The sequence below is a fragment of the Salmo trutta genome, chromosome 4 (genome assembly GCF_901001165.1).
Source record: "Salmo trutta chromosome 4, fSalTru1.1, whole genome shotgun sequence".
Taxonomy (NCBI): domain Eukaryota; kingdom Metazoa; phylum Chordata; class Actinopteri; order Salmoniformes; family Salmonidae; genus Salmo; species Salmo trutta.
Window position 1 is genome coordinate 19,371,592 of NC_042960.1, and position 72,089 is coordinate 19,443,680.

Consider the following 72,089-nt stretch of genomic DNA (forward strand, 5'->3'; position numbering starts at 1 on the left):
GATGGAGAGGTCTTGGAGCGGGCAGGCCTTTCCCAGGAGGATGAGCTTGAGGTAGTGGGCCGACATCCAAGCTGAGATATCTGCCAAGCACACAGAGATGTGTATCGCCACCTGGGTGTCAGAAGGGGGATGGAGAAAAGTAGTTGAGTATCAACTGCATAGAAATGATAGGAGAGACCATGTGAAGTAATGATGGAGCCGGGTGATTGGTCTATAGAGAGAAGAGGAGAGGGCCTAGAACCGAGCCCTGGGGGACACCAGTAGTGAGAGTACATGGTGCAGACACATTCCACTCCACGTCACCTGGTAGGAGCGGCCTGCCAGGTAGGATGCAATCAAAGAGAATACCCAGCCCTGAGAGTGTGGAGAGGAGGATCTGATGGTTCACGGTGTCGAAGGCAGCGGATATATCTAGAAGAATGACAACAGTGGAAAGAGAGTCAGCTTTGGCAGTCAGAGTGCCTCTGTGACACAGAGAAAGCAGTCTCGGTTGAGTGACCCATCTTGACCCTGGTTAGGGTCAAGAAGTTTGTTTTGAGAGAGATAGCGAGAGCGTTGGTCAGAGACAACACGCTCAAGAAAAAAAGAAGGGATACCATTCTATAATTTTGACGTCAGAGGAGTCGAGTAGAGAAACGGCAATGCCATCCTCCTCTCTTTCATGTTGACGGAATGGTATATGACTATCATACAGTACACACTTTTATTTTTTGTTGTCCTAGGCTACCTGGCTAAAACGCTTGCTCGCTAGCCTAACTTCCTTTCATGGGCAGCGTTAGCTAGTTAACATTAACCTTCTACACCCTTCCTTGAAACGTAGTCACTGTTACTCGATACTTCACCTTAGAGACTGCTGCCCTATGCACATAGTCATTGAACACTGGTCACATTAATAATGTTTACATACTGTTTTACTCACTTCAAATGTACGTACTGTATTCTAGTCATGGCTCTTCCTATATAATTATTTTAAAAAGAAAAAAAATATTGAACCTTTATTTTACTGGGTAAGTCAGTTAAGAACAAATTCTTATTTTACATTGACGGCCTACACCGGCCAGCCCCGGTCAACTGTAAGTAAGTGCTGTTATTGTGAAGTGGAAACATCTATGAGCAACAACAGCTCATAGCGAGTGGTTGACTACACAAGCTCACAAAATGGGACCAGCATGTAACAATCGTTCTTCCTCAGTTGCAACACTCACTACTGAGTTCCAAACTGCCTCTGGAAGCAACGTCAGCACAATAACTGTTCGTCGGGAGCTTCACAAGCCAAAGATCACAATGCGCAATGCCAAGTGTTGGCTGGAGTGTCGTAAAGCTTGGACTCTGGAGCAGTGGAAACGCATGCGTTCTCTGGAGTGATGATCTTGGGTTTGGTGGATGCCAGGAGAATACCACCTGCCCGAATGCAAAGTGCCAACTGCGAAGGGGCGGCAGGTAGCCTAGTAGTTAGCGCATTGGGCCAGTAACCGAAAGGTTGCTAGATTGAATCCCCGAGCTGACAAGGTAAAAATCTGTCGTTCTGCCCCTGAACAAGCAGTTAACTCCTAGGCCGTCATTGTACATAAGAATTTGTTCTTCACTGACTTGCCTAGTTAAATAAAGTTTGCTGGAGGAGGAAAAATGGTCTGGGGCTGTTTTTCATGGTTTGGGCTAGGCCCCTTAGTTCCAGTGAAGGGAAATCTTAACTTTACAATATACAATGACGTTCTAGACGATTCTGTGCTTCCAACTTTGTGGTAACAGTTTGGGGAAGGCCCTTTCCTGTTGCAACATGACAATGCCCCCATGTACAAAGCGAGGTTCATACAGAAATTATTTGTTGAGTTCGGTGTGGAAGAACTTGACTGGCCTGAACGGAGCCCTGACCTTAACCCCATCAAACACCTTTGGGATGAATTGGAATGCCGACTGCGAGCCAGGCCTAATCGACCAATATCAGTGCCCGACCTCACTAATGCTCTTGTGGCTGAATGAAAGTCCCCGCAGCAATGTTCCAACATCTAGTGGAAAGCCTTCTCAGAAGAGTGGAGGCTGTTATAGCAGCAAAAGGGGGAATAACTCCATATTAATGCTCATGATTTTGGAATGAGATGTTCGACAAGCAGGTGTCCACATTCTTTGGGCCATGTAGTTTATTAGGTACACCATCCTGTTCACGAAAATGGATTGCTCCTACAGATGGTGAGTCACGCTGCTGTGGCTTTTCATATAAAACAGGCAGACAGGCATTGAGGCATTCAGTTACTCTTTGATTGAATAACCCATCCTTCCTGGTGTCAACAGTACAGGCTGGTGGTGGTGTACTGCCGTCCAATCTGCAGCAACTGCATGATACCATCGCATCAGCACGGACTATCATCCCTGTGGAACGTTTCCGAATCCATGCCCCAAAGAATTCAGGCTTTTCTGGAGACAAAGGGGGGTCCGACCCAGTTCCTAATAAACTGGCCGGTATATATACACTGAGTATACCAAACATTAGGAACACCTTCCTAATATTGTGTTGCACCCCCCATCACCCCCCCCCCCCCAAGGCATAAAAATCTTTCTTTAACCTATCTCCCTCCCTTCGTCTACACTGATTGAAGTGGATTTAACATTAATAAGGAATCCTAGCTTTCACCTGGATTCACCTGGTCAGTCTATGTCATGAAAAGAGGTGTCCTTAAAAAACAAAATGGGGGGGGGGTTGTGTTGTTTCGTAATGCTAGGTATTACTGCACTGTTGGAGCTAGAAACACAAGCATTTTGCTGCGCCAACATCTGCAAATATCTGTATGCGACTAATAAAATGTGATTCGATTTTGATTTGATTCCTTCCTTATTCCAGCATTCTTCCAACCGGGATTTAAAAAAATGGGAATTTTAGGGACGTTTAGAATTTTGGAACTCCAGACCTTTCTGTAGTTTGAGTGACACACTTCAGTTGAGCATCTTCATCTCGTAAACCAGCACCTGCACAGTTAATTTACTGTTGTCCTTCTATAAAATTATAATTTCTCCTGTTTTTTTTCTCATTTTCTCTCAAACACTTTTTCCTAGAGTCTGACACATGAATAGCTCCGCTGTTGGCCAATATACAATTACAGTTTGTGGTGTCTACACAGGATCCTTTCTCAGTTAGCCATTGTGGGCACTCACCTCAGGCAGTGTTGGTTGGGCTGGTCTTCTATGGACAAGTCAGGGTTGCTCATATTAATTAAGCCCCAATGCAGTCTTTTTTATTTTATTTTTTTAATCATCACTGTATGTCTAATAAATCACTGTGTGTGTTTATTTTAATGAAAATAAATGAAAATATATTTCAATTGCCGTTGAAATGCTCAGTCTGATCATGTGGTTGTTTTGGGTTGGGCCAGTAACCGAAAGGTTGCTAGATTGAATCCCAGAGCTGACAAGGTAAAAATCTGTCGTTTTGCCCCTGAACAAGGCAATTAACCCACTGTTCCTAGGCCGTCATTGTAAATAAGAATTTGTTCTTAACTGACTTGCCTAGTTAAATAAATGTTAAACAAACAAAAATAAAAACAATATAGTTGCAAATATATTTACATACACAGCCCTGATTGGTAGACAGGATTGTCTAGACTGTCTAGACTAGAGCATACCCCCATACCACCTCAAAGTAAGAGGATACATATTATGCAAATACAAGATGACTGGTGATTGGTCAAAATAATCAGATTGTGATGTTATGGTCTAGGCAAAAAAATAACATGATCAGTGCTATTCTGGATCCTTGGGACATCCGTACCCTAACCTTAACCTTAACCTTAACCCATACCTTAACCATAACCCTTACCCAACCCTAATCTTAACCCTTACAGTAACCATTGTTAATGTCAACTTCAATTGGGGAAGGGAAGTCCCAAGGATCCCGAATAGCAAGGACCAAAACTCTATCCCACCTGAACAGGCTGAAATTCCAGCCATTTTTTTCTCCCCAAAAGCTGTTAAACTAAAAGTGCATTTTCAGAATGTTATTTCGATCTCATATTGTGGAAATATTGGGTAAATCACGTTTTTGATTGTACTGCTCCTTTAAGAGGGGAGGCAGCGGCAACATGGAACTGGCTGCTTCTGGTTTCAAGGCACATATAAATACAAAGCGGAGCCGGGTACGAGGAAAACACAAAGGAGAAGAGGAGAATTCTCACGTTTAAAACTGAAGACTAACGGAGTCAGGTAATGAGCGCCTCCTGAAATCAAGCTTGTTTCCTAGAAGGTAAAACATGTAAAACGCCATTCGTCGCAGTCCAGTCATGGTTATAATATTCATCAACATTGTGGATAGCAAAGAAGTAAACAGCTGAGCTGCAGCTGTCAGTAGGCTACGGTGTGTACATGTTGTAGGCAAGTGTATTTATGCCTAGTGTTGAATTATGTGCCATATTAGGCTACAAAAAATAGGTAGCCAATAAAATATAAAGTAAATGATCCTAATTCGATTGTTTACATCGCTTTGTAAAATTATGCTGTTGGATGTTCAAAATATGATTGCAATAGCCTAAGTTTAATTCTGTGTAAAATGTGAATACTGTTGTATTTTCTATTCCGTTTTGACTAGATATTTCTCCCCATTGAATGGTTTCAGTGAATCAGGATATCTCACAGAAGAAGAACTAGTCGTTCTTCTTTGTTTCAAACTGTGGTCTGGTGGTCTGTGTTGCTACTTTGACTATTACGTGGCAGAGGATGAGATACACACAGCCGTGCGTAGCCTGTCTGGAACTCAACGCTACTTTCTCTGTGGTCAGCAAAATAAACTTGACAACTTCAATTACATTTTCTCCCTCTTTCCGTCTCTATCTTGCCTGTATTATTCGTCCCTCTCTTAATTTCATATTATATGAATAGTATATGAATGGGATGGAATATAATTTGATTCAATTAGCTTGTTTTACAATGTTATTGTAATTTGATTAAATCCCAGCCCCATATCTGTAACCCAATGAATAAGAAAATAGATGGAAAAAAATCATTACAGCTGTTCTTGCGAAATTCCACTAGTTTATGCATGAATAATTACCAGCATATGTACATTGCCTAAAGGTGTAATACCCTTGTTCTACAAAATAAGTCAAGGTTTATCGTTACGTAAAGTAAAGAATATGATCGGTCTGGACTCAATGCTGTCAGGGGGTATCCACATATCTTCACCATTCAGAATCATCGCTCTTTGTTTTCAACCTTTTCAAAAGGCACTACTGTCCATTGTGCACCACCCAACCGCATTCCAACCTGTTCCCTTTCCGGGCAGTACCCTTTTAACCGCGGCTTACCTTTGGCATTACCACTCTTGTCCTAGGGGCACCGCGCTCCTGTTTAAACGGCTCCAGGGTGGATGACACCCGAGCATCAGTTCTAGCACTGCCAGCCAGAGGCCCTCCCCTAGCCCTAGCATCCCAGCTCTGGAACACCGGAGCTGGGAGAGAGGTGTGGAATTTCTGGGGCCTGTCTGGCACGGGACCCGGGCCCCCAAGGCTAGAGCGCTCTTGTCCTTTTTGATGTCTGCGGTCTTGAGGAAGTGAGACGTCATGTCGCCACACTAGCAAGTACTGTAGTGCGCACTAGGGGTTTGATCCAGACCAGAGATGTTCCAGGGTTGTCGGATATGGCATGAAAGCAGCTGTGGAGTGGACTGAAGTGCAGACGGTGAGGAATTGATGGAGGAAGGGTGTGTGTGTGTGTTTTAGGAAGGCCGATATTTGGAAGGAATAGGGTGGGGGTGGCCTTACAACTCAACAAATGACAGGCAGACTTCTTTTTAACCTTACAGTCCCTTTTTATGCCCTGGCCTGCCCCTGGAAAGAGCAACCTCGAGCAATGTCAGTCAAATGTAGGCTAGGTTGCTCATTTCTAGGTCACACACTGTAGAGTTCCTCACCCCAGTCCAGCCCCCGTTAATCTGCATGCTGCGGCATGACTAGAGAGAGAGGAGTGGTGACATGTGGTGAGTGCGTTAACCAGCCAGGGATAATGGAATCACAGCGGCTCTATGTCTTGGTCCGGGGAGGGAGAGAGGGTGTGTGTGTGTACATACACACGTGTGTGTGTGTGTGTGTACATGCACACATGTGTGTGACAGAGAGTGTATGTGACCTGGGAAACAGCAGCCCAATTCTGTGATCCTTTCTCTGCAAATGTTATTGCTGTTTTGTAGTAAAACCATAGTATTACTGTAATAGTACTAGGCAGCTTTACTGTATATGCAATACACTAAATACACCATCCTAGGACATTCAATACCTTTTTACTCTCCTGTGATTCAGAAAGTAAGGCTGAATGTGCGTATTGCCATTTTACCCAGTGATTTATAGTAGTGCTTGCATACAAATCCCATATTGCTTCACAAGTAAATGTGGATGCAGGAATAAAGCTTTGGAGAAGCATGTATCATGAGCAGGCTTTTCTGTTATTACAATCAGAAAGGAAGGCCATCTTCCTTCAGAATCCCTGAAGGAATCCAGGGCCCACTAACAGTTTGTCCCAAATGGCACCCTATTTCCAATACAGTGCACTACTTTTGACCAGAGCCCTAAGTAGTGCACTATTTGGAACACTCTGTGTCCGATTTATTACATAGTTACAGGCCCTTCTAGCCTCTGGGAAAGGGGATACCTAGTCAGTTGCACACTGAATGCGTTCAACCGAAATGTGTCTTCCATATTTAACCCAACCTCTGACTCAGAGAGGTGCGGGGGGCTGCCTTAATCAACGTCCACGGCGCTGGCCCAACACTCTTAACCACTAGGCTACATGCCTCCATAGAGTGACTGTGGTCTTACGGATGACAAGGGGTATTTTTCCGGTTTAGATGTGTCACCTTGTGTTGCGGGGATGGGGAAGGAACAAAGGGAAACTTGTTTGCTTTATCTTTTTACCCTGGATTTCCTCTCACTCGATGAGAAGCATCCCTAACACAGATTGAGGACTCTGCCTTGGAACACTAATAACAAAAAAGATACAAACTCTTTACTTTATCTGCCTGTAACTGTGGTGCTGCTCTGCTGTGGGCCTCATGGGCTCCTTGAGCGAGCTCCACTGTGGGTCCTTCAACAGGAAATGTCTCGGTGACCTACAAAAAGGATGTGCTGACATCACACCCCGCTGTGTGTCCTCACGGAGGCCCGCGGTGTGCTCAGTGTGCTTGTGGCTTATCTTACATGTGTCTGCCTGAACATAGCAAGAGGTCCAATTCATCCCCCATTACCTCTCAATTCAATTACATTAAAACAACTTTTTTTTTCTTTTGGTCCATGAAACAAGCTGCACCACAAATGAGAAAAGCATAAGTGTGTGTGTTGGTGTGTATTAACATTTCACCTCTAAAGCTCTGTATAAAACCCATAAATGATTATTAATATAACACAGAATTAATAGGTTAATATGTGACAGAAGGAAGGATTGAAAAATACCAAATCATGAGCAGTAAAAATACATTTGAATTGTTCCTCAGCCCACAGGCACTTAGTCAGCCGACTCTTAACTCCACCATCGTTTCAGTTGTGAGGTGACCCGGGGATGCCTATTATCCCAAAGAAATGGATGAATGTTGTCATAATTAGGATCGTCATTATCGGGAGTATTATTGCTGTGTGTGAGTGAGTGATTGATTCTGTGTATGCACCAGTGGAGGCTCCTCAGAGGAGGAAGGGAGGACCATCCTCCTCAGTGAATTCATAAAATAAAAATAGTGAAACATTTAAAACGTTATCCTTTTTAGATGAAAACTAAACATATACACATGTCGCCAAGTAATTTATTAAAACACTGTTTTGCAATGAAGGTCTAAAGTAGGCTCAACAGCAATCTGTAGGGTAGCACCATGGTGTAGCCGGAGGACAGCTGGCTTCTGTCCTCCTCTGGGTACATTAACTTCAATACAAAACTTAGGAGGCTCATGGATTTCACCCCCTCCAAATAGACTTAAACAGTATTTATGACAACTTCCGGAGGACGTCCTCCAACCTATCAGAGCTCTTGCAGCATGAACTGACATGTCCACCCAATCAAAGGATCAAATAATTAATCTACTACTGAAAGCATAAGCTACATCTAGCTAGCACTGCAGTGCATACAATGTGGTGAGTAGTTGACTCAAAGAGAGAGAAAAACTATTAATTTATTCCAAAATGGGAAGGGAGGGTAGAGAGATTCACTTACTTAGCTAGCTAGTTTTGCCTGCTCAAACAGAGGGATGTTACAGTATGTGTGTGTAGCCACTCTATTCTTGCTGATGAGGGTTTTCCCCCTTTGCTGCTCAGTTCTATGCCTCAAGGCCACAAGGCTGTTCCTCTGTTCCTAGAATCTTATTAATTTGGAGACTGTGTAGTGGCCTTGTTAGTGTAACACTGTGTATGACTAGGTTCCTGGCCTCGGTATTCAGTCCACAACGCTGGTCCTGTTCGCCGGGTAAAATCAGGCAATAAACATGGCCTATATACGTAGAAACTGTCATTGCTATGCCAAATGGGAATCCATTCTGAAATAATAAGTCATTTCACAGGATTATGTTTTTTAAATATTAGACGTTCGGCATCTGTGACGAATACCACAACTTTGTTGATAGTTTGTTGAGGTATGATCAGCACTTTTCAGGATCGTGTGAATATTCCAATCAAGGCATCACAGACAAATGAATGTGAAGAAATAGATGCAGACAGAGAATTGTACTACTTTTGACCTTTGAGGGCTATGAAACGGATGCAGAAAGAGGATACATCCCAAATGGAACCCTATTCCCTATGTGGTGCACTAAATAGGTAATATGGTGCCATTTGGGATGCCATTTGGGATGCACACAGACTCATTGAACGGTCTAGCCAGCTAGGACTTGTCCAGACATGTTTTGCTTCCTTCTCAGCCCGCTACTATTATAATTTCCCACTACTCAACACTCTTAGTCTTGTGATGCAGACAGCTGTGAGGTTAAAGGTGAACACATCTGGGAAGAAGGTTCTGAACTTCTTGTGTTGCAATCACTGCTGTTTGTGCTTGAAATGTATCTAACCTTTCTGCAATATACTGTGAACTATATTAGTTCCCATAGTCTGTACAGCATTTTGAATATGATCCACACTGCAGTTGGTGCCTGAAATGTTGGTGTCTAACTTTCCTGAGCTGTTTAGGCTGCGTTTACACAGGCAGCCCAATTCTAATATTTTTTTCCTCTAATTGGTCTTTTGACCAATCCCATCAGATCTTTTTACAGCAGACCTTTTTCAGAGCTGATCGGATTAGTCAAAAGACCAATTAGTGAAAAAAAGATCAGAACTGGGCTGCCTGTGTAAACACAGCCGCTGTGTACTGTATTCGAGCCTTGTGAAACACAACTAGTTTGAAACCAGTTTCGAAGAGACATCTTGCCCACGGTACATAGTGTGAAGAGAGTTAGTTCCCATAGTCTCTAAACAGCATGTGATATAATTAAGCAATAAGGACCGGGGGGTGTGGTATATGTCCATTATACCATGGCAATTTTTTTATTTATTTATTTCACCTTTATTTAACCAGGTAGGCAAGTTGAGAACAAGTTCTCATTTACAATTGCGACCTGGCCAAGATAAAGCAAAGCAGTTCGACAACATACAAAAACACAGAGTTACACATGGAGTAAAACAACATACAATCAATGATGCAGTAGAAAAAAAAATAAGACTATATACAATGTGAGCAAATGATGTGAGATAAGGGAGGTAAAGGCAAAAAATGCCATGGTGGCAAAGTAAATAAAGTATAGCAAGAAAAAACACTGGAATGGTAGATTTGTAGTTTGAAGAAAGTTCAAAGTTAAAATATAAATAATATGGTGCAAAGGAGCAAAATAAATAAAATAAATAAATACAGTAGGGGAAGAGGTAGTAGTTTGGGCTAAATTATAGATGGGCTATGTACAGGTGCAGTGATCTGTGAGCTGCTCTGACAGCTGGTGCTTAAAGCTAGTGAGGGAGATAAGTGTTTCCAGTTTCAGAGATTTTTGTAGTTCGTTCCAGTCATTGGCAGCAGAGAACTGGAAGGAGAGACGACCAAAGGAGGAGTTGGCTTTAGGGGTGACCAGAGAGATATACCTGCTGGAGCGCGTGCTACAGGTGGGTGCTGCTATAGTGACCAGTGAGCGGAGATAAGGGGGGACTTTACCTAGCAGGGTCTTGTAGATGACCTGGAGCCAATGTGTTTGGCGACGATTATGAAGCGAAGGCCAGCCAACGAGAGCGTACAGGTCGCAGTGGTGGGTAGTATATGGGGCTTTGGTGACAAAACGGATGGCACTGTGATAGACTGCATCCAGCTTGTTGAGTAGGGTATTGGAGGCTATTTTGTAAATGACATCGCCGAAGTCGAGGATTGGTAGGATGGTCAGTTTTACGAGGGTATGTTTGGCAGCATGAGTGAAGGATGCTTTGTTGCGAAATAGGAAGCCAATTCTAGATTTCACTTTGGATTGGAGATGATTGATGTGAGTCTGGAAGGAGAGTTTACAGTCTAACCAGACACCTAGGTATTTGTAGTTTTCCACAAATTCTAAGTTAGAACCGTCCAGAGAAGTGATGCTGGACAGGCGGGCAGGTGCAGGCAGCGATCGGTTGAAGAGCATGCATTTAGTTTTACTTGTGTTTAGGAGCAGTTGGAGACCACGGAAGGAGAGTTGAATGGCATTGAAGCTCGTCTGGAGGGTTGTTAACACAGTGTCCAAAGAAGGGCCAGAAGTATACAGAATGGTGTTGTCTGCGTAGAGGTGGATCAGAGATTCACCAGCAGCAAGAGCGATGCGGAGTGCCTGGATAAAGCCATTAGCCGTGGTATATTGGCAATATACCACAAACACCTGAGGTGCCTTATTGCTATTATAAACTGGTTACCAACGTAATTAGAGCAGTAAAAACATTTCTTTGTCATACACGTTGTATACAGTCTGACATACCACGTCTTTCAGCCAATCAGCATTCAGGGCTGAAAACACCCAGTTTATAATCCACATTTTGGTCTGGGTGGTAGTAAGTGTACTCAAATTGATTTGTTTTGGTTCCGTCCTCTTGCACTTTGTGTACCAATATGGTGTCATCTGAAACAGTAAACAGCAAACCTTTGGGAAGCTCAGATGAGCAGCATACCCTAGACGCAGCTGCAGTTCTAAATAGAAGGTAACGGATTCACTGAACGGGTTTAACCGGTTTGACCGCTTGACCCTGGTTCGGGAGAAACCGCCTTTTTCTTGTGTGTGCGAGACGGTTTCTCAGTATGGTACCGCAGCATTGCCATGTGCAGCAGCGTTGCTGTGGTGACAGAGCGGGGAGGTTTTGTGGGGGAGAGGGGAGTGGAGTGCGTCACATGTAGGAACTGGAGGTAGCATATGGTCTCACCTCTCAGAGGAAGAGGAGGAGGGGGAGGGGGGTGCGCTCAGGGATGAAAAAATTGAAAAATGAGGATAATGGAACACGTTACTGCTCTGTTTAGTCTGCTTCCTAATGCATTTTCCTCCTTGATCCTTCCATCCCCTCTTCTTCTTTCACACACAGATGTACTTTTTCTCTTTTGTCTCTCTTGCTTTTCCTCTTTTTTTCTTACCATCTCCCCCTATTTCTCTCTCTCTCTTCTCCTGTGTCCTTTCTTCCACTGCCTGCTTTCTGTCAAATGTGCCTATTTTCCATTTGGCAAGGCCCCGGCCTCAGCTCACTTGCGTACACACATGCTACTTCAGTGAGTGGTGGAAGGAAGTCCGTGAGAAAATAATAAAATAAAACGTATTTCACCTCAACATTTCAACCCTGCGACGCCGTCGCCCCAAACAGTCAATTAAGGACCCGCATGAGTCTCGTTCATTTGGTGTTGCTTAGTGTTTTGTTTTGAGACTACATTAGATTAGTATAATGGGATCAGGGAGATGCGCTTTAAATATGCTCCATTTTGCATTTTGTTTCCTCAGACACAGTTGTCTATATGTTATTATAAACTGAGGGGTCGAGCCCTGGATGCTGATTGGCTGACAGCCGTCATTGTAAATAAGAATTTGTTCTTAACTGACTTGCCTAGTTAAATAAAGGTACAAAAAATGGGTATGACAAAACATTTCTTTTTACTGATATAATTACGTAACCAGTTTATAAAAGCAATAAGGCACCTCGGGGCTTGTGGTATATGGCCATTTTATACCACGGCTAAGGGCTCTGTCCAGGCAATCCGCGTTACGTTGTGCATAAGAACAGCCCTTAGCCGTGGTATATTGGCCATGTACCACACCTCCTCGGGTATTATTGCTTAAATAAAATAAGCCCCCACTACACAGCACAGCTACTTCTTAGCCATGCAACAGTAAGGTGTTTTAACACGGATAGGTATGTTATCCAGAGACAGTGGCTTAGACAGCTAGACCACACTAGGCCACAAAATAGCAAGACCTTTTTGAAATAGCGACTGTTTTAATAACACGATGAACCCGTTTCCCTTTCACACTCAAAGTATGCATACTTAGGAAAGCGCGATGAAATTCTATTTCCGGAATGGATTTGATGTCATAACAGGTATTTGATCTGAAAGAGGTTTTGTATACAGTACTGTGTACGGAGGCTTTTACTTTGAACTGAGAACACTCAATGGAGTACCCACTGATACCCAATGATGCGTGTAAAGATACTTTCTGTCCTCATCTTGCCTGAGGGAAATTGACTTGCTTTGTTTTTTGTGTGTAGTTCCATTCATGTTTATTAGACAGGATAGTGAGGACGAATGAGAGAGCAATGAGTCGGATTCGAACCTGTGCTGGCAGCGGTATGGGTTCTAAAGTCAGCGCTTTATACCGCTGGACCACACAAGGCTCGACTTGTTTTTAACTAATGGCTTGTTTCTCTGTTTCTGTTCCCCTCAGACCCCCTAGAAGAGGAGCTTGGACGGCATGCAAAGTTGTGAAATATCTTCAGACAGCACTGATGACCCCCTTAGTAGAGACCTACGCACTCGTCGACAGCCTCGAATAGTAGTGATCGGCGCGGGCTTGGCCGGTCTCGCAGCTACCAAGAGCCTCCTGGAAAGCGGCTTCACGGATGTCACAGTCCTAGAGGCGTCAGACCGCGTCGGAGGGAGAGTTCAAAGCATTCAGCACGGTAAGAAATGATGCTATGAACTTTATACACTACAAACACACGAAGCGTTAGTAAGAAACAATACATGGAGGAAATGACGCTAAACCAGACCCTGGAATTTCATGGGTTATGACTCTATGGGTGTTTGTTTCTTAAATAGTTAAGAAAAAGCTCCAAACCTCACTCACTGAGACATTCGACATGTCTGTGTGAGTGTGTAATCATCAGGTTGTTTCCCCCGCACTCACATCTAGCTGTCAAAAGGTGCCCCCGTCTATTCTCTATGGGGCTAGGCTATCAGTTGCTAATGCTAAAAGCCTTCCCAAAATAACACTGGATCAGAATGTGTGCTTAGCAAAGCCCAATTAAGCTTTCTCAATTCAAAATGTGAAATGTGATTGGGGAATTTGTCTCTCGGATGGATGTGTGGATAGTCCTGCAAAATCCCCTTTGAGCTGAACAAGTTAGATTACTCCCATTGCCACACATGGATTCAATTCAGTATATAAAAAACCCCACGTATTTATCCCTATTCCTCATTCTCTACGAAGCCCTTTTCAATAACAAGTACCTCTCGAGTAGGTGGTTGTAGCATCCTCATAATGTCCAGTAGGCTGCAGTCACATTCATTGAATTGATTGCAGTTCCTTTCACGTCCATTCAATTAAAACAACTTCCCGTTCTCATTTCTCTGCTTATTTCATTGAATTCAAGTTCCATTCCATTCAACTTATTCCCAAATAAACTGACACAAACAATCAAGTTCTTGGGGTGGGTAAACCGAAGTTTGTAAGTGTGACCCCAAAGGTGCATCTGATATGACACATTATTCCCTATATATTGCACTAGTTTTGACCGGAGCCTAAGCCTGTCCCAATATCCTCACTACTTGCATGGCCAAAACATTACTTAATATTGAGACAGAGACGAAGTGTATAATGTATTTATATGCCATTTAGCAGATGCTTTTTTTATCCAAAACGTACATTTTGTATGTATGGTCCCGGGAATCGAACCCACTATCCTAGCATTGCAAACGCCAACTGAGCTACAGTGAGGACTACATTCTTCTTCATCTTCTTCTCCTCCATCTATTCCAGGACAAACGACTTTGGAGCTCGGAGCCACCTGGATCCATGGTGCTAACGGGAACCCGGTGTACCACCTGGCGGAGGACAACGGGCTGCTGGAGCACACCACGGACGGCGAGCGCAGCGTGGGCCGCATCAGCCTGTACACCAAGAACGGCGTGGCCCACTACCAGACCAACAGTGGTACCAGGATCCCCAAGGACCTGGTCGAGGAGTTCAGTGACCTCTACAATGAGGTGAGGGGAGAGGTGTGTGTGTGTGTGTGTGTGTGTGTGTGTGTGTGTGTGTGTGTGTGTGTGTGTGTGTGTGTGTGTGTGTCCAGATTACCACTGATGTGTGCACAGGGAGCCACCCATGACTGAATGTAGATACTGTATGTACACAGTGACACGTATGCACAGGTGTGTATAGTACAGGTGTGCAGGGAAACTCATGCACACACACAATTTGTTTACAGTGGTCCAGTGAAGCGTGTCATGCACTGTTCAGCTACCTCAGAGCGTTGTTATTCACGCAACATTGGCTTCCCGCCACTACCCTTAAGATCAGAGTAAATAGACACTGTGCAGAGGAAAGGGAGACGCTTTCTACACACTTCCCTTTCTCTATGTCCCTGAGTAATTCTCACAATAGTTATGTTCCATAAGTGTTGCAAGCAGCAAAGTTACCAATAAAGAACACAAATACCAAAGTCAATTTTTAAAGGATTCACATTGGGTGGGCCAGAAAGAGGCGTATCAAGCTTGTGGTGACCTGTTCCCAAGGCTTACGGAACTGGAACTATTTCAAGGCACTTGAATAAACAAGAACTTTCTCTATTATCCACCTTAACAACACAGCATTCTCCACAGCAGCACCCATTCCTTTAAGAACACACTGTACGAACAGGAATAACTACACAGTAATAACAGAGTTTCTAAACCCAGAGGCGCTACATTGCGAGACGTCCGAGAACGCTTGCGAAGCACTCGGCAGACCAGGGTTTGGGGTTTGAGAAGTTCATTTAGAGAAGTGAGAAATTCTTCCGTAGTTGTTCATTTTCTTGTAATCTGAAGGCACAACTTAGATTCGAGCCAATAAGTAACTGAACATGTTATTACTCCAACATGGTGAAAGTGACAAACCGTCACATTTTCATTTTTGTCAAAAACGACTTCATGTCTAAGGAGTGCCTTGGATTTGACGGCCTGCACATGCAGAGTTCGGCGTGAGACGACCGTTAGACCCGATAACGTATTTCTGCGCATGAGCTTAGCTAGCCAAAGTCTCCATGATATCGCCTACAAGCGTGATTGAAGATTTCTATTGGGTAAGCAGTTTCTACATACACTACCGGTCAAAAGTTTTTTAGAACACCTTCTCATTCAAGGATTTTTATTTAATTTTTTACAATTTTCTACATTGTAGAATAATAGTGAAGACATCAAAACTATGACATAACACATATGGAATCATGTAGTAACCAAAAAAGTGTTAAACAAATCAAAATATATTTTATATTTGAGATTCTTCAAATAGCCACCCTTTGCCTTGATGACAGCTTTGCACACTCTTGGTATTCTCTCAACCAGCTTCATGAGGTAGTCACCTGGAATGCATTTCAATTAACAGGTGTGCCTTCTTAAAAGTACCTTTCTGGAATTTCTTTCCTTAATGCGTTTGAGCCAATCAGTTGTGTTGTGACAAAGTAGGGGGGTATACAGAAGATAGCCCTATTTGGTAAAATACCAAGTCTATGTTATGGCAAGAACAGCTCAAATAAGCAAAGCGAAATGACAGTCCATCATTACTTTAAGAGATGAAGGTCAGTCAATCCTGAAAATTTCAAGAACTTCTTCAAGTGCAGTCGCAAAAACCATCAAGCGCTATGATGAAACTGGCTCTCATGAGGACCGCCACAGGAATGGAAGACCCAGAGTTACCTCTGTTGCAGAGGATAAGTTCATTAGAGTTACCAGCCTCAGAAATTGCAGCCCAAATAAATACTTCACAGAGTTCAAGTAACAGACACATCTCAACATCAACTGTTCAGAGGAGACTGTGTGAATCAGGCCTTCAAGATCGAATTGTTGCAAAGAAACCACTACTAAAGGACACCAATAATAATGAGAGATTTGCTTGGGCAAAGAAACATTAGCAATGGACATTAGACCAGTGGAATTTTGTCCTATGGTCTGGAGTCCAAATTGGAGATTTTTGGTGCTAACCGGCGTGTCTTTGTGAGACGCGGTGTGGGTAAACGGATGATTTCCGCATGTGTATTTCCCACCATAAAGCATGGAGGAGGAGGTGTTATGGTGTGGGGGTGCTTTGCTGGTGACACAGTCTGTGATTTATTTAGGATCCAAGGCACACTTAACCAGCATGGCTACAACAGCATTCTGCGGTGATACGCCATCCCATCTGGTCTGGGCTTAGTGGGACTCATTTGTTTTTCAACAGGACAATGATCCAACACACCTCCAGGCTCTTTAAGGGCTATTTTACCAAGAATAAGAGTGATGGAGTGCTGCATCAGATGACCTGGCCTCCACCATCCCCCAACCTGAACCAAATTGAGATGGTTTGGGGTGAGTCGGACCGCGGAGTGAAGGAAAAGGAGCAAAAAAATGCTCGGCATATGTGGGAACTCCTTCAAGACTGCGGGAAAAGCATTCCAGGTGAAGCTGGTTGAGAGAATGCCAAGAGTGTGCAAAGCTGTCATCAAGGCAAAGGGTGGCTACTTTGAAGAATCTCAAATATAAAATATATTTTGATTTGTTTAACACTTTTTTGGTTACTACATGATTCCATACGTGTTATTTCGGGGTTTTGATGTCTTCACTATTATTCTACAATGTAGAAAATATTAAAAATAAAGAAAAACCCTTGAATGAGTAGGTGTTCTAAAACCTTTGACCGGTAGTGTATCTTCATACTTAACCATCTTAGGTAATAATTAGGGAGCTGTAACATACAGTGTGAACAATGCTTTTATCCTGATTTCATGTGTCAGTCTGCATACCTCTATGCTGTAATCCCTTGGATAATCCATTTCCAAGATGCCAATCACTTTGCAGTGTAGCAGCAGCATCAACACAGCAGAGCTACGCTATGCATTAGGCTAACCCCCACTGTGCATCATTACAGCAGCGCTAAATGCTTATCCCTTCCATGTATCATTACAACTGCGCTAAGCGCTAATCGCCACCTTGCCTCTGCCTGGAATCCAGCATAATTAATTAAGCAGTAGGATTAGCATTCCGAAGCTGACTTGGTTGTTTTGTTTCACATCAGGATTTGAGGTACATAGAAATCCTATCTGTTTAGATCTAATGTTTCATGAGTGTGAGGCAACGGACAAGAAATAGCTTTACAATTATTTGTCTTTGAAAATGTGTTTCTTGAGGATCCCATTTCAACTGGAGGCTATTTTATATTGTCAACAAAGGTGTGCTGCATCCTGGGTCGGGTTCATTAGGGCACGCAACGGAAAATGTTTTTTAAAGTTTTGCTAAGGAATTAAAAAATTTAGTTTTCAGGTTGTTTTCAGTCTGTTTTCTTCTGTTTGTTGTATGCAAAACGTTCCACCAGGGAGGTAAGACGATGATAAGGTTATGCAATCGAATATCATGTCATATTATCACATAACCTTTGTGGTTACAATGTAACTTAGTGCAGCAATGATAAACATAAACATTCTGATTCCATGGAAAAAGAATGTGAACTTCACTCTGGGACAGCTAAAGCAGTCATTTGAATTGCTCATGAATAAAACAAAAATATTAAACTCTGACATTTTTTAAGTCATGCCCCCTCCTTCCTTGACTTTTCCTAAATAAGTCTATATAACACACTGTCGTTGTTAAAATCTTAATATCACTAACATACAGTGGCTTGCGAAAATATTCACCCCCTTAGGAAAAATGTAAATTTTGTTGCCTTACAACCTGGAATTAAAATAGATTTTTGGGGGTTTTTATAATTTGATTTACACAACATGCCTACCACTTTGAAGGTGCAAAATATATTTTCTTGTGAAACAAACAAGAAATAATACAACAAATCTGAAAACTTTAGCGTGCATAACTATTCACCCCCCCAAAGTAAATACTTTGTAGAGCCACTTTCTGCAGCAATTACAGCTGCATGTCTCTTGGGTTATGTCTCTATAAGCTTGGCACATCTAGCCACTGGGATTTTTGCCCATTCTTCAAGGCAAAACTGCTCCAGCTCCTTCAAGTTGGATGGGTTCCGCTGGTGTACAGCAATCTTTAAGTCATACTACAGGTTCTCAAGTGGATTGAGGTCTGGGATTTGACTAGGCCATTCCAAGACATTTAAATGCTTCCCCTTAAACCACTCATGTTTTGCTTTAGCAGTATGCTTAGGGTCATTGTCCTGCTGGAAGGTGAACGTCTGTCCCAGTATCACATCTCTGGAAGACTGAAACAGGTTTCCCTCAAAAATGTCCCTGTATTTAGCGCCATACATCATTCCTTCAATTCTGACCAGTTTCCCAGTCCCTGCTGATGAAAAACATCCCCACACCATGATGCTGCCACCACCATGCTTCACTGTGGGATGGTGTTCTTGGGGTGATGAGAGGTGTTGGGTTTGTGCCAGACATAGCATTTTCCTTGATGGACAAAAAGCTAAATTTTAGTCTCATCTGACCAGGGTACCTTCTCATATGTATTTATACTGTATCAACCGTGACTTTGGGTCCTTAAAGTGTCCTTGAAAAACACAATTTTTTATTATTATTATTATTATTGCCAACAATTATGTGGTTACAACACTCTCATACCTTGGTAGAATCTCATCACCCACACAGATTACGGAATAGGTGGATGCCTTTGGCTTCAAGACATGGCATGACTCATGTCACATGTTTGTTCCTGCGTCAACTAAAGATATTCTGTGGTAGCCTACCCCATCACCCTCATACATGGGCAGAAAACCACTAAACTACTGAATAGGCGGATTACTTTTGGCTACTTTACGGTAGCCTACCATAGATATTATTTCCCAGTGCCAGTGGTGTTTACCTGTTGTAACCCGGCACTCCCTTGGAATGGCCCCCGGGCGATCACCAGTCTCGTGACTGACGGCTCAGCTCCAGTTCCCTCCACCCTCTTTGTTCAGCTCACCGTTTCACTTCATTAGATAAGACACCTTCACGGTTGCACCCTTTTTGACGGCACAGAAATGGCTGTATCCCAAATGGAACCATATTGCCTATACTGTAGTACTTTTGACCAGACCCGTAGAGGTCAAAAGTAGTGCACTAAATATGGAATAGGGTGCCATTTGGCGTCATCCCAGGTATTTACTGAGAAATTACATGTGAAATGGTGCACAGTAATAATCTATGAATTACTTGTTTGTTTTTAAAACAGGCACCATTTGGTACCAGGTCATTACCAATTGTGTTAAATTGTTGTAACTAAGTACCAGAAAGTATGAATTAAAACAACATAGTTTCCTAGTAAATACCAATGGAAATAGTGCTACCCCCTTCACTGTGTGACCTCAATGATTGGGCAGTTCCTTCTAAAAGAGGTGTGTGTGCTTTGGATAAAGAAGTTCTGTCATGCATGTTGCTTTATATCCTGTACTGTAGAAGTCACAGGCCTCGGAAGAAAGTGTGGAAAAATGTAAAACAATCCGTTGTTGAATAATGTACTAAGTTCCACCCTCCCATGCAGTCATGCCAAGGCGTTAAAGGATGTCATACATTCTCACCTGGCGGCACCCTTTTAAAGGGCAAATTTGGCATTCAAACAACAACGAAGCGATCACCTTACAGATTGCCCCTTTTAAAGTTTTAGAAGCACCCCAGTAGATTCTGAATGTTCAGACTCTGTTATAGACTGTTGTAGCAGGAACACTCTATGCTATTTTGGATTGCTTGGCTGTTGGATGAGGTAGTAGCTAAATACTGCCTGTCTATGCCAATGAAACTCTGGATTGTCCAGTGTAGAACCAGAATGAAAACAGACTGGTACCCAGACCAACCCTGGTTACGTCCCAAATGGCACCCTATTCCCTATATAGTGCACTACTTTTGACCAGTGCCCTAATTGCCATGGTCAAAAGTAGTGCACTATAAAGGGGAAATGGTGCCATTTGGGATGCAGACCCTCTGCACATTCATTACTGCTTATACCATGGCTGTCAAACTCACATTTCTCTCCCCTCTTGTCATCTGCTCTATCCCTCTCCTCTCCTCCCCAGGTATACGAGCTGACTCAGGAGTTTTTCCAGAATGGGAAGCCTGTGTGTGCTGAAAGCCAGAACAGCGTTGGGGTGTTCACGAGGGACGTGGTGCGGAAGAAGATCACGCTGGACCCTGACGACTCGGAGAGCACCAAGAGACTCAAGCTGTCCATGCTCCAGCAGTACCTCAAGGTGTGTGTGTGTGTGTGTGTGTGTGTGTGTGTGTGTGTGTGTGTGTGTGTGTGTGTGTGTGTGTGTGTGTGTGTGTGTGTGTGTGTGTGTGTGTGTGTGTGTGTGTGTGTGTGTGTGTGTGTGTGTGTGTGTGTGTGTGTGTGTGTGTAGGGTGTGTGTGTAGGGTGTGTGTGTTTGTGTGTGTGTAGGGATGGGGGTGAATGTGTAAGGGGGAGGGGGTCGGTCCTTCTGAGAGACTATAAAAGATGCTAGAGCTCTAGTTAATGATTGGAATGCATTAACTACGCAAACATTATGCAAATCCATTAACGTTTCCTTCTAGGTATGTAAGATTGCTCGATGTGTTCCAAGAAAACCCGTTTTAAAAGTCGTTACGGAAGGCATTACTTTCTATTTTTCCATATTAAATCAACAGTACTGTATTCTGAATCACTCATCTCTGGAGAGAATTGGTGCACCTCCTTGGCCTCTCGCACAGTTCTGGTTCAAGCCAGTTCTTTATACGCAGATAAATGACTGAGCATGTGATGCTCCTGCTAGGTTTAGACTTGCACTCTCACGCAAGTCTCACACAATACAAGAGTTTATGGCATGCTTTATGACTCAACTGAACAAGCAGGACAGGAAATCAAGTGCAAATAGGGGCGGCAGGTAGCCTAGTGGTTACAGCGTTGGGCCAGTAACCGAAAGGTTGCTGGATCAAATCCCTGAGCTGACGAGGTACAAATCTGTCGTTCTGCCCCTGAACAAGGCAGTTTTTTTAAATGTATTTTTTATTTCACCTTTATTTAACCAGGTAAGCTAGTTGAGAACAAGTTCTCATTTACAACTGCAACCTGGCCAAGATAAAGCAAAGCAGTGCGACACAAACAACAACAGAGTTACACATGGAATAAACAAGCGTACAAGTCAATAACACAATGGAGAAAAAAAAGAAAGTCTATATACTGTGTGTGCAAATGGCGTGAGTTAACCCCCGGGCGCTGAAGACGTGGATGTCGATTATGGCAGCCCCCCGCACCTTAAATGCGGAAGACACATTTTAGTTCAATGCATTCAGTTGTACAACTGTAGGTATCCCCCTTTCCCTGAAACTCTGGCTAATGTTAGCTTTAGCTACATTATCTTGTTTATGTTAGCAATAGTTTAATTTAGCTTGGTAATGTTATTGCTCCATCGGTGATCCTTGCTCCTTGTAATTATACCCAATAACTCATTGGATTAAATTTAGTGTTGATCACTTAAAGGTCAGTTTGCTAATGAAATAGAAACACAGCGGACAACAAAATGGAAGCCCTTTATTACGCGTAGAGCCAACTGTGGTACAGGGCATCCAGGAAAGAGAAAGATGAGGACGACAACAACAGTTTACCTCAGGAAATGTAGCTATTGCAAGCCTTATTATGTTTGTGTATTTATTCAATTCATTTCCTGGTTCACCAGCACTCAGTTATTAGGGCTACATCCCAAATGGCACCTTATTACCAATGTAGTGCACTACCATTGACCAAAACCCTATGCACTATGTAGGGAGTAATGTGCCACTTATGTCCAAAGTTTCCTTTAGTGGCAGCCAAGGCCATGATTTAAGACTTTTCCTCAGGGGAAACGTTAGGCTCTGTCGTTGAGGCTCTAGTTAGGTAAACAAACTATTGGGTTCGAAGACTTGAGCCAAAAAGTGATAACCCAACGAAAGTTTAATAAGATGTAATGGCCAATAAATAGGCAATTCAACTAGGATTAAGTAGCACTTTGATAGAGGTGGTTAATTTGGCCTCAATTCAATAAGGAGTTTTAGCCAATCAAAGAGTAACAGAAAAAAAATCTACTTGAAAGAAAGTAGATACATTTGACCAGAATTGAACAGACGTATTTGTCTGTGTTTCTATATGATACAGCCATCGTCTGGTTCCTCTTTAGGTTTCTTCCATCCACTGTTCTGCTACTTGCTCTCTGGGCTTCTAGGCTGGGTTATTAAAAAGAGCTTCAATACATTTGACTGATTGCTTGATTGATGAGTTGATTGATTGATTAATTGGAAAGAGGTGGAGAGTTGTGAGAGCAGCTAATAAAGGAGCTCAATTTGATCTGAGTCAAACTAACTTTGTTTGTTTGTATGTGTGTTATCCTTCAGGTGGAGAGTTGTGAGAGCTCGTCCCCCAGCATGGACGAGGTCTCGCTGAGTGAGTTCGGCGAGTGGACGGAGATCCCAGGGGCCCACCACGTCATCCCGGGAGGCTTCATGAAGATCGTGGACCTCTTGGCGCAGGACATTCCGTCCCGCATGATGCGCCTGGGGAAACCCGTCCGCCGCGTCCACTGGAACTACTCCGCCCAGCAACAGGAGGAGATCGCTCACGGCGACAACAACAATCGGCACGACAACGGCGACCATAACGACGACCAACGTTGCCATGGTGAGCCCAACCCTAATCCGGGTCACGCGTACCCCATCAGCGTAGAGTGCGAGGACCTCGAGTCGCTCCCAGCCGACCACGTGATCGTAACCGCCTCACTCGGCGTCCTCAAGAACCGCCATGAGGCGCTCTTCTCACCCTCGTTACCTGAGGACAAAGTCCTCGCCATCGAGAAGCTCGGCATCAGCACCACTGACAAGATTTTCCTGGAGTTCTCTGATCCCTTTTGGAGCCCCGAGTGCAACAGCATCCAGTTTGTGTGGGAGGACGAGGCGCAGCTGGAGCAGCCGGTCTACCCCGAGGAGCTGTGGTACCGTAAGATCTGCTCATTTGACGTGCTGTACCCGCCCGAGCGCTACGGCCACATGCTGAGCGGCTGGATCTGTGGCCAGGAGGCACTGCTCATGGAGCGCTGCGACGACGAGACGGTGGCCGAGACCTGCACCAAGCTGCTGCGACGCTTCACAGGTCAGTGAGCATGTCTGTGTGTTTGTCATTGTGACATTGACGTGCGTCCGTTGACTTTGTGTGTCTGTGTGTGTGTGAGTGAGTGATATACAGTAGCAATGGGAGTTTTCTGAATCGAGCCGCAGCTTTTAGACAAGTCTAGCACTAACTAGATTTCAGCTACTCAAGGTCTTCGTTGATGAATCAAATCATGTGTTCTTGATGGAGTGAGGACCACTGACCTTAAATAACTCACTGAGATAGGCCATCATCAGCATTCCCTCACTGAGTATGAATCATGCTCAGTGCTTCAACTCATCAGTATAGGGAAGGAATACTTTTACACACACACACACACACACACACACACTGTTACGAGCACACTGTAACCTTGAGGGCTGAATGAGTGCAACAATACTGTGCTCCCAGTGAGTCACGGTGACCCATTGAAGAGCCATTCCACTTATTCAGCCCTAGTGGGCCTCTAGGTATAGATTAAATACAGGAAATGACATCATCATTCTGAGCCTTGAGGTATATCGCCTTTCCCAGAAGGGGGTTTTGGGGGCTGATGCTGAATGAGTCACATAGACGTCTGGCAGAGTGATGGTGTTGAATACATGTGCATCCCATAACAACTGGCCCAGGGTCAGTTTTAGTCACTGTGCTCTTAATAGGTGGAGTAAAGATTGGATGAAGAAATGCTGATCCCACAAAGTTGTTAAAGGAGTTGCCTGTGGGTCTGCATCCCAGACATACAGGCAATATTCTCACAGAAGAGATGAGTAAGTCACTGCCATAGTTGCTCGACTGTATCAAGTTGTCTTTCACCCATGAACAGCCCCCTATTAAGAGTAATGGTGACGAAAAGAAACACAGCAAATTGAAAATGGCTGCAACTGTGGTCGAGACTCATTGGTCTTTTTTAAGAGAGAACCTGACAGAAAATCAATTGTTCGATTCGACAGGTCTCCTCTACATGAGACAGAAAAAATTGCTCTCTTACGTTAAGGCCATATTAAGGTTCCCGCTCCCTGGAAAACACTGTAAATGATAGTGTAGACAAGACGCACACAGTTGTCTTTGGGCTGCCCTACACCGTGAAGCAAATAATTACTATTGATAGAGATTAGCCTTGTGGCTCTGTATTGCGTCAGTCTTTTTCCTGTTAACAGAGAAAATAGGTTAAGGGATATAAGAACGAAGTCCTGGTTTAAATAGTTTAGATGAAGGTGTGTGTGGAATGAACATTAAAGACTTTTGACAGGGTCACTATTACGCTATAGACGGGTTGGTTGTTTAGAAGCAAAACCGACGCGTGCGCAACTATGAAGCAGAACAGACAGGGTTGGCTTTGAATGTTGACAACACGTAATCTATATTTTGTCTCCAGTGTTTATTGAAAACGTAAATACATTTTCACAATGAGCACTTGTTGTCTCTTAAGTACGTCGTCACAGTTGTTGGTTAGCTAGCTAGCGAATTTGATAGGTTGCCATTTGGGATGCATCCCATCTCATGGGTGGACAAAGCTCAGTATTGTGGCTGACAGTAAGTGACTGTTGTCCTCCTTCAAGGACTAAGTTATCCTCTGGTCAAGCCAGTTAGCTGACAAATGGATCATAGGAGAGTCAAGTCTAAGCTTAGCGTATGTCACCGACCCGGTTACCATCACTTAATGATGACGTCAGAGGCTTTCCTGGACACACACACACGCCTCACTAGGGCTTTACAGTTACTCCTCCCTATACAGCCAAGCCAACGGACACAATCAACCATAAACCCTGTCTTCCGCTCTGAGCAATACTCGCTGCCTGCCCTCACATTGTTTACTTCCGTAGGGAGTACCCCCCCCACGGAAACTCATTAACCCACACACTGACACACTCCCCTGATGTAGGTCACTTCGGTTTAATCCCCTACGAAGCAGATTCATTACAGATAGACTAGAGTGTGTATGGCCACTAAAAGGGACCGTAGCTGATTAGTACCGATACAGGAGATTGGATTGGATGTGTTGGAGGATCACCTATGTTAGATGGGTGGAGGATCACTCACCATGCATCGCCATTACCTTAGGAAACTTTCAATGGCTTATTTCCACCTGCGGAAGAGTTGTGTGTGTGTGCCTGTGTGTGTGAGAGAGTGTGTTGGTGTGGGTGGATGTTGATGTTTCAGTGTCCATCCAAAGGGTTTATATTGGACTGACCGCACCCACCATCCACCTCACTGTTCCTCCCTCTTCCTCCTTCTCTCCCTCGTTCAGGGAACCCCAACATTCCTAAGCCGAGGCGGATCCTGCGCTCATCGTGGGGCAGTAACCCTTACATCCGGGGCTCCTACTCCTTCACCCGGGTGGGCTCCAGTGGGGGTGACGTGGAGAAGCTAGCCATGCCCCTGCCTTACACCAAGAGCACCAAAGCTCCGGTAAGAACAGCATCTGGATCTGGATGCAGACTTGGGTTCAAATACTATTTAGGGTATTTCAATTACTTTTAAAGAAATTTCAAAGTAAGTATTTTGACATTTTTTCTTTGAAAATGCAAATAGTTGAATATTGGAATGCATTTGAAAATACATTTGGGAAGTATTGCTTGTATTTGAAAATACTCTTAAGTATACAAATATTTAAATACTCCATGCATTTTAACCAGGGGGGTCTGTTTGGTCCTAGGGCTATTTGAAAAATAGTTCTGTATATTTATAGGAAGTTATTTGCAAATACTTAAAAATTTGGCCACATTATTTTAAATCACTCCAACAGAAAATAAGTATTTAAATAACACATACTTAAATATGCATGTATTTGAACCCAGACTGGATGTAGTGTATCAGCTGGGTTGTGAAAAGCCTTCCCCAATGACTAAGTGGTGTTTGTGGTATAGTATGTTAATGACAGCGTAATGAGAATATATTTACTTTCATTGGTCTCTGTAGGCGTGATGCTTGTTTCCAGCCACGAGAGGAACTTGTAGCATGTTGTCAATGTGCCTGTTTCATCACTATGCCACCTAATAAGGCAGTAAGGGATGTGACAGTCACAGTGTTGGATCGATTATGAATCATGGGCCTTGGCCACCACCTTAGCCCCTGAAACCTGACGCATGTGTCCTTATCTTAGTGTGTGTGTGTGTGTGTGTGTGTGTGTGTGTGTGTGTGTGTGTGTGTGTGTGTGTGTGTGTGTGTGTGTGTGTGTGTGTGTGTGTGTGTGTGTGTGTGTGTGTGTGTGTGTGTGTGTGTGTGTGTGTGTGTGTGTGTGTGTGTGTGTGGCCATTTAAAGACTGCTAAAGGAGCAGCGTGACCTTCGAGAAATCCCCCTCCCGTCAAAAGAGTGACAGATCGTCACAAGCAGCCTTCTTACATATAGACAGAGCCTAAAATAGCTCCTCATGGCTGCATCTAAATGGCTCACTATTCCCTATATAGTGCATTACTTTTGCCCAGGGACCATAGTGCACTACCTTTGACTAGAGCCCTGTGTAGAGTATAGGGGGCCATTTGGGATGCGGCCCATAGAGTATGCATAACATATGCGGCAGTAATAGAGTATGCATAACATATGTTGGGTCATGCCGACATTCACTGGTTTGTTAAGGTCTTGTCTTTTTTTTTCTTCTCGCCCCTCCTCTCTTCTCTATCTCTGCCCTCTCTATCCACCTATCTCCTTCTCTATTGTATTCTTCTTTATGCCTCTTTATCCTCTCCTTTTTCCAACCTCTCTCCTCGCCCTTCCTCTCCTCTCCTCTTTACCCTCTCAGCCTCTACAGGTGTTATTCGCCGGGGAAGCCACCCACCGGAAATACTATTCCACTACCCATGGTGCATTGCTGTCGGGACAGAGAGAGGCCACTCGTCTTACAGAGCTGTACCAGGACTTGCACAAAGAAACCACAAAGCCTAACATGTAAAAATGACTAATGAACCACTGACTAGTGATAAAAAATAAACAACTTGTGTTTTATGCTTTCTATATTTTAATTTTTTTAGATGAAGTTATGCATGTGAAAGCATAGTAGGGGCATTAACAATTAAAATGATGATAATGATGAATACAGTTTTTACTGTATTGTAGAGATACATAGAGGGAGAGCGTGGTAGATTTAACCACTTATATGAGATGTACTGTAAAAAGGCTGCAAAGGGTGCCGTCATCTCTTGTCCATCAATCTGTTGTTTAAATAAAAAATGGATAAGTTAATGTTTATATAATAACACGTCTATAATTTAACTGTTTTTTGTAAGTGCCTTCTTTATTTAATGTCATGTTATTGAAAACAAACAAAAAATGATGGCAAGGATGAATAAACTTGTATATTAATGTGAGATACGGTCATCTTTAATTGTAATACCATTTGAATGTGTCCCAGACGGTTCCAGTCGAGGACAGACATTGGCAGACGCTGACACTGTGTTCCTTGAAACACGACCAATCATAGACGAAGACACTGTGTTCCTTAACACGACCAATCATAGACGAAGACACTGAAGCACACTGTGTAACTGTGCCAAGGTAGCAGATGGCAGTGGAGCCTCAGTCAAAGTCTTCACACCTCTCAGATGTGTTATTATGTGTGTTTGTTCTTTCCTTGTGTGTGAAATGAAACGACGTGTTGTGCGTGCTACATCAGGTATTTACCGTTGCAAAGAAATATTGGCTCAGTTAGCAGAAATAGATCTGAGGGATGCAATGCAACAAAACTGCTTCAGTTCCAATAGCATATTTACAATGTGCAGGGATACTGGAGTGATGGACGTAGATATGTATAGGGGTAAGGAGACTAGGCAACAGGATATTATTAGATCAACCAGAGTAGCAGCAGCTTACATGTGAGTGGGTGTGTAGAGTCAGTATAAATGTGCATATTATGCGTGAGTGAGCAAATGATGGAGTGAGTGTTTATGTGTGTGTTGTGGTGACAGTGTGTGTGAGTGTGTAGGGCCCTGTGAGTCTGCATAGACCGTGCAAATACTGAAATAAAAGGTCTGTGTAGCTATTTTGTTAGCTATTTATCAGTCGTATTGTTTGGGGATAGAAGCTGCTCAAGAGCCTGTCGGTGTCAGACTTGATGCACCGGTACCTCTTGCCATGCGGCAACAGAGAAAATAGTCTATGGCATGGGTGGTTGGGGTCTTTGACGATTTTCTGGGCCTTCTTTTCACACCGCCTGATATAGAGGTCCTGGATGGCAGGCAGCTCGGCCCCAGTGATGTTCTAGGCTGTCCGCACCACCCTCTGTAGCGCTGTGTGATCGAGGGCGGTGCTGTTGCCATACCAAGCAGTGATGCAGCCAGTCAATATGCTCTCAATGGTACAGCTGTAGAACCTTTTCAGGATTTGAGGGCCCATGACACATTTTTTCAACCTCCTGAGTGATTTGGACTTGAAGCTGGCTACCTGCTCCACTGCCGCCCCGTCGATGTGGATGGGAGGGTGCTCTCATCCCTGTTTCCTGTAGTCCACGATCAGCCCCTTGGCCTTGCTGACGTTGAGGGAGAGGTTGTTGCTCCGGCACCATACTGCCAGGTCACTGACCAATTCCCTGTAGGCTGACTCATCGTCGCCGGTGATCAGGCCTACCACCGTTGTGTCGTCAGCAAACTTGATAATGGTGTTGGAGCCGTGCATGGCCACACAGTCGTGGGGTGAACACGGAATACGAGGGGACTAAGCACACACCTTTGTGGTGCCCCTGTGTTAAGGGTCAGTGTGTTGGAGGTGATGTTGCCTACCCTCACCACCTGGTGCCGGCTTGTCAGGAAGTCCAGGTTCCAGTTGCAGAGGGAGATGTTCAGACCCAGAGTCCTAAGCTTGGTGAAGAGGATAGGGCTCTTGATTTAGGATCAGTTTTGCCTTTTAAGATCACAAACAATATTACACGGACAGAGCAACCTGATCCTAGATCAGCACTCCTACTGTGAGACACTTTATGAATACAGGCCCAGTGTTTGATTATATTTGTCTAGAGTTTAGAAAGGATATGACTGCCATCTACAGGATAATATGATGTACTGTATATGGGACTCAAGTGTATCGTGGTCCCAGCAGTTTTTCCATCTGTTGTCTCTAGTTACTTGATATACTCCATGTAACAGTTAATCACCAGCCTAGACTATGACCAGTGGTAGAAATGGGAAAGGGAACCCCCAAATGTAAAATCCTTGAATTCAATGTAAAAATTCCCATTTTCCATGTCAAAACGATTACAATCCAGGAACCAGGTTCCCCCTGGAATGCCGAATATGAACCTAGCAGGTTAGGACATGTCATGCTATGCTATGCTGTGACATTGGTAAAAAAAAAAAATCAATCCATCTCCACCATTTAGCTCAGCAGCAACCAGCACTAATGCGTGTCATCATCTTGTTGACAATAAATCACTGCAGCAAAGCAACAGTCCATGACCTGATAGTAATGGAAGGTCGCCTAGAACCTCATCAACACCTCTCTATGGCAGGCCTGCAGACACATGACTCTCTCTCACGCTTTCTCTCTCGCTTTCGCCCTCACTCACGCAGACGCAGGCACAAATGCAATATCAACAGTAACGGAGAGTAAATGGCTGACCGATATCTGACTAATGACCAACTAGTGCCAGGGGTTAAGGGGTGAGATGGTCATTAATGAGTCAGAGGTCAAAGGTGAGACTGAAAGGGGATGGAAGGTTAGAGTCTAACCAAACCTACTGTGGTGATAGATGAAACTTTTGGATGGGAAAAAACTCAAGTGTGTGTGTGTGTGTGTGTGGGATAGAAGGGGAAACTTCCCAGAGGGCCTTATTGTGTGATCATTATTTTTGCAGAGGGAGATGACCCAGATTGTGTGCTCAGTGCTTTTTGGTCCAGGAGTAGGTTTAATCCGGGTCAGGGACTCAGACCCTTAAACTTTAATCTTATCTACTCAATGTGACAATTCAATATTTTGACATTTATTAATCCACCGTTTCTCACTGGAACATCGCCACCATGAATTACGTGCACAAAGTCAGAAAGTGCTATCCTGTGTTCTAACATTGACTTCTAAATAATTGCTACGACACTGCCTTGGGTCCGGTCCTCAATATAAACATAACTGTTTTCTAAGAGGAAGCTACTCTTTTCTTAAACCATCTTCAGGCTGAGCAGATATCATTTGTCTTTATTTGTCATACAGGCTAGTGGTGTTGAGTCTATTTGCAGTAATGATTGGCCTCCTTTTGGCTTTCAGCCTGGTTGGAGCTTCAAGCCATTTCCCACGATCCTGTTTTCTCACAGTTCATAGATAAGGGGACTTTTGTCAATTTTAATCCAATAAAAAAAATACGTTGTTGTTTTATATAAACCTTTTGGCTATTTTACTTCCCCAATCCCCTGTAAAATAAGACAAATGAAAACAACCATTCCTAAAAAGGGAATTGTTTGGAACTGCACTTGGAGAAATCTATTAAATTCAATTTAAAATCCCAGTTGGGACTGCTACACTGTAGCCCCAAGGAGGAAGTGAACCTGAACAACTTAATTTATTAAACATTTAACAATCTCAAGGTTGGGTAGGTTACTTTCTAAATGTAATCCATTACAGTTATTAGTTACCTGGCCAAAAATGTAATCAATTACGGAAATTTTGGATTACCCGAAAATCTGTAACATAATTCAATTACATTCTGTTACTTTGGATTGCTTTCCACTTAAAAGGCATTAGAAGAAAACAACAATGATCTATTAAACGCATTTGGTGTGCCATCATAGTGGTCTCTGATTTATAGTCAGACTCACTCAGGTGGAACAAACTTAAACTTGCACCTTTTTTCAATTCTGAATTGAATGTCATTGAGAAAACAGAAAAGTGTCAATGTATTTTTTTTTTCAAACCAATAATCATGTAGTTTTTCAAAGTATCTGTAATCTGATTACAATATTTTAACTGATTACATTTTGTTTGTAATCAGATTACATGTAAGGAATCACTCCCCAATCCTAATTATCATTGACAATTGATATCTATTAAATTCCCATGTATTTATTCCATGACATCAGGAAGTATTACTACCAATATAAACAAGCCAGCACTCAAGTGCTTCCATAATTGTCCATGTCATCTGTTTACTTGTGCAGTCGTTAAGTTAAACATATTCGTGGTGGGTTGTACCTTCCCAGGGTTTAGCGAACATGTTGTAAGATTAATTTGAGAACCGCAAGATGTATCATAGGCAATTAGGGAGCATGCTTGTGTTCTCTGGCCAGTAGTTGATGCAGTTGCGAGGGATATGTATTTGAGTACGTTTCACCGATGCATGTTCATCACAACGGAGGCTTTGATATACTAACTAGGCTAACTGATGGACAACAGGTGGTGCTACATTGTAATTTACTGTAGTGTGGCCTCGGAGAACATCATTTGGAAATATGCCACGCTTTTATCATATTTGACTGAATGACTGGTAAGTGAATTTCATATTTAAATGTATATTGAACTGTTACAAACCATGTTTTTTGTGTGAATAGGCCTATATTACATTATTTTATGTAAGGTGTCATGTCGAGATTTTTCTAAACAATGTTGTTGAATGTTGCACATTCAACCCCGGGCCATCTACACTCAAACAGTCTACATTCAACAGCATTTCTTTGAACGTTTTTCCAAATCTTACACGTTTGGGATTCTGAGTAAAACAATCTACACAGTCTACATTCAACAGCATTTCTTTGAATGGTTTTCCAAATCTTACACATTTTGGATTCTGAGTAAAACAAAGTGAGTTTTACCCCCCATGCAATTTGGAAACACATTACTGTATAATGAGCCTATCGTATGCCTTAGCTAAAGCGTTATCAGAGCGCATCCAGACACAAACCATATAGACTTCACTCAAGGCTTTGTCCTTTTATAGAGCCTCCTCCACAGTGAGTTATTAACCAGGGTCCATACTTCCATTCCTTTATCTCCCAGAGTGATGGCGTTTCTGCTTAGGGCTCTAGTGCTACCTGTCTTCCTGTCCTCAGTGCCCTGGGTGGCAGGGTCAACGTTCACCCTGCTGCTGTCCTTGCCCAACACCTCCATGCCCTTCAGTGTTGGCAGGATCGGGGCGGGCGCCCTCATCGCCATCGACGCCGTGAACCGGAGTCCCGATCTGTTGGCAGGTCAGCACACAGAGACATTGTATAGTATACATGTGATATATAATATTTATGACACAGATCCGTTGTTTGCTATAACAAATGGACAAGGAAGTTGTATTGTATTATTGTGATGTATTGTATTGCATGCAACTGCTGTGAGTCCCTGAAGCACACTGAGAAACACTGGCCAAGAGGACGCCAGAAGTCGTACTCATTCGATAGCTACTGTAAGCTACTGTGTTGTATGTTCTCAGGGCATTGGCTGGAGCATGAATACGTGGATGACGAGTGTAGCGATGTGAACGGCCCGGGGAAGATAGTGGAGCTACTGCACAGACGGAACTACAGCGCTTTCATCGGCCCCGCCTGCTCCGACGTAAGGCCCCCACCTTCACCTGCATGAATAAACAAATCACACATCATATTGCACTAACTACATTATCTGCGTTATAATCCAATGACGATAGAACACCCTCTTTAGGTGTGTGCGATCACTGCCAAGCTGGCAGCCTTCTGGAACATTCCCGTGGTCAGTCCCACCTGCGCAGACCAGCAATTTCTCATCAAAAAGGTCCAATATCACTTTAATATAACTCATATGCCAATAACTATCTGTAGATAACTTACGTCCGTCAGAATCTGGAGTACACAGTTGCAACATTATCACATGCTATGTTCTGTGACGGTGACAGGCTTACCCCACTCTTACCAGAGTGTTTGGCCCCTTCACCAAGATGGGCTTGTTCTTTGTGAAGATCTGTGAGAAGTTTGGCTGGAGACGTATAAGCATTATCTACGACCACAGACCTGCCTGGATCATTCCTGCTGAGGGAATCAGGTACGATACGACGCAGGACGATACAATACATTAGATACACTTCAAATAGACACTGAAATGTGATGTACTTCTACATAGGGAGGAACCTGATGAAATGACCTACCATTTATATTTCTATAAGGTACCAAGCTGAAGTCAATAACATCACTGTGGCTAAATACCTGGCATTTCAAACACCTCTCGGGCAAGACAACACTCACACAGCCCTCACACAAGCGCGCATGCTACAGGAGGTTGCCGAGGTGTCTCGCAGTAAGTTTTTTGTGTTCCAATGTCCACACAGCATACTATTTACATTGAAGTAATTGGCCATGCGTGCTAACTGGTATGCTAATAGGGTTATTTTAATGTAGCCTATGTTTGGTGTTTTGTGTCTTGCCCTGTAGTCATAGTGATCTCAGCGCGTGGGGAGGTGGTCAGGGACTTCCTGGTCGAGGCCCACAGGAGAGGCCTCACCACAGGGGACTACGTCTTCTTCTGCTTCGAGCCCTACAGGCTGGAGGAGATGTTTGGCAACTTTGACTGGAAAAGAGGTAGGGTGTGTCCCAATTGGCACCCTACGATACGATACAATACTACATGGGCATTTTGGGAATGCTACTGGAATTTCATAACCTCAGGACGAATCAATGAATGGTGTTGATGTGTTGCAGGGGATGTGGATGACTCAGTGGCTAAGCAGGCCTACCAGGCTCTGTTTCTACTCTCTCTGTACAAACCCAACGACCAGAGGTACTGGAACTTCTCCAATGACGTCATCCGCAGATCCAGAGAGGACTTTGGCTATGCCTACGCACCCAACGAAAAGGTGTCCTATAAAAGACACACACACCTGTTGATTGACCCTGTCTGGAGTGCCAGAAGGGGTGGGCTTTGTACTTTTGGTACTATTTCATTGGTTCCATTGTGCCAGGCAAGCTCAATTGAGCGCAGCTAAAAGATTTGACCGATTTCCAAATATTATTTTGAACTCCTTTCATGACCCCTGCTTCTCGTGTGGTATGTTGGGGCATCCCCCGGGTTCCACATGTCCCCTTCAAATGTTCCACACAGAACTTTAGGTTCTCTGGTACTTAGCTACTATGTTTAACTGTATATATACTCTACACTCTTAGAAAAAAAAGGTGCAATCTAGAACCTAAAAGAGATCTTTGGCTGTCCCTTTGAAGAACCTTTTTTTGGAGTGTATATACAGTATATGTAACTCTCTATTTCTGACTGTTTGTCCAATGGCAGGTGTCGGTGCTGGCAGCCATAGCCCATGACTCTGTATGGCTGTATGCTCAGGCTCTGAATGAGACCCTGGCGGAACGCGGAGACCCATACGACGGCTTCACCATAACCCGCAAGATGTGGAATCGAACCATCACAGGTCAGCCCTTTTGTATTATTCATTTCACCTGTATGTTATCAGGTAGGTAGGTATAACTTTAACGGTTAATGGTTGCAGTTAAAGGTCATTGATATTATTTACAAGAGTAATTATATTTCATTTATATAATACAATTATTTCATTTGATTTTTTATGTTTTGCACAGCAGACCCATTGAGGTCAAAATACCTATTTTTCAAGGGAGACCTGGCCAAGAAGGCAGCTTCATTGCCTCACAGAGAGATGTACAGGTAACTGCAAAAACAAAGAAAAACCTGAGTAAATTAGGAATACAAAGTATATTGAAAGCAGGTGCTTAAACACAGGAGTTAATTAAGCAATTACATCCCATCATGCTTTGGGTCTCGTATAAAAATAACCAGTAGCCCATTCATTTGGCCCCATGCCTTATTTAAGACACTATGTTGGTGTTTCCTTTATTTGGGCAGTTACCTGTATATGACTGTGTTTAAAACATAATGACACGCGGTGTGGATAGTCCATATGTTTGTTTTCTGGACTCTATCCGTTAGGTATCCAGGGTGACGTTACCATGGACGCCAATGGAGACAGGGAGTCTGCCTATATGATGAAGCACATCCAGGGCGGAGAGAACGACAGGGAGTTCAAAGTCAGACGCTAATACCCTATCGCACTTTCTCTTAATCTCTGTCACTCGCTCTCTTTTCTTCCTATCACTCTAACACTTCCTTTCTGTCTATTTCTATCACTCTGTCTTTCAGTCCTTCTGTCTCCTACATCGCGCTCTCTGTCTCTCTGTCACTCTCTCTTTCTTCATCTTTATCTTGCCATACCACTGTCTGTCTGTCTGCCTATTTCCGTATTGAAAAAATAATATAATACCTTTCTGTCACTCTTTCTCTCTCTCTCTCTCTCTCTCTCTCTCTCTCTCTCTCTCCCTCTCTCTCGCTCTCCTTTCCAACCCTCTGTTTTCCCCTTATTTTCTGCTAACGTCTACACAGTGTTCACATCTTAAGCCACTTTTATCACAGCCTGTCAAAAAAGTAAAACACCCATGTTGACACTCTTCTGAACAATTGCAGTGCTGATTTAATTCTTTGCCACTGAATTTATTGTCGTTTTGCCTTTCAACCTGAATCTATCTCCTCGGCCCACATTTCAGTTGTCTGATTACAGTGTATTTCTGATCCTGAACATCCACGCACACATAAATAGTCCCCGAAATCTCCAACCATGCCCGACTGGCACTGCAGGCAGTCTGAAGCAAATGCTCAAAGTATTTAAATAGCAAAGCAAATACTACTTGAACCCAGGTGCGGTAATAAAAAAGAACAACGGAGAGTTACAGAGTGCGGGAAGCCCCATTATACTGGTTAGGGATGACCGACTCCCACTTGCAGTACACAAAAGGGTGACATGACGGGCAGACTCCTGGGAGAGAGAGAGAGAGAAAGAGAGAGGTGGACATGCAGTGCAACACGCACACGCACACGCACACACACACACGCACGCACACACACACACACACCAAAAAAAAGTTATTTAAAACAAAATGTTATTTTGGTTTCTGTCATGCATCACCATGCATCACCTTTCAAGTCTCATGTCTTCTCAGCAAACGAGTGATGTGGCAACAAAACGTGTACATTTAAAACAGATCTAAGGGAAATGTAAACCGATCAGCCAGGAGGTTTTGAGCTTCACAATAGTGAGAGCGTGCGTACCGGGAAAACAACAATGATCATGCACTGTGAGACATTCAGTATTACAGTAGCTCTGGCTTGTATTTTGGATAGCATTTGGATGCTATATTGATTACTATGGCAAGTTAAGATCATGCCAGCAACTACTGGTATGTGACATCCATACATCATTTCTAAAAGGAAAATCACTCGTAAACTTTAACTTCCTGTCCCTCCTTCTTGTGATTGACATCCTTGAAATGGGCTGCATTCAACACACAGCTTATAATGTGCCAAAAATGTTAAGTAACCATAGGTCATGGTATCTTCTCCCCTGGTAGGTAATCGCCAATTACTTTGGTACGAATAAGGCTTATGAGCCAGTGGAGGGGGTCCAAGTCTACTGGCCAGGAGGGAGGAAGACTCCACCAAAGGACACACCCCACTTTGGCTTCAAAGATGAGCTCTTCATCAATATTGGTACTGTGTGTTTGTTACACCAATGGACCTTCTCTAGTCTTCTCCAGTCTCTGCAGTAGTCACATGATCATTTTGTGTTGAGTTGATAGCTGACCCTTACCTGCTTGTGTTAGGTAGATATGACCAAAAATGCAGCTGCTGGTGAAATTTTTTCCCATGCTTTCTGGTAATACTCATTATCAGTCTAATGCAATGATGTAGATATACCCTGGATTGCTGATGATTTGCGCCATTGAGAGGCTTTGAGGCCATCGGTCGGCCATATTGGCACGCCCCAGTAGGTACAGTCATCCATAGGAATGAATGGAATTCTACATTATTTCAATTAAATGTTTCAAGGACAAAATGTATATAAGTATTTTGATGTTGAAGTGGGGACAGTACCATTAGTAATCAAAAAAAATAATAATTTAAATAAGGAAAATGTTGTATATATGTTTCTATTTTTATGTTTAGCTCACGTAATATAATTTAAAATTATGCATTAAGGTGTCTGTAATATAATACATGTGGCAAAAACGAATGTAGACATAAATGCATTTCTATAGCTTCCAAAAATATTTGGTGCCAAGATGTGCCAAGATGGAGGCAAAGTGACTTCATCACAACACCTCCTGTTAGCCATCTAGTGTATATATAAACCATTGGTCTCATGATATAAATGTATAATTTATTTAGTCATAATTTATTTACGATCTTTATTCATTTATCAAAGTACATTCATTTGATTAGTTCATTTGTTTACTTGATGAAAAACAGCAGGCAGCAGGCATTGTGGTCTGTCCTCTCCAGGCTTGTATGTCCTTATATGTCATGTAAGTATTGTCACTTGACAGCACTTGCAGTGTTTTACCACACCAAATGGGGGGGCCAGAGCCCCATATGTCCTCTGAAGAACCAGAGAGAATGAGAATTGACTCCCAAAAATAGTTACACATTGAATTATTCACTTATGCCTGCTGGACGAAAGGAAATCATTATTTTATTTCCCACTGAAATATGGACTTCTTTTAATACTGCTTTATGAAAGTCCCCTCAGCTACCTAGGTAGAGCTCAGTCTACCTCATAACGTTCTAGCCAGGGTTATGTAACAGGGGTTGCGTTACAAATGGCACGCTATTCCCTACACAGTCCTGGTCAAAAGTAGAACACTATGAATGGAATAAGGTGCTATTTGAGAAGTAACCAGGGTTTTATTCTTTGTTATCAATTGTTTTCTATCTGGAATTCTCTATCTGGATTTGATATGGTCCGAAAATGTTTTCTTTGCCTTTGCTTCCAGCTTGCTTTGGCAGACAGGGACTTGTACATATGTCCCCTAGAAGAATGTGTGGAACTTATTGATGTATGGGCTTTATTATATAATTATATAATTTTAAATATATATATATATTTAAAATGAATGTTAAGAAGGGATTAATGTGGGAGATATGCAAGAATGCAAATGAGAAAGTTTTATTTGACAACCTGTTTATGAAAATAAGACTTTTGTGCATTTATTGGTAAATTAATCCCCTTAAAACGATGATAAAGATTAGAATTTGTAATCTAATAAATTAGTTATTTATTTCCCCTTTATTTATTCAGGAGTTTACATTGAGATGAGAAAATCTATTTTCCACACGAGTCATGAAAAGCAGTAAAATCAATGTTTAATAAAAGTTTTGTTTGAAAACAGTCCATGCTACCACATATTTCGGGCGGGACCATTTGGCGTTGTTGACCTGTCATCCAAGCTTATGCTACGGTGTACGTGTGTATTTGTGTTGCAGAGAAGAGGTTTGCGATAGCTGTGGGGACCATTGCTGTTTTCCTGGCCACCGGGACACTTATCGTTTGTCTTCTCTACAGGTACACACACACACACACACACACACACACACACACACACACACACACACACACAGTATTGTCATTTTTCCATCTAACGGTAGTCCAGACGTGCAAACGTACAACGCTGTTCCGGTAAGTCATGTGGATGGTCCATAATGTGGAGCTCTCTCTCGCTTTATCGCTCTCTGTCTCCCGTGTAATTAAAGGCGTTTGGCAGCCAACGTAGGGATTCATTTTTGAATTTCCCAGCATTATTCAGGAAAGTGGGGAGAGGGCATCATAAGGCTCACATTGCTTTCACACAAAAGATCGATTAATGAAGCATGAATCTGTACCCACTTGCTTATCTTTTTCTCGTCATGAACTCACCCAAAGCCCCAAGTGTGTGCATGCATGTAGTTTGTGTGTGTGTGTGTGTGAACCCACTCCAACCTGTGTGTGAGTGAGCATGCAGGAAACTATCATCCTTAGGAATAAGTCATTAGCTCGGATGTCTCGGTGGCTCAGCCCCTAGTTTAGCCTACATGACCCTTTCACGTGATACATTTTCCTTTCCAAATGATTACTTTTAAATTGGGGGTGGCAGGTAGCCTAGTGGTTAGAGCGTTTGACTAGTAACCGGAAGGTTGCTAGATTGAATCCCCGAGCTGACAAGTTAAAAATCTGTTGTTCTGCCCCTGAACAAGGCAGTTAACCCACTGTTCCTAGGCCGTCATTGTAAATAAGAATTTGACTTGCCTAGTTAAAGAACAAATTCTTATGTACAATGACAGCCTAGGAACAGTGGGTTAACTGCCTTGTTCATGGGCAGAAGGACAGATTGTTACCTTGCCAGTTCAGGGATTCAATCTAGCAACCTTCCGGTTGCTAGTCCAACGCTCTAACCACTAGGCTACCTGCCACCCCTAACTGACTTCTTCTGACTTCTTAACTGACTTGCCTAGTTAAATAAAGGTAAAAAAAAAAATATTGAAGTGGGAACATTTATGCAATAATATGAACGGCGTCGTGATCGCTAGTCCTGGGAGGAGGCCTTGATGCCCACGAGCATTAAGAACGACGGTTCAATAACAGTTAACAACGGAGAGATATAAAATAGACAGAGAGAGAGAGAATGGTACACTGTACTACTGTGAAGGCCCTATCTGCAGCCGACGTGTAGGCATTGTGTTCACGACACATGAAACACGTTCTGCCATTGTTTATTAGGTAGAGCAAGTTAGTCGATGTTAAATTGTGTGCAAGTCCCATATAATAGGTCTGCAGTATTGTTGCAGACACTAAAATGATCTAAATGCATGAAACAAGAATTGACAATTGTGTTCCCCTACCTGTAAATTAAATAGATGAAATATATTTGACATTGCGAATAAAAAGCTTGTTGAACAGGTGCCAGTGTTGTGACCCAGGCACAAACACATGCATGTGTGACAGAGTGGAAATTCCAACAGTTGCATATGCACTGCACCCCCAGGGAACAGGCTTTGACGTTGCTTGGCACTGTTATATGGGGTTTGCATACAATAAGAAAACCTGCACAGTTTCACAGGAGAAACACAATTCGATGTCGTTGCCCATGTAGTGTTAAGTGCAGTAGGTCATCATGATGTTTTTGACCCAGGAAGTACTTCTCTTGTGACACAGGAAGCACATCATCCAGAAGAAGGTGTCTGTGGTCCTATGGAGGGTTAGCCCCGGTGATGTCACCATGATGGGGCACAGCTCGTCCTCGGCAGGAAAGGTGAGGCAGGGGAGGAGGAGTTTGAGCCACTGGCCACGTTCCAGGCTGACTACACTGCAGACGCTTGCCAGATCTCTCACGCCTGGATAGGTGTTTAACGTATCAGCTAACATCTGATGCCTGACTGCACAGTTGATGACGTTGCACATTATCTTAATGCCAAACCCCCCAAAGCCTGTATTCCCTACAGTACCACCTTACTCTCCTTTCCCCAAAACTGCAGCGTTACGACCGTACTGAAGCAAGCACTTTTTCTATTCCTCTCCTTTCTTTTAGCCCATCATATCACCATTATACATTTTCAATGACCATACAACAGTACCTTTTACTATTATGAATTGGTACTCAACTTTGTGCACCCACTCCTCTCAGTTGCTGTGCCCTGTTTTGTTGTTTAATGAAAACCACAACTAAGGAGAAACAACAAATTATTCAGTGTAATGACTTTGACAAGGATCAACTAATTAATGCAGGTTTTCCACTAACATATGTCATTTAGCAGACACTTTTATCCAAAGGAACTTACAGCCATGGATGCATACATTTTAAGTGTGGGTGGTCCCAGGAGTTAAACCAGCTATCCTGGCATTGCAAGCACCATGCTCTACCAACTAAGCTACAGTGGACCACAGAGAATCTCTCTCTCTCTCTCTCACACACACACACACACACACACACACACACACACACACACACACACACACACACACACACACACACACACACACACACACACACACACACACACACACACACACACACAATAAAGTACATGATAAAGTGGATTGCTGTGTGTTTACAGGTACCGTACCTCAACTCCAAGTCCATCCATGCTTCTCTGGAGTCAATCCTGGGAAATATGAAGGACAAACCGTCCTCCCACGGAACGGCTGTCTATAAAGTGAGAATTGCTCGTCCTCATTGCTAACTTTTACAATGTTGCATTTAGGGCCTTGAGTTGTTCCTATAAGTGCGAATCAATTACTTGTCCATATTGGCAACACTTTACTTATACAATGTTTCATTTAGGACCTTGAGTTTTTGTAATAACTTACTTGACTGGAGGGGGAGAGAGAGGTAGAGAGAGGTGCGAGGGGGAATATAACTTGGGCCCAGAGTTTTTCCGGGCTAGGCGTTATTTATATTCCATCCCCACCATGCCTCAGAAGTGGAATAACTACACTACCGGGCAAAGGTTTTAGAACACTTACTCATTCAAGGGTTTTTATTTATTTGTACTATTTTCTACATTGTAGAATAATAATGAAGAAATCAAAACTATGAAATAACACATATGGAATCATGTAGTAACCAAAAAAGTGTTAAACAAATCAAAATATATTTTATATTTGAGAGTCTTCACATAGCCTCCCTTTGCCTTGATGACAGCTTTGCACACTCTTGGCATTCTTGCAACCAGCTTCATGAGGTAGTCACCTGGAATGCATTTCAATTAACAGGTGTGCCTTCTTAAAAGTTCATTTGTGGAATTTCTTTCCTTCTTAATGCGTTTGAGCCAATCAGTTGTGTTGTGACAAGGTAGGGGTGGTATACAGAAGATAGCCCTATTTGGTAAAAGACCAAGTCCATATTATGGCAAGAACAGCTCAAAAAAGCAAAGAGAAACGACAGTCCATCATTACTTTAAGACATGAAGATCAGTCAATACGTAAAATGTGAAGAACTTTGAAAGTTTCTTCGAGTGCAGTCACAAAAACCATCAAGCACTATGATGTAACTGGCACAGGAAAGGAAGACCCAGTTACCTCTGCTGCAGAGGATAAGATGAAACTGGCACATGAAAGGAAGACCCAGAGTTACCTCTGCTGCAGAGGATAAGTTCATTAGAGTTACCAGCATCAGAAATTGCAGCACAAATAAATGCTTCACAGAGTTCAAGTAACAGACACATCTCATCAACTGTTCAGATGAGACTGTGTGAATCAGGCCTTCATGGTCGCATTACTGCAAAGAAACCACTTGGTTTGGAGTCCAAATTGGAGATTTTTGGTTCCAACCGCCATGTCTTTGTGAGATGCGTTGTGGGTGAATGGAGGATCTCTGAATGTGTATTTCCCACCATAAAGCATGGTGGAGGAAGTGTTATGGTGTGGGGGTGTTTTGCTCGTGACACTGTCTGTGATTTATTTAGAATTCAAGGCACACTTAACCAGCATGGCCAACACAGCACTCTGCAGCGATACGCCATCTCATCTGGTTTGGGCTTAGTGGGACTACCATTTGTTTTTCAACAGGACAATGACCCAACACACCTCCAGGCTGTGTAAGGGCTTTTTTACCAAGAAGGAGGGTGATGGAGTGCTGCATCAGATGACCTGGCCTCCACAATCACCCAACCTCTACCAAACTTTAGGTTTGGGATGAGTCGGGCTGCATAGTGAAGGAAAAGCAGCCAACAAGTGCTCAGCATATGTGTGAACTCCTTCAAGACTGTTGGAAAAGCATTCCAGGTGAAGCTGGTTGAGAGAATGCCAAGAGTGTGCAAATCTGTCATCGAGGCAAAGGGTGGCTACTTTGAAGAATCTCAAATATAAAATATATTTTGCTTTTTTAAAACTTGTTTGGTTACTACATGATCCATATGCGTTATTTCATAGTTTTGATGTCTTCACTATTATTCTACACTGTAGAAAATAGTAAAAATAAAGAAAAACCATTGAGTGGGTAAGTGTTCTAAAATGTTTGACCAGTAGTGTATACTTTGAGACTTTCTACGCAGGTGTCCAAACTCTGACACCTGGTCCTGTGAAATGACATCTAATGAAATGATCATACCGATTAGAAGCCAGGCTGTGCCATTATGTATTTTTCATCATCATCAACATAGGGATTTGGGTTATTTTTAGTCTGCCATTTTGGCTCTGTCGTTCCCCCTGGTGCTTTCAGGAGAACATCTGTTCAGTGCGACTGCTGAATGTGAAGAGTGTATGTCTGAACAGAGAGCTGCTCACTGAACTGAAGCAGGTGAGGACCTCCTCGTTGTAGTGTTTGTGTCTGTTATCGAGTGTTAGTAGAGAGTGAAGTGCTTAATGCGCATGTTATGAATTCTGTAAGTTTATAATTTTGTCATATCTGTTTTTTATGGACTCCTCTCTCTCTCTCTCTCTCTCTCTCTCTCTCTCTCTCTCTCTCTCTATCTCACACACACATGTGCGTGCATGTGTGCAGTGTAGAGATTTGAGCCACCCAAACATCTGCAGCTTCATTGGTGCTTGTCTGGAACCTCCACAGCTCTTTCTGCTGACTGAGTACTGCCCTAAAGGGAGCCTGCAGGTAACACACACACACACACACACACACACACACACACACACACACACACACACACACACACACACACACACACACACACACAGACACACACACACACACACCACTGCTTTAAACGCACATAACCCTCTCTTCACTGCTTCTTCGATACATCACAAGAGCATAAAGTCCAATTGCACCTCCCAAACTCCAGGACATTTTGAAGAATGGTTCCATTAAGCTTCACTGGAGCTTCAAGTTCTCCCTGATGCTGGACATTGTCAAGGTACATTTTCTCAAAACTCTCGAATTACATAATGTCTATGGCTGTCTCTATGGGCGTGATACAAGGCAGACAAAACTGAAGTGGATGTTGATATCAGTGTAATTCCAGTCTGCGGGGGAGTTGGTCCTATCAAACTGAAAAGTGTGTGTGCGCGTGTCTGCTTCAGGGGATGGACTACCTGCACCGCAGCCCCTTGCGCTCCCATGGTCACCTGTCGTCATCTAACTGCGTGGTGGATAGTCGCTTCGTCCTAAAGGTGACCGACCATGGCCTCAGTCTCCTCAGAAGACCCCCCGGCCAGGACGAGGAGGGCTGGTCTAAAGAACACTGGACATGTGAGTGTAGGGTCGCAACATTCCGGGTAACTTTCCCAGAATTCTCAGGTTTCCCAGAAATCCCAGTTTCTCTGAATCAGGAGGGAATAAGCAGCGAATCCAGAATCTTCCAACCAGGATTTCTGGAAAACCTTGGAATTTTGTAAGGTTACAATAAAGCGAAAGGGGCGAGAAAGAAGAAAGAAGAAAGAAGAAAGGAGAAGAGGGAGAGAGAGACAGAGAGAAAGAGATTACAGATGCACAGTTGTAAACAGTATAACTAACAACATGAGCTTCTCATACATTAAGCCCCTCTCTCTTCCCAGCCTTGCTGTGGAGGGCCCCAGAACTGCTGAGGGACAGCATGCCCTCCTCTGGCACCCAGAAGGGGGATGTCTACAGTTTTGGCATTATTGTTCAGGAGGTGGTGTACCGCAGGGGCCCTTTCCATATCCCCAACAACAACCTCGAGGCAAGAGGTACGTAGAGAGAGACCCCCATACCTCGCTGCTCTGGGGTGTGTTCTCCTCACTGTCTTATTCAACAGTCTCTCTTCCTCCCCCCCCCCAGACATAGTGGAGGGGGTCAAGGCCGGGGTGTGTGTGGGGGGCGGAGGTAGCCCCCTCAGGCCCCACACGGACAAGGCAGAGTGTCCAGAGGGTGTGGAGGCTCTGCTGGGGGCGTGCTGGAGTGAGAGGCCCAGTGACCGACCAGACTTCTCCTCCCTCAGAGTGACCGTAAAGAGACTCTGCCCCAGCGGGTGAGACACCACAGTGCACAATCACATATACACTGAGTGTACAGAACATTACGAACATCTTCCTAATGTTGAGTTGCACCCCCCCTTTGCCCTCAGAAAAGCCTCAATTTGTCGGGGCATGGACTCTACAAAGTGTCGAAAGCGTTCCACAGGGATGCAGGCCAATGTTGACTCCAATGCTTCAAATCAAATCAAATCAAATGTTATTTGTCACATGCGCCGAATACAACAGGTGTAGACCTTACAGTGAAATGCTTACTTACAAGCCCTTGACCAACGATGCAGTTTTAAGAAAAAAAGTCTGGGTAGCCATTTCATTAGCTGTTCAGGAGTCGTATGGCTTGGGGGTAGAATCTGTTTTGAAGCCTCTTGGACCTATACTTGGCGCTCCGGTACCGCTTGCCGTGCAGGTAATAAAGAGAACAGTCTATGACTAGGGTGGCTGGAGTCTTTGACGATTTTTAGGGCCTTCCTCTGACACCGCCTGGTATAGAGGTCCTGGGTGGCAGGAAGCTTGGCTCCGGTCATGTACTGGGACGTACGCACTACCCTCTGTAGTGCCTTGCGGTTGGAGGCCGAGCAATTGCCATACCAGGCAGTGATGCAACCCGTCAGGATGCTCTCGATGGTGTAGCTGTAAAATCTTTTGAGGATCTGAGGACCCATGCCAATATTTTCAGTCTCCTGAGGGGAATAGGTTTTGTCATGCCCTCTTGTCTTGGTGTGGTTGGACCATGTTAGTCCCACAGTTGTGTCAAGTTGGCTGGATGTCCATTGGGTGGTGGGCCATTCTTGATACACACAGGAAACTGTTGAGCGTGAAAAACCCAACAGTGTTGCAGTTCTTGACACACTCAAACCGGTGTGCCTGGCACCTACTGTACAACCGTACACCGTTCAAAGGCACTTAAAGCTGCAATATGTAACTTTTTGGGCGACCTGACCAAATTCACATAGAAATATTAGTTATAGATCTGTCATTCTCATTTAAAGCAAGTCTAAGAAGCGGTAGATCTATTCTATGTGCGCTATGTCTATGCTTCCCGTTCTTAAGTTTCGTTTTTGCGTCTTTTACTTTCAGTTTTATATATCAGCTTTAAACAGCTGAAAATACAATCATTTTGATTATAGGAAAGATGCAGTATTTCACAGCGGTTTAGAAACAAAATGTATGAGACCGACAAGTGGTTTCCTTTAACTTAAGCGATAATATTGCGGACAAGATTTTGTACCAGTGAGTGTATTGTTTGATGTAGAATCTTAATGATTCTCTACACTATATATACTTGCTTGTTTTGTCACATAAATTGAAATAAGGCGAACTACTTGAATTTTAGCAACCAGGAAATGGCAGAGCGATTTCTGCATAGTGCATCTTTAAATCTTTTGTCTTGCCCATTCACCCTCTTAATGGCACACATACGCAATCCATGTCTCACTTGTCTTCAAGGCTTAAAAATCCTTCTTTAACCTGTCTCCTCCCTTTCATCTGCACTGCTTGATGTGAATTTAACAAGTGGATTCACCTGGTGAGTCTATGTCATGGAATGAGCAGGTGTCCTAATGTTTTGTACACTCAGTGTATATCAAAGATGTCAGAACAAGACCACAGTGATACAGTGTTGTAACAAGATGTCTGAAGATCTTGTCGGTTCAACCCCACCACTCCGACCGTAAGATAGGATGTATTTTTTGTTTTGTTATTGTTGCAGTTCCAGTTCAGTTTGACAACCCTACTTGTGTGTTAAGTACCCTGTGCTCCCTCTAAATGTTGTAGTGTTAAGGGCAATAAAGGCCCTGTTGGGACTAAGATCTCTGAGAGGGCCGTTGGGCAAGTTACACACAGACGGGGTTCAAATAATATTTGTTTTCTTTCAGACACTGTATCCGTGCATGCCTGGCACAATAGAAAAAATACAATTGTCCCAAAATGTTCAACCTTGCCCAACGGGCACTGCAGGCAGGCTGAAGCGAACGCTCAACGTATTTGAATAGCAAACAAATACTACTTGAACCCAGGTGCTGTACTAGGAAAGAACAACAGAGAGTTGCAGAGTGGCGGAGGCTCCATTATACAGGTTAGGGATAAAACAGGGCAGACTCCTGGGAAAGTGAGAGAAAGAAAGAGAGAGAGAAAGAGAGAGAGAGAGGGACATGCAGTGCAGCACACACACACACAGTCTCTAGGGACAGGCACTGTCAGCATGCATCACGACATTAATCCTGCTCAGAGATAGAGGGAGGGAGAGAAAAAGAAAGGAGGAGAAGGTGGCATGGGGAGCAACAGATAAGGAGAGGAGAAGTACAGAGGAAATACACACGCATATCCATGTGACAGCCAACCAAACATCCTTTGAGCATCCAACTAATACCCTTTCCCGTAGTGTGTGCGCCTTCATCTGTGCATGTGTGCGTGTGCCATTGTCTGTGTTTGTTTGTGTGTGTGTGTCCGAGTGCATTCTGCATGTGTGTATGTTTTTGTCTGCATGCATGTACAGTGCATTAAGAAAATATTGAGACCCGTTTTTTCCCCCTACATTGTGTTACTTTACAGCCTTATTCTAAAATGGATAAAATAAATAAATATCTCATCAATCTACAAACAATACCCCATAATGACAAAGCGAACACAGGTTTTATATATTTTTTTGCAAATGTATTAAACATAAAAAAACAGAAATACCTTATTTCCATAAGTATTAACACCCTTTGCTATGAGATTCGAAATTGAACTCAGGTGCATCCTGTTTCCATTGATCATCTTTGAGATGTTTCTACAACTTGATTGGAGTCCACCTGTGGTAAATTCAATTCATTGGACATGATTTGGGATTTGTCCATAAAGCTCCGAGACAGGATTGTGTCGAGGCACAGATCTGGGGAAGGGTACACAAAACATTATGCAGCATTGAAGGTCCCCAAGAACACAGTGGCCTCCATCATTCTTAAATGAAAGAAGTTTTAACCACCAAGACTCTTGCTAGAGCTGGCCACCCGGCCAAACTGAGCAATCGGGGGAAACAAGACTCTATGGTCTGTTGAAACCAAGATTGAACTCTTTGGCCTGAATGCCAAGCGTCACATCTGGAGGAAACCTGGCACCATCCCTTCAGATAAGCATGGTGGTGGCAGAATCATGCTGTGGGGATGGTTTTCAGAGGCAGGGACTGGGAGACTAGTCAGGACCGAGGGAAAGATTAACGGAGCAAAGTACAGAGAGGTCCTTGATGAAAACCTGCTCCAGAGCACTCAGGACCTCAGACTGGGGCGAAAGTTCACCTTCCAACAGGACAATGACCCTATGTACACAGCCAAGACAATGCAGGAGTGGCTTCGGGATGAGTCTCTGAATGTCCTTGAGTGGCCTAGCCAGAACCCGGACTTGAAACCGATTGAACATCTCTGGAGAGACCTGAAAATAGCTGTTCAGCGATGTTCCCCATCCAACCTGACAGAGCTCGAGAGGATCTGCAGAGAAGAATGGGAGAAACTCCCCAAATACAGGTGTGCCAAGCTTGTAGCGTCATACCCAAGAAGACTCGAGGCTGTAATCGCTGCCAAAGGTGCTTCAACAAAGTGCTGAGTAAAGGGTCTGAATACTTATGTTAATGTGCTATTTCACTTTTTTATTCTTTATAAGTTAGCTAAAATTTCTACAAACCTGTTTTTGCTTTGTCATTATGGGGTATTGTGTGTAGATTGATTTGAGGGGAAAAAAGAACAAGGCTGTAATGTAACAAAATGTGGAAAAAGTCAAGGTCTGATTACTTTCCGAATGCACTGTATACGTTTGTGCTGCACATGTGTGTGTTATTTGCTCATGTATGTGTGTGTCACCCACCAGCGTGGGCGAGAACATTCTAGATGACCTGCTGTCCCGCATGGAGCAGTATGCCACCAACCTGGAGGAGGTGGTCAGCGAGCGCACCGCCCAGCTCCTGGAGGAGAAGAGGAGGGCCGAGGGCCTCCTCACTCAGATGTTGCCACGGTAACACACTCCCACACACACACACTTGTCTCCTTTCGGTTTCGATGCAGATGAGGAACGAAGGTTTGTTGATTGTAAACGAGCAACCTTTTAAAAAAAAAATCTTCAGTCTATATTTCTCTCTTTGTGCCTGTCTTTCTTTTATACTGTGTTCATGTCTGCCTCTCATTTGGCTAGCAGCCTGTCTTGTGGACACCTGGGTGGGGGTGGATGACAACATGACCTTGTGTATATGAAACACCAGAGTATCATCGTCCACTTTTAGAAGCAGTGCAAAGTTCATGCGATCCCTCCATGTTCGTGTGTGTGTGTATGTGTGTGAGTGCTTCCGTCTGTCTGTGTGTGTCTGTTTAGATTTGGTTTCTGTATTTATAGATCGGTGGCTGTCCAGCTGATTGCCGGGAAGACGGTGCGGGCGGAAACCTACGACTCTGTCACCATCTATTTCAGTGACATCGAAGGATTCACCGCCATGTCGGCCAGTCTCACGCCAATGCAGGTAGTCAGATGACCTTGGACTTCCTGTCTCCGCACACTGAAAGGGGAACTAGATTTCGAGGGTGCATGTGTCTAAAATGGGGTTATAGGGCTCTGGTCAATGTACTGCACTATATAGGGCAGTGATATTCAAACTATTTAAACAGCGGAGACCTGGGGACCCTCATCTCATGACACAACCTTAAAATCGATACATTTCGATTTTTACATCAACAAATAACCTTCAATTCAATGCATTCTCAAACATTTTTGTATATTGCCCCATACAATAATATGTACTCTTGTTTTTTTCCCCCTAAATTATATATTTTTAATTTGGCGACCGCACTGCAGTTCCCCCGCGACCCCATGAGGGGACCCCGACTTTGAATACCCCTGATATAGGGAATAAGGTGCCATTTGGGAAACAGACTTTCATGTGGGAAACAGGTTGTCACAACACCTAGCTATTTTGATTTAATTAATATGGAAAGATGAGAAGAGCTACAATGTCTTCAGAAAGTATTCACACCCCTTGACTTTTTCCACATTTTGTTGTGTTACAACCTGAATTTAAAATGGATTAAATTGAGATTTTGTGTCACTAATCTACACACAGTACCCCATCGTTACTAAGTAGAATTATGTTTTTAGAAATGTTTACAAATTAATTACAAATTAAAAGCTAAAATGTCTGAAGTGTCAGTACGTGTTCAACCCAAAGTCCAAGTACTCAAAAGTGGAGCTGCAGTTTTTGTGGTAGGCGTGTGTCTTTCGCATTGGAGAGAGGTCTGGGAGGGAGCACTTGTACTGAAACGGACATCAAAACACATCATAAGACATTCACAACATTAAAATACATTCGTAACACATCAAAGACATTGCAGAAACACTGTTCCCTTTTATATGAACAGCAGCTGAAAAAGGATAAATACTTCCTCACATGAAGCTAGTTTTCCTGTAGCTTTTTCTGCATGAAAGACTAGTACCCTTTTCACACTATTGACCGCCCCGAATGGTACTGTGCTGGCTGGGACATTTTCTTTTCACAATGTCCTTTCCCACACAGTGCCGAATCCGGCATCTATGCTTAGCTCTTCTCAGTAGTGTCTGCATAGATACACATACTGTCTGCATCTCTAACATCCCATCTGTTGCCATACTTTTGACCAGAACCCTATGGACACTCCTCAAAAGTAGTACACTAAATAATATTGTAGCATACCATGGTAAAAGGGATACAGACAGACAGTGTATTGATATCTCCCATGGGGGCTGGTGCTATTACTGGGTCAGTCACTTGTAACCTAAGGTGTCAGACTCAAACACAGAGTGGAACTGACGCATAGACGCCTGATATTTCTGGATGTAACACACACAGCTGCATCTCAGCGGAAAATGTTTGTCACCTCCCATGCATGTTTATGTGTGTGTGTGCAGTAGCGGTGCTTAGGTAAAATCTATGGGGAAGCCAAGCCAGTAAAAAAGCCATATTACAACCTATGTTGTGATATCTGCGCCGTTTGCTCTATAACCCATTAGTTCATATGCCACCGTGATATACAATAAGGCCGTGACAGCAAAAAGAGAACCGTCACACAGTGGAGGAATAAATTCAACTACAGATACGTCACAAAACTGGAGAGCAACATCTGTCCGGGGAAGTCCACAAAGCAAATATTGCATGTAACGAACAGTTATATGACCTGTAACATGGTCAAGCAAGTTCATGTTTTCGACAGTTTACTAAACAACTACTGATTTCAGACCCCTTGACTTTTTCCACATTTTGTTACGTGACGGCCGTATTCTAAAATGGATAAAAAAAAATATATATGTCAGAAATTTACAGCGACTTACAAATTGGTGCATTCACCTTATGATATCCAGTGGAACAACCACTTTACAATAGTGCATCTAAATCTTTTAGGGGGGGGGGGGGGGGGTTAGAAGGATTACTTTATCCACACAAAACCCATTTATAAAAAATTTAAAACAGAAATACCTTATTTACACAAGTATTAAGACCCTTTGCTATGCGACTCGAAATTGAGCTCAGGTGCATCCTGTTTCCATTGATCATCCTTGAGATGTTCCTACAAGTTGATTGGAGTCCACCAGTGGTAAATTCAATTGATTAGACATGATTTGGAAAGGCGCACAACTGTCTATAAAAGGTACCACAGTTGACAGTGCATATCACAGCAAAAACCAAGCCATGAAGTCGAAGGAATTGTCCGTAGAGCTCCGAGACAGGAGCTCCAAGACAGGAGCTTCCCTATGAACAATCTGGGAAGAAGGGCTTTGGTCAGGGAGGTGACCAAGAACCCGATGGTCACTCTGACAGAGCTCTAGAGTTCCTCTGTGGAGATGGGAAAACCTTCCAGAAGGACAACCATCTCTGCAACACTCCACCAATCAGGCCTTTATGGTAGAGTGGCCAGACAGAAGCCAGTCCTCAGTAAAAGGCACCTGACAGCCCACTTGGAGTTTGCCAAAAGGCACCTAAAAACATGATTCTCTGGTCTGATGAAACCAAGATTGAACTATTTGGCCTGAATGCCAAGCATCACGTCTGGAGGAAACCTGGCACCATCCCTACGGTGAAACATGGTGGTGGCAGCTATGTGGATATTTTTCAGCGGCAGGGACTGGGAGACTAGTCAGGATCGAGGGAAAGATGAACGGAACAAAGTACAGAGAGATCATTGATGAAAACCTGTTCCTGAGTGCTCAGGACCTCAGACTGGGGTGAAGGTTCACCTTCCAACAGGAAAACGACCCTATGCATACAGCCAAGACAACGCAGGAGTGGCTTCGGGACAAGTCTCTGAATGTCCTTGAGTGGCCCAGCCAGAGCCCGGACTTGAACCTGATCATACATCTCTGGAGAGACCTGAAAATAGCTGTGCAGCAACTCTACCCATCCAACCTGACAGAGCTTGAGAGGATCCACAGAGAAGAATGGGAGAAACTCCACAAATACAGGTGTGCCAAGCTCGTAGCATCATATCCAAGAAGACTCGAGGCTGTAGGCGCTGCCAAAGGTGCTTCAACAAAGTACTGAGGAAAGAGTTTGAATGATAAATTAGCAAGCATTTCTAAAAACCTGTGTTTGCTTTTGTTATAATGGGGTGTTGTGTGTAGATTGATGAGGGAAAAAAAACATTCAATCTATTTTAGAGTAAGGCTGTAACGTAGCAAAAGGTAGAAAAGTCTAGGGGTCTGAATACTTTCTGAAAGGCACTGTATAACTACTGGAGTTACTGTAAGTCAGCACAAAGACAACAGGAGGACTGCCCCTGCTATTCCAGCACTATTTACACCTAAACATTTAAACATCATCAAATCAACAAGGCTATATATGCTTAGTTTAATACATTGAAAACAAACAAAAGTCCAATCAGTGTTGCCAAATATCACTTGGCTGCCCATGGTACTGATTTGTGTGTGTGTGTGTGTGTGTGTGTGTGTGCGCAAGTAAAACCGTTTTTTTGTTGACTCACCTACTTGTAGACTAGTTGAACGCCAATGCCATCCTCCTTTCTTTAATGTTGGCAAAACGGTCTATGGTTCTGTCTTACAGTATGATTTTACTTTTAGTTTTCATAGGCTACCTAGCTAAAATGCCTGCTAGCCTAACTTACTCGCATGGGCAACAATCAACCAGCGAAGTTAACTAGTTAGTTACCCTCCCTGGGCAAGGTGGGACGCTTGTCAACAGCCAGTGGAATCGCGTGGCGCGAAATACAAATACCTCATAAATGCTATAACTTCAATTTCTCAAACATATGACTATTTTACACCATTTTTAAAGACAAGACTCTCATTAATCTAACCACACTGCCCGATTTCAAAAAGGCTTTACAGCGAAAGCAAAACATTAGATTATATCAGGAGTGTACCCTGCCAAAAATAATCACACAGCCATTTTCAAAGCAAGCATATATGTCACAAAAACCAAAACCACAGCTAAATGCAGCACTAACCTTTGATGATCTTCATCAGATGACACTCCTAGGACATTATGTTATACAATACATGCATGTTTTGTTCAATCAAGTTCATATTTATATCAAAAAACAGCTTTTTACATTAGCATGTGATGTTCAGAACTAGCATACCCACCACAAACTTCCGGTAAATTTACTTAATTACTCATGATTAACGTTCACAAAATACATAACAATTATTTTAAGAATTGTAGATACAGAACTCCTTTATGCAATCGCGGTGTCCGATTTTAAAATAGCTTTTCGGCGAAAGCACATTTTGCAATATTCTGAGTAGATAGCCCGGCCATCACGACTAGCTAATTTGACACCCACCAAGTTTGGCCCTCACCAAACTCAGATTACCTTTGCTGTTCTTCGTCAGAATGCACTCCCAGGACAACAAATGTTGTTTTGGTTCGAAATAATCCATAGTTATATCCAAATACCTCTGTTTTGTTTGTGCGTTCAGGTCAGTATCCGAAGGGTGACGCGCGAGCACATTTCATGACAAAAAAATTAAAAATTTTCCATTACCGTACTTCGAAGCATGTCAAACGCTGTTTAAAATCAATTTTTATGCTATTTTTCTCGTAAAATAGCGATAATATTCCAACCGGGCGACGTTGTATTCATTCAAAGAGAGAAAGAAAAACATGGCGAATTCACATGAACGCGCATCTCCAGTGTCACTGTTCTCAGCCTGACCACTCACAAAATCTCCTGCTGTTTTTCACCCAGAGACTGGAGAGACATCATTCCACTTTCTGGCGCCTTCTGAGAGCCAATGGAAGCCTTAGAAAATGTCACGTTACAGCAGAGATGCTGTATTTTCGATAGAGATGCCGCAGAATGAGAACAAATTGTCAGACAGGGCACTTCCTGTATGGAATCTTCTCAGGCTTTGGCCTGCCATATGAGTTCTGTTATACTCACAGACACCATTCAAACAGTTTTAGAAACTTTAGAGTGTTTTCTATCCAAATCTACTAATTATATGCATATTGTCGTTTCTGGGCAAGAGTAGTAACCAGTTTAAATCGGGTACGTTTTTTATCCGGCCGTGCAAATACTGCCCCCTAGCCCCAACAGGTTTTAAAGTGAGCCTACTAGGCAGTCTGCTTGAACTAATAACACACAAACAATTATACTTTTTTTGTCTTTATTGAACACACCTTGTAAACGTTCACAGTGCAGTGTTGAAAAAGTACGTGAACCCTTGGATTTAATAACTGGTTAACCTCAGCCAAACGTTTTCTGTAGTTGTGGATCAGACCTGCACAACGGTCATGAGGAATTTTGGACCATTCCTCTGTTTCAGTTCAGCAATATTCTTGGGATGTCTGGTGTGAACTGCTCTCTTGAGATCATACACCAGCATCTCAATTGGGTTGAGGTTAGGACTCTGACTGGGCCACTCCAGAAGGTGTATTTCTTTCTTTTGAAGCCATTCTGTTGTTGATTTACTTCTGTGTTTTGGGACGTTGTCTTGTTGCATCACCCAACTTCTGTTGAGCTTCAATTGGCGGACAGCCTAACATCCTCCTGCAAAACATCTTGATAAACTTGGGAATTCATTTTTCCGTCGATGATAGCAAGCTGTCCAAACCATGATGCTCCCTCCACCATACTTTACAGTTGGGATGAGGTTTTGATGTTTGTGTGCTGTGCCTTTTTTTATCCACACAGTGTTGTGTGTTCCTTCCAAACAACTCAACTGTAGTTTCATCTGTCCACAGAATATTTTGCCAGTAGCGTTGTGGAACATCCAGGTGCACTTTTGCAAACTTCAGACATGCAGCAATGTTTTTTTTTGGACAGCAGTGGCTTCTTCCGTGGTGTCCTCCCATGAACACCATCCTTGTTTAGTGTTTTACGTATCGTGGACTCATCAACAAGGATGTTAGCATGTTCCAGAGATTTCTATAAGTCTTTAGCTGACACTCCAGGATTCCTCTTATTAACCTCATTGAGCATTCTGCGTTGTGCTCTTGCAGTCATCTTTGCAGGACGGCCACTCCTAGGGAGGGTAGCAACAGTGCTGAACTTTCTTAATTTATAGACAATTCGTCTTACCATGGACTGATGAACATCAATACTTTTGTAACCCTTTCCAGCTTTATGCAAGTCAACAATTCTTAATCTTAGGTCAACTAAGATCTCTTTTGTTCAAGTCAGGGTTCACATCAGGCAATGCTTCTTGTGAATAGCAAACTCAAATTTTGTGAGTTTTTTATAGGGCAAGGGCAGCTCTATACAACATCTCCAATCTCATCTCATTGATTAGACTCCAGGTTAGCTGACTACTGACTCCAAGGGAGGCCAAATGAAAATTCTGAACACACAGAGAGATGAAAGAGAAATTATTATTAATACATTTTTATTGATCAAATATTTGAGGAAGCTTGGCTTCCCTTGGCATCGATGAATACACGCCGGTGTGTGTGTGTGTGTGTGTGTGTGTGTGTGTGTGTGTGTGTGTGTGTGTGTATGCATATATAGGATCTTAATTTGATCACCCTGTTGCAGAAGAACTACCCTGCAATGCAGGAAATGTAAAACTTGTAGTGTATTTGAGGTTTAAAAAGGCTACTGAAGTTTGTAATCAACCCCTACAAAAATGTCTATTAATTATAATCCTTATAATAATTCACATTTCCTGTTGCTGTGGTATTATTTTCCTGCTGTAGCAAACTGGCTCAAATTAAGATCCTACATCTGTGTCCATGCATGTGGGATGAGACCAAAAAATTCCACAATGCTGAAAGTTTCTTTCCCTTTAGGTGGTGAACGTGCTGAATGACCTGTACACGTACTTTGACAATATCATCGACCACCACGATGTTTACAAGGTAGACCAACAATCTACAGATGTGGGATCTTAATTTGATCACTATTTTGTTGCTGGGAATGTTCCAGCAAAGCAGGAAATGCAAACTTGTAGTGTATTTGAGTTTTAAAAGGGCTTCTAAAGTTTGTATTTCCACTTTGAAATTTCAGACTTGATTTCCCCTAATGAAAAATGTATCAACCCCTACAAAAATGTCCATTAATTATAATCCACATATTAATTCACATTTGCTCAAATTAAGATCCTACATCTATATTGCTTGTTATATGGTTTCCATGTGTTTGATGCCATTCCATAGCTCCATTCCGGCCATTATTGGGAGCCGTTCTCCCCTCAGCAGCCTCCTGTGCTGTATAGATTGTAAATGTACTGTTCAATGTGTGTAATGTTGTATGCATGTAATATGTCTGTTTTTACCTTTTTACCCTGTAAGCCAGAGTGCTGAAGTCTAATTATCATTTTGTAACAATAAAATTATCTTATCTCCTTGGTCTGAGTGGAATTGACATGGACTACTGTACCAACAAAATGGATAACCTTTACCATCCTCTTTTTCAGGTGGAGACCATTGGCGACGCGTACATGGTGGTATCTGGCCTGCCCATTAGAAACGGGGACGACCATGCGAAGGAGATCGCCCGCATGTCTCTGGCAGTGGTGCGGGGCATGAGACAGTACAACAGTCCACACGTGCCTCAGCAGCAACTCAAAGTCCGCATTGGACTCCACTCAGGTACAAAGCACATCCTAAACTAAGATAAACTGTAGTCTTAAGAACAAGAAACACCCTAACGAATGTCGGCCATCCGCTGTAGATCATCTGCTGGGTTTTGATGAAGTGTGGCGATTCATCATGTAGAATCGTTGGGAAATGAACAGGAACGGCGGCTGATGTTCTGTGGTCAGAGGCGATAGGAAAGCCAACCGCTTTTAACTGTTTGCCAGCACACCCTGTTTTGGCTTTTAAAATCTGTCTCTTAGGTCCATGTGTGGCTGGTGTAGTGGGACTGAAGATGCCCCGGTTCTGTTTGTTCGGAGACACAGTTAACACTGCCTCACGGATGGAGTCGCACGGCTCACGTAAGCTCACATCACTACTTTCTATACTGTCAAAATGTCTCCCTTCATTCAAAATGTCTACAAGGAAAATATGCAAATCACATACAAATAAAGGCTTTTAGGAGTTAAAGCTGGAGTGCCTTCACTGCCTCGAATGAAATATATATATTTTGTTGCCAAAAAGGAATATCATTTTTATTTTATTGCCTTTCATCCAAAGTGCACCCTTCCTAATACTCTGATAATGAACCCTCTATGCTACAGTAAGTAGCACTCTCACTACCACCAACCATTCTCTTCAGTATTCATTATGTCTCTGCTGTCCTCAAAGCTTCTTGAAACCACTGCATTCCGAATTGGTGCGTTTACTAAAATCAAAACCTAAGATTCCGTGTAGAGGGTCGGCACTCCAAAAAGAGAGTGGTTATTTGATGCTGTTTATTAATTTCAGAGGCAACAAGAGTAAAACAAACATTTTGGCTGTAAGGTCATCGTCAGTGTTTGTGAAAGTGTTTACTGTCCTCTTCAGCATTGAAGATCCATGTGAGCAGCTCCACTAAAGCTCTCCTGGACACATTTAGGATGTTCCGCTGTGAGCTGAGAGGAGACATCCACATGAAGGTACAGGAGCTCTTTACACACATAAATATCATAGAGGGACACTCTTCACTTACACACCCACAACATACTGCACTTAGGTCTACCTCTAAACCACCATCTCTGACATCAGCTAAATGAAATCATGGTTTCAAAAAGAATGGGTTGTCTTTTTAGGTTGTGACTTGTGAGCATAAAGACACATTTCCTGTGAGTTCATGGACATTAAAGTACATCTTATCGTACCTTATCTTATATCATTAGGGATATAACCTGGGGACGTGTCCAAGTGAGGGGAGACAATTCTAAAAACTCTGATGTAATAACCTGATGCAAATATGTTTCCCCTATAGCTTGGTGAGATGGCTTTATGCATATGCACTGGTTCAGGCTAACAAAGCATATAAGTAGACCAATTCCGCTAGGACTTTGCAGATCATTCTGTAGATGGAGAAGAAGATAAATCCAAATTAAACAAATGGGTTACTGCTTTTTGTATGACCCCTATCTCCTCTCATTTGTATCTATTAAGGAAGATACACAAACGCATACAAAGTATGCAACATTTTTGTAAAGTAGCAGCCATTTTAGTTGATTGGCCACAGCTGGGGCATGGGATAAAAATACGTTTGGCTGCTTTTGACAGCTTTTTATATTGAAGGCAATTTCTAAGTTTGTCCACTATAAATGTTCCCTCTCTTTGTTTTATTGCAGGGGAAAGGGCTTGTGAGGACATTCTGGCTTTTGGGAGAAGACCAATGAAAATGTGATGTTTTCTGTAATTTGATTTGGTCCGTCTCTCAGAAGTAAAGATCAAATCTTTAAAAACAAAATCTGATATACAGTTGAAGTCGTAAGTTTACATACACTTAGGTTGGAGTCATTAAAACTTGTTTTTCAACCATTCCACCAATTTCTTGATAACAAACTATAGTTTTGGCAAGTCAGTTAGGACATCTACTTTGTGCATGACACAAGTCATTTTTCCAACAATTTTTCACAGACAGATTATTTCACTTATAATTCACTGTATCACAATTCCAGTGGGTCAGAAGTTTACATACACTAAGTTGACTGTGCCTTTAAACAGCTCGGAAAATTCAAGAAAATGATGTCATGGCTTTAGAAGCTTCTGATAGGCTAATTGACATCATTTGAGTCAATTGGAGGTGTACCTGTGGATGTATTTCAAGGCCTACCTTCAAACTCAGTGCCTCTTTGCTTGACATCATGGGAAAATCAAAAGAAATCAGCCAAGACCTCAGAAAAAAATTGTAGACCTCCACAAGTCTGGTTCATCCTTGGGAGCAATTTCCAAACGCCTGAAGGTACCACGTTCATCTGTACAAACAATAGTACGCAAGTATAAACACCATGGGACCATGCAGCCGTCATACCGATCAGGAAGGAGACACGTTCTGTCTCCTAGATATGAACGTACTTTGGTGCGAAAAGTGCAAATCATTCCCAGAACAACAGCAAAAGACCTTGTGAAGATGCTGGAGGAAACAGGTACAAAAGTATCTATATCCACAGTAAAACGAGTCCTATATCGACATAACCTGAAAGGCCGCTCAGCAAGGAAGAAGCTACTGCTCCAAAACCGCCATAAAGAAGCCAGACTACGGTTTGCAACTGCACATGGGGACAAAGGTCATACTTTTTGGAGAAATGTCCTCTGGTCTGATGAAACAGAAATAGAACTGTTTGGCCATAATGACCATTGTCATGTTTGGAGGAAAAAGGGGGATGCTTGCAAGCCGAAGACCACCATCCCAACCGTGAAGCACGGGGGTGGCAGCATCATGTTGTGGGGGTGCTTTGCTGCAGGAGGGACTGGTGCACTTCACAAAATAGATGGCATAATGACAAAAGAAATTTATGTGGATATATTGAAGCAACATCTCAAGACATCAGTCAGGAAGTTAAAGGTTTGTCGCAAATGGGTCTTCCAAATGGATAATGACCCCAGGCATACTTCCAAAGTTGTGGCAAAATGGCTTAAGGACAACAAAGTCAAGGTATTGGAGTGGCCATCACAAAGCCTTGACCTCAATCCTATAGAAAATGTGTGGGTAGAACTGAAAAAGTGTGTGCGAGCAAGGAGGCCTACACTCCTGACTCAGTTACACCAGCTCTGTCAGGAGGAATGGGCCAAAATTCACCCAACTTATTGTGGGAAGCTTGTGGAAGGCTACCCGAAACGTTTGACCGAAGCTAAACAATTTGCAGTCAAAGCTACCAAATACTAATTGAGTGTATGTAAACTTCTGACCCACTGGGAATGTGATGAAAGAAATAAAAGCTTAAATAAATAATTCTCTCTACTATTATTCTGACATTTCACATTCTTAAAATAAAATGGTGATCCTAAACAGGGAATTTTTACTTGGATTAAATGTCAGGAATTGTGAAAGACTGTGTTTAAATGTATTTGGCTAAGTTGTATGTAAACTTCTGACTTCAACTGTATTTGTATGTACTGTAGCTTATTTTCATACTTTTTTTGTGGTTGCAATTTGTAGTTTGAGTGCAATGTCAAGGATCACTGAGCAAATGCGTATTCTTTGAAAATAGATGTAATATCAAAATATCAAAGCTATCACCATTCCGATTCTTGGATGTTGTGTAATGTACAGCATTTTCTCTACATTTATGTTTTTATGGCTTCTTATTTATTGGTTCACCTTTAAAGAGCCAACTCTATTCACTAGAGGTGTTATATATTTCGACATTATTTTATATATACAGTATATCTTTTTTTAAAAATATTATGTAATCACAAAAAAAAGAACTATCACGCTCATTGCTTTGTGTGTTCTTAATACTTTCCAAGGGCATGATCATTTATTTAAAAATAAAATATATATATATATTGTTTCACAAATGATTGATGTGTGAGACTCTAGTAGAGTGGAACATATCTGTTATGTTATGTGATCCACTACATTTCTCACAACATTTCTTTGTTAAGAACCAATTTGGATAGATTACGCAACTAATGGAGCTCTGTTATTGAGCAGTGATAATGGTAATTTCACTCTGTACCAGAGAGATAAGCTAGTTCAGCTTAGTTCACTTCCTAAACGGGTGCAGCCTGTGTCAGCACATTTTAATGGAAAACATTGTTTATCATTGTTTTGACTCAGTGGCAGATCGTTTAGGAGAGATCAATCGTTAGGGCTAAATTAGACTTGACAATAACAGGCCATTCAGGCCATTGACCGAAAGCACACACACACAGACACACACATGCACACTCACTCCCCTACTCTTCTATCAAGTACCTACCTAGGACCAAGCTTGGTCATTAGGGCCACCACTAAAAGCTCTGGAGAGTGCAGTCTCTTAATTATTGCTTTGAAATGGCTTTGAAGATTGGATCTTAATGTTGTTTCAAATTACAGTTGTTGAAATGAACTACTTTTGATGCAACATTCTTCTCTCTTGGCCTTCGCTGCTGGTATCTATGCAGCAAAACAAATTGAAGGACTTTGGTCCTGTCCCATGTTATTTTGGTTTCTGTCAACGTGGTTTCATCTGACCATGCATCACCTTTCAAGACTCATGATTTCCCAGGAAACGAGTGACTGACAACAAAATGAGTCAATTTAAAGAAGATCAAGGGGAAATGTAAACCGATCAGGCAGGAGGTTTTGAGCTTGCCAATAGTTAGAGAGTGCATACCGGGAAAACAACAATTAGAAATGGCATGCACTGTGAAACGTTCCGTTTTACACTAGATTTAGCTTGCATTTTGGATAGCAGCCGGATGCTACATTGATTACTATGGCAAGTTAAGATCGTGAAAGCTGCTATGTGACGTCCATAGACCATTTCTAAATTCACACAGGAAGCGACGCAGGTCCTAATCCAGGCACTTGTCATCTCCCGTCTGGATTACTGCAACTCGCTGTTGGCTGGGCTCCCTGCCTGTGCCATTAAACCCCTACAACTCATCCAGAACGCCACAGCCCGTCTGGTGTTCAACCTTCCCAAGTTCTCTCACGTCACCCTGCTCCTCCGCTCTCTCCACTGGCTTCCAGTTGAAGCTCGCATCCGCTACAAGACCATGGTGCTTGCCTACGGAGCTTTGAGGGGAACGGCACCTCCATACCTTCAGGCTCTGATCAGGCCCTACACCCAAACAAGGGCACTGCGTTCATCCACCTCTGGCCTGCTGGCCCCCTACCTCTGAGGAAGCATGGTGTCGTGTCTTTGGCTATGCCGGATTAAGTGATATGACATGCTAACTTATAAAATGATTTCTCTGTAATTAATATTACCTGATTAAGCTAATCATGTAAATGTAATTAACTAGAAAGTCGGGGCACCACGGAAGAACGTTTATAGAGCCGTTATCTTCCGAATAAACTCTTAAAATACTTAGTAATATTTTACATCGATAGCAGTCAATATTAACCCTTAACTTATTTTCAGTCTCATAATGAAAGTTGTAAATTCTTGGTTATCTTCACGAACCCTGGCTAACAAGTTGAATCAGCAATACAAAATTGGGTTTAATTATTTATTTACTAAATACCTAACTAATCACACAGAATTACAAATACACAGAATACAATGATGTCATACAGAATTCACCCCTGGTGAACGGAACCTGTATGAAAGCTGGTTACACAAAGGAAAGGGGGTTGGGCTTGAATGAAAGAGCGGGAAGATTTAGGAACACAGAAACAGCAGCTATGCTATCGTAAATACATTATCTTATGCATTCTAAATTACCGCCCATTTGGAAAAGGAAAATGCAATAAATATTTACTCTGAGCTGCGCTTCGGTAGATTGGTCGTAGATGCTGGCCGGGTTGGCCAACAGATCTTCCTGTAGTGGAAGAATGTCAATGGTGGTAAATTGGATACGTGGTGGTATCTTCGTCTGGTTGTTAGACTGGATCCGTCGTCCGTCCTTTCCTAGCCCACGTTAGCAGCGGCTAACTCAACGGCTAGGAAGTATCACTTCTGTAGTGAATAAGCTCAAAGTTCATACCAGTTCATACCATAGCTCACGCCGAGGTTGGCTTAGTTGTCATGTGTGTCCTTCTAACGTGGAGGCTGCAGACCTCCCGTACTGGAACTGCTGAATGTCTTTTCATCAAAGGCTTATATAGTGGAGAGGGGGGAATGAGGTGTTTCATCGTTTATAACCCCCTGTCTCTTCACAGGGTTGGGCCACTGATCGAGCAGGGCACTTTCCTTATGAAAACCCAATTCTCTCATTTGGAAGCTAAAATTACATTTAATCTCCTAACAAACAATTTCAATATCAAACATTTCAATTGCATAACAATTCCATGTGACTCTGATAACTAGAGGGTGTATACTTTCTCAGGTACAGTTTATGTCGTCCTGTCATCAATCGTAATGTCCCAGATAACAATGAACTGACCTCCATACTCATTACGTTATCAAGCATATTTCCAACTGGTTTTATTACCAAAATATGGTTCCTTTTCCCCATTTGTTTGATGTTCCCAGACTCTCTATATTTAACACAGGCTATTCAAGTCCTTCAGTAGGGTCAGAGAGAGAGGGGAAGGGAGAAAGGTATTTATGGGGGGGTCATAAACCTTACCCACAGGCCAACGTCATGACAACGGTTCCCGCTCAGCCCAGTCCAAACTGTTTGCTGCTCTGGCACCCCAATGGTGGAACAAGCTCCCTCACGACGCCAGGACAGCGGAGTCAATCACCACCTTCCGGAGACACCTGAAACCCCACCTCTTTAAGGAATACCTGGGATAGGATAAAGTAATCCTTCTAACCCCCCCCCCTTAAAAGATTTAGATGCACTATTGTAAAGTGGTTGTTCCACTGGATATCATAAGATGAATGCACCAATTTGTAAGTCGCTCTGGATAAGAGCGTCTGCTAAATGACTTAAATGTAAATGTAAATGTAAAGGGAAAATGACTCGGAAACTTTTACTTCCTGGTCCCTCCTTCCTGTGATTGCCTTCCCTGAAATGGGCTGCTTTCCAAATGGCACCCTATTACCTCAGCCTATAAATTGTAAGCACTATAAGGAATCAAAAGTAGTGCATTATATAGGAATATAGTGCCATTTGGAACGCAGTCATAGTCCTACTGATGCAACTAAACTCCTAAGTCAGCATTTCCCAAACTCGGTCCTGGGTACCCCAAGGGGTGCACCTTTTAGTGAGGGAGGAGGGACAAAGAGAGACAGATAAAGGTTAAAACCCTTACAAAAATGACTCATAACAGATGGCTTTAAAGGTTGCTCTGCATGCTTGAAGATTGTCCATTGAAAAGGTGATCCTAGTGTGTCATAGTCTAAGGTTCTTTTATTGATCTAAAATGCCAGGCTTTGTATTTCTTAAAGCACTATGTTCACCCTCAGTGTGACTATAACTATTTAAAGGTGGCCCACTTGGACAGTTTTCTTTCTTGTCTACTGTTATGGTCTGGTCTGGTCAGGTCTCAAACCTTTATTAAACAGTTCCCAAAAATATTTTTGATAAATGTTTTATTAAACATTAACCTTTATTAAACATTTACTCCCCTTCAATGTGTGTTCTTTGATGTGTCTTCTTCAGAATATATAGTTTTTTTTATAGGGAACATTATTGCACTAACTATTGTTGTTTAGAGATGAGGACCAGTCTTCTGCTATCCTTGATTCAATACGGGTTTTTAGTCTGTGGAGTTGACATTTCATACGCATTAGGTGTCGGGTGTTACAGTACATCTACTGTCCTTCCGAAGTGGCACATTATTCCTTACATATCCATAGGGCTATGGTCAAAAGTGCACCATGTAGTGAATAGGGTGCCATTTGGGACACAGCCCTAATAAAACTATTAATAATAGGTACATGGAAGACCTTTAGCAGTTAGGAAATGTGTCACATTTTATGATTGGATATTATGGAAGTGAATCAAAGGAACGACTGCGGCTTAGTCTGCATGCAGCACTGTATTAAAAGATTGCGTTTTAACACACACATGTCTATTTGAAAGCATCCCGACTTCATTAAAGGAACACAGATGAGGATGAATTGATCCCTAATATACAAACTCATGAATATTGAATTGGTCTCCATAGCAATAGCAGTGAAATAGGATATGAAAGAATAATTATGCACAGGGCTGAGATGGGTTTGACAAGCTTCACAAGACTCGTATGAAGTCGGTGCAGCCTCTTCTGCCAACTTCTGTCTGTAGCGTCTGAACGGTTTGGACTTCACACTAATTTGACCCCTCTGTCGGAGTCAGTGTGAGATGCTCACGAACATGATGGTGTTTTCCGCAACCCTCACAAGAGTCGTCTGAAGGTCCCAATACAAGTAAAAAAAATATGAACGCATGTATGGAGATAGTTTAGTGCCTAAAATAATGAGATAAATAATCCTGATATTTCTTATATCTCGCAGATATAGGACAGACACTCCAGAAAAAAACTTCATTTTGATTTTTTGGGGGGATTATCTGTTGTTCCATGTAGTTGTCGTGATGTGATTAATGTGACGATGGCTATTTTATCAAATCAATTAACTATGTTTCATTATCACATGATTCAATTAATAATGTAACAATTAACTCATTAGTAACTTGGGGCACCATGGAAAAGGTTTGTTTAATGAGTTACCATTTCTTGAATTAACTCAAGAATATATTGATATCGTTATCATACCAGTCATCCATTAATCGTTATTACCTCATAGCAGTCTCATTCTGAACGTCGCAAAATTCTTGGATACCTGCACAAACCCTAGTTTAAATGATGATTCAGCTATACACAAATTGGCTTAATTATTTATTTTCTAGCTAAGTAAATAATCAGACAGAAATGCATAAACACACACACACACACACGGCATACGTTGAATTTATTACTAACATAATGCAATGAAAAGTCCCTAGTGGACTACCTTGATATGACGGCTTGTTTCACAATGGAAGGGGAGGAGTAAGATAAAGAGAGTGGGAGAGACAAAGAGAGTGGGCAGGTACATACATGTGGAAGCTATACTCATGAAAAATGAACATGAACGACCGCTCATTCGAAAAGAAATGCAACACATATTTACGCTTATATTCCTTTGTCATCTCTCTGTTGAAACCCCTCGTCCGTCTATGGTGAGTAGTTCAATGTAAGTCTCTGGTTGTGTAAGTCTCTGGTTGTCCACCAGAGGTCACAATGTCCTCAGTTGTAGTAGTTCATTACACTAGATCCTTCAAAGGTACACACGCGGTAAACAGCTGCAGACTGAAGGTTCCAATGTAGTCTTTATCTTCTTCACTCGAGAGTTTGATTCTTACCATTTTCTGGTCTGGTAGTTTTAAACGATTTCAACGTATTCAGCTCACGCTGAACATATACTGGTCTTGATGTTTTAAACAATTTCAACGTGTAGCCACCACTCCACGCTTTCTGGTCTTGTAGTTTTAAACCATTTCAACGTGTAGCCACCTGGTCTAATGAAAATTTTGTTAGCAGTCATTTTATGCACTCACCTTGGAGGGCAGTTCCATCACGTTGTCACAATGCCTCACGTGGGCATGATCACTGACTCGACAAAAGCTTACATGAAAAACAATTCTCCTCTAGAAGGCTAAAATCACATTTAATGTTCACACAAATAGTTTCATATTTAATCACATATGTTTTACAACATTTAGATGTAAATCAGATATCTGGGACGTATACAGTTGTAGAGTTACAGTTATTTAGTTATACCATCGTAATGATATCACAAAACAATCAACTTTTGACAGGATTTATTGTTTGGAATGGTTGGTGGGGATCCAGACGTTTGGATTTGAAAACTAATGTTCCCATGTCCAATCTTTTGAGGTTTTGGCAAGAGTCTCTCTCTACACACGAAGGATTTTTGACGTCTCTATACTGCACTGCAACGACCGGTCGTTGAAGTCAAAGAACCAGCCCCACTCCCCCTCTTCCTCTCTGGTGGGAGAGAGAGAAGGAGGGGGCTACCTTTGATCCTCACCCAGGAGCAAGAGTCATGACATAGTGAATCTGTTATTCAATGTGTTTCTATTGGCGAATAACAGAAATGCCAAATTCAATTTTTCATCCAATAATTTTTTAAATATATTTTTGATACCTTAATTCAAAATCAAATATCTAAATGATCCTTGGTATGACCATCTTAAAACAATTCCATATGTTAGTCTGGGTCACAGTGCCCTGGCCCTGCCCAGAGTAACAGTCGGAGACAATTAGACCTGGATTTAAATCGTACTTGTTTTCTTTCATGAGAGTTTGATTGAAAGTCCCTTCCCATCCTGCACTCTAGGCAGTTTCAATCAAATATTCAAAGTGTTTGGAAGAAAACAGATACGGTTTGATCCCAGGTCTGGAGCGAGCCATCCGACTAAGCCATCAAACTCTTGTGGCAGACAACTGATAGCCCTTTGACAATTAGAGATAATTTTGGGACAGTTTTTTGGGGGATAAGGGTTGAGAGGATTTTGTGATTGGCCATGAGTGTTTTTTCTGGGACTCACAGAAACAATTAGGTGCCATTGTTGTGAGAAAGGCCCCATCTTGAGGGACAACAATAATCAGTAGAGCATATAAGCCTTTTAGCCAAAGCAAGGTAAGGTTACTTGAGCATGGTTTACTCCACTGACTCGCCTCTGTTACATCAGTTGCACATTGAAAACATTAAAACATATTCTGCCCCACCATAAACCTCATGCTGCCTCTTCCTATAATAATATGCGTGATCATGTTCTCGATTAAACAGCCAGGCCAATTAAACCCCCTTGAGTGAACATAACAAATCGCCCAAGAATCCAACCACGTCCTTCCTTTTCAAAAGCAACAGATGTGCCCGCCGACCGTCGCTCCTCTCTTCCTCACCTTTCCTCTCCTCTCCGCTGCAGAGGGAAACACTCACATTACACATATGAATGACTGGTCTGAAAAAACACTAGTTGGGCAAGCGAACAAGGCCTTTTATCCCTGCTTAATTAAAAAACTCCCAGCATGGTTAATTCATTCAAATACATCCGCCATGCTGCACTTGAGACAGAAAGCGGTCCCCATCCCTGGCTGAGCTAGAGAACCTAGGTATGTTGAATAAGGGTGGGGAAATTGGCTCCACTTTAATGCATTACTGGGGAGATGAAAGAAGAGTGTGAGAGCCAGGCTGCGTACCAAAGGCACCCTATTCCCTAAATAGTGCACTGCTTTTGACCCGGGCCATAGTCAAAGGTAGTGCACTATATAGTTATTAGGGTGCTATTTGGAACACAGCCCTTGTCTAGTGGTGGGAGGACAGCAAGGTTGGTAGGTACCTATCAGATACTCAGGTAGTCACCCACTATGCACTTATGCTCATGTAACAGGGTGGTTTGGAACTACACTCAAGTGAAGAGTAACCTTGCTTGAGACCTGAAGACTTGCATTGGCTCCCAGCGCCTTGGCTTTATCTCTGCGGGCTAATATAGTCGTGTGGGTAGTAGTCTTGCACAGTATGTGAGTCGTTCCCATCTTCTGGTAGAATCAAGCTGATAGAGTCAGGGATGTAGTAAAGGTGTCTTTAACAGAGGGATGAAAGTGAGAGACAAGTGTCAGTATTAGCATCACAATGCCCAACCCTGCCTTTCCCCCCCGACCACCTCCCTTTTGTTACCCATCCACCCTTTTGTGTATGATGACAGGGGACTGTCTTAGTTTACCTTGATTAGCGCCTTTCATTAGAGCGACACACACCTCCGCATCTCCTCATCCCTACACCATGATGAGAGATGAGAAAGGAACCAGACTCCTGTTGTCTTGTGATGTGCAGTATGGCGAAATGAGGACGGACGGCCAACCGTCTCAGTCACAGGTGAGTACTATCGTTCCTTAATGTGTTTTCACGCTTTTCCTCTTTTCTAAAAAGGTGTTCGTGCCAGGCATTCTTTTGTAGATCAAATGTTTTCAAATCAATGGTTGGATGAATTGGAATTCCTCTCTATTGACTACAGATGGTATCTTGAATAATTTTACTCAATTATGAGTGCGGAGGAAAATTAGCCGGCTGGTTAAATCTGGCAAATTCAAATAAATTTGGTTGAATGTGCAAAGTTACAGTTTACAGCTTTATTATACATTTGATAACAATATCACTAGCTCTTTTGTAAACAGTTTTTCACATTGGTTTAACCATATCACATTGGTGAGACATGTTGTGTTATGTGTGCTTTGCCATTGTCTTGCTTAGGTTCACTGTCTTTTTCTCACTGTGGCATAACATGCAGTTTTTGAGCAGTGACAATATTATTTTCTATATTGTAAATTTAGTCCAGTCCCAGTTTATATCAATATCAGTTTCCACATTTCCACAATTAATTACACAATCCACAGCCATCCATGTAAATTGACCCCTGATGAGCATCTAGCATTTTTAATATGTGATAAATCTGTCAGCACTGAATGTAATAAAACTCATATAAACCGGCCAGGAGTCAAATTATGATTCATTTGAATGAATAATTTGCAATTATTACTAAACTCACATGCTACCCTTCCGACAAAGATATCTAGTGATACTCTCAAAATGATAAATTATGGATTTACAGTAATTTTTTTTATTTTACCTTTATTTAACTAGGCAAGTCAGTTAAGATCAAACTCTTATTTTCAATGACGGCCTTGTTCAGGTGGAGAACGAAAGATTTGTACCTTGTCAGCTCAGGGATTTTGAACTTGCAACCTTTCGGTTACTAGCCCAACACTCTGACCACTAGGCTACCCTGCGACCCCATGATAATGATAAATATACTGCTAGACAATTTGGAACAACCCCTCACTTCCAATAGAAAGTGAAGTGAATCTGCTTACTTTAGATAATGCCATAGGAGAGCTCGTACAAAAATAACATGACTCAAAAGTGCAATAATAGGCTAACTCCGCTCCAAGGTCTTATTCACAAGGCACAAAACAGAAGAAACCCGGCTGAAATGGGAAGATACGTTTTCCGTTGCACAATCTTTTGAAACGCTGCACCCTAATGAACAATCCCAACATACAATCCCTCTGCTTTTGAATGTGTGGAGAGATTAAAAGGGATGAACAGGGAACGATCAGTGTCAGTCCTTAGTAATGATTAGATAAGAGGTAGAAGCTAAACAAATAGAGGACATCCAAAATCATCCCGGAGGGATTAGAGTGGGGAGCTATGTGCTGTCCACTCCAATGGATTTTAATGAGCTTCAGGTTATTATGGGTTTTATATAGACTAACTGTGTTGCACTCCTCTGATCATGGAAAGTACATGCTTAATGTTGGTGGTTGTTAGCAACGTTGCATCAAATCCTCTGCAGTGTTTCTCAAATGATGCAGATATATGGACACAACACTCGATAGACAGGAAGACCAGCCTGATCGCCACAAATAGACAGCGATTTTGGAGTCTGGAAAGGTCCTGAGAACATCGATATATGCCTTCTTCGGCACACAACAAAAAAAAGATTACCCAGCACTGGGCACCAACTCGTGATGTTCGGAGCCGAAGAGCGCTGCTTAGAACGCTATACCACCGCAGTTCACAATGATCTAGCAAGCCGCGGAAATACTTGATCTAATAGCCCTAACCTTTAACCACTCAGAATTAATACCTACTGTAAACTTAACTCTTTGAGTTGTTTAGAATCAAGACAAATCTAAGTTTATTGGTCGCGTGCACAGATTTGCAGAGGTTATCGCAGGTGCAGTGAAATGCTCGTGTTTCTCGCTCCAACAGTTCAGTAATAAAATAAAACAATTAAAAAACTATACACATAAATCTCCCCCCCAAAAAAGAAAGACATATCAGATTGAGCAATATAAGAGTGCAGAATATATATCATGTATATCATATATCATATCAAATATATATATATTTGTTTGTTTATATAATGGTGTGTATAGACAGTATATGAATAGAAAAGGTGTACAGCAGTAGTTATATAGGATGAGCCATGACTAGAATACAGTATATACATATAAAGTGTGTAAAACAGTAGGTAAACATTATTAAAGTGACCAGTGTTCAATGACTCAGTTTCTGTTCTTACCCTGTAACCACACAAAATGAACGAGTCAAAAATAGATGTTCATCCATAATACATCGAAACTATGAGATCCTGTTGAGGAAGACAGGCTCTCTCTCTCTCACACACACACACACACGTTCTTCCAACCTCAGAAAGACACGCACAAACACAAACACCCACACACATATCCCTGCTCCTGTTCTGATGTGTTCTGCCCTCCTCTCTTAACTACTCAGTAGTGGGCGCCGTGTTCTGTCTGTCTGTGTCTGTTCACACGCCCCCTTCTTAGAAGACCAGAAGCAACAAGCAACCCTATGTGCACCGGGTAGAGTTATTATTTTAGCTTGTACTCATACTGTGTTTTGAAGGTGTTTGTGTGTGGGGTGATGTGTGTGTGTGTGTGTGTGTGCGCACTGTGCAGAGTCTGTCTGTCTGTGAAGTTGGGAGAACATAACATATTTCTGTAATCACATCGACCGAGATCCATCGTGGCCCTTGATCCATTGAACCAACGTCCAAAACTCCCAAAACCCATCATGCACTGGAAAGAGCCAACATATCGAGTTTAGTGGAGATTCTTTTCAGAGAAGCCTAGTTGATTTCACCCACTGATTTACTGATTGAGATAGAACTTTCTGTAAATGTGGAGTCTGGGACAATCCAAATCGAACTGCTTGTCCCATTAATTGTCCCACAGACATTCTCTGTCTGCGTACTCTTTATAGTGGTGTGGGGCCCTAGTAAAATTTGTGCACTATATAGGGAATATGGTGACATTTGAGACGAGACATTCTGTGTCAGGCCGAGAACTTTGATTAGATTCTGTTTCATTGGCAGAGCCGATATAAGTAGGTCATGTGGAGTTGCTTGATTTACAAATGCAGTATTGGTTTAAGTATAAATAAGGAAAGGTGAGAACTATCTGATAGAATCAGGTCAACTATCATAAGATGAGAGGAAAGGTGTTCCTTCCTGCTATTTGGTCTCTCGTAAAAGCGTGAATTCTGCTCATG

The 72,089-nt window shown here is 42.6% G+C and overlaps 2 protein-coding genes across 2 annotated transcripts; both read left to right on the top strand.

Annotated features, from left to right (window-relative positions):
* Positions 1–4,051: 4,051 nt before the first annotated feature.
* Positions 4,052–27,756, top strand: LOC115192014 (spermine oxidase). The gene is made up of 7 exons (XM_029750102.1): positions 4,052–4,191; positions 12,872–13,106; positions 14,186–14,412; positions 20,396–20,569; positions 22,704–23,454; positions 25,700–25,860; positions 27,192–27,756. The coding sequence occupies exons 2-7, from the start codon at positions 12,899–12,901 to the stop codon at positions 27,339–27,341; spliced, it is 1,671 nt and encodes a 556-aa protein (XP_029605962.1). The 5' UTR covers positions 4,052–4,191; positions 12,872–12,898; the 3' UTR covers positions 27,342–27,756.
* Positions 27,757–31,418: 3,662 nt separating this feature from the next.
* On the top strand, positions 31,419–58,880 carry LOC115192016 (atrial natriuretic peptide receptor 1). The gene is made up of 27 exons (XM_029750103.1): positions 31,419–31,850; positions 32,360–32,550; positions 32,784–32,905; positions 33,011–33,100; positions 33,222–33,367; positions 33,489–33,619; positions 33,754–33,900; positions 34,021–34,175; positions 34,604–34,739; positions 35,273–35,370; positions 36,745–36,883; positions 38,657–38,735; positions 40,362–40,458; positions 41,261–41,359; positions 43,366–43,443; positions 43,648–43,752; positions 43,943–44,014; positions 44,181–44,349; positions 44,655–44,807; positions 44,899–45,088; positions 48,933–49,076; positions 49,452–49,575; positions 56,329–56,397; positions 56,955–57,129; positions 57,378–57,476; positions 57,985–58,076; positions 58,767–58,880. Exons 2-27 carry the CDS (start codon positions 32,364–32,366, stop codon positions 58,812–58,814), a joined length of 3,144 nt encoding a protein of 1,047 aa, XP_029605963.1. The 5' UTR covers positions 31,419–31,850; positions 32,360–32,363; the 3' UTR covers positions 58,815–58,880.
* The last annotated feature ends 13,209 nt before the right edge of the window (positions 58,881–72,089 follow it).

Bases quoted from the DNA above. Each gene is read 5' to 3' on its own strand.
- LOC115192014 (XM_029750102.1), top strand. From the start codon at position 12,899: ATGCAAAGTTGTGAAATATCTTCAGACAGCACTGATGACCCCCTTAGT. The intron at 23,455-25,699 runs GTCAGTGAGCAT...TCCCTCGTTCAG, and splicing joins GCTGCTGCGACGCTTCACAG to GGAACCCCAACATTCCTAAG. The intron at 25,861-27,191 runs GTAAGAACAGCA...TTACCCTCTCAG, and splicing joins CCAAGAGCACCAAAGCTCCG to CCTCTACAGGTGTTATTCGC.
- LOC115192016 (XM_029750103.1), top strand. From the start codon at position 32,364: ATGGCGTTTCTGCTTAGGGCTCTAGTGCTACCTGTCTTCCTGTCCTCA. The intron at 33,620-33,753 runs GTAAGTTTTTTG...CTTGCCCTGTAG, and splicing joins GGTTGCCGAGGTGTCTCGCA to TCATAGTGATCTCAGCGCGT. The intron at 44,808-44,898 runs GTACGTAGAGAG...CCCCCCCCCCAG, and splicing joins CAACAACCTCGAGGCAAGAG to ACATAGTGGAGGGGGTCAAG.